The following is a 72,089-nucleotide window of genomic DNA, read 5'->3' on the forward strand; positions in this document are numbered from 1 at the left end:
GGGTGGGAGTTGGGAATATATTTTTATTGAATATCTAAACGTCTTTCTTATGTTTACGTGAATGTTAAAAAAAACAGAGAAAAATAAAATACAATAAACCGCGATAAAATCCGAAAATTAGTTTAATCTAATCTCTAAAAAAATTAATCTATCTAAACGTTTTTAATTTTAGCTTTTTTGTGTTAGTAAAAATCAGTATATGTTTAGGACAGTTGACGACATCATTTTAGGAGTTTTTGATGTATCTCCGAAGTCAAGGGCCCAACAACAATGAAGTTTATATGGGACCACACGGGAAGGACCAGCTTTCAAATAAAAAAAGAAATCAAAATCGGTTCACCCAGTCAAAAGTTCTGAGTTAAAAACATAAATAAAATTACATTCGAGTTGAGAACCTCCTCCTTTTTTGAAGTCGGTTAAAAAGAAAATATTTAGGTGTAAATGACTATAATATTTTAAAAGTGTAAATCTATTTATATAAACATAAACGTGTGTATGTGTGTGCCCTAGCGACTATTACGACTGGAGCTACATTAATGTAATTTTTAGATAATCTTCAATTAACTGCTGATCCTGTGAAGCTTGGTAGCGATTGGATTCTTTTTGGCTTTTTGCCAATTTCCTTTCATCTTCGGCATCTGGCTACAGATAATTAGTACTTTCCCATTCAAAGCCTGGGTGGATCGCTAGTACTATTATCTATTCTTCAATTTACGTTATTTGCGATGTTAAGGGTTGAGGAATTGCAATATGGTAGGTCGTATATATTATGAGTCTTCGGATGTGGTCTTATCCATCTTAGCATCAAGTACATCAAGCTTTTCACCTTTGTTTATGTTAGATATTGTGGGTAATTCATAAAAAAATATTGTTTTCATATACCGTCGCCGCTAATTTGCTACGCATCAAATAATCTGTGATCCGTGGTGTTTTAATACCGAAATCTTACGGTCTAAATATTATTTACTGCGTTTTTGATTTGAAATAACACAAATTCCATGAGCTCTATTTTTTGTCGGCCTAACCATCCAACATAACTCTCTAAACCTAATTTATTATTCGATGAAAGATCCTCTACTCCCATTTCCGGCCCTTGATTACGCACCTGTCACTTATACAATAGATTACGGCGACCTTTAGCTGTTATGTACAAAAGATGTTCACCCCAATATCAGTTGTGGAATCAAGATCACTTAAGTATACACCGTGAGGAAATTCCACTTTATACGTAATTTATGTTATGGTTTTCATCTTGGTGGCCTTAGGGGAAGGCGAACCGGACAACCACTCGACTTGTTTCTGACCTGAAGGACCTTTTTTTACAACTTTACTGGCGAAAGTGTTTAAAACGGAGGTTTTTTTTGCTATGCCGGGGCCTTGTGTCGTTTTTTTTTTACTTTCGCATGGGGCCTCGCGGTGTTTAGGGCCGCCACTGTTCATTATTCTATTTATTTGAAAATATTTTTACACAAAAAATCCATGGGAGCTTTTTAAGTAGCCTATACGATTCAGTGTATGTACTCCGTCAAATGGGTATATTCTCCAAAGCATTACAAACATTTTCGTATATAACATATGTAGGATAGCAATACGATGTTGGCGTGAACTGATTCGGTTCATTCTTTACCTGTTTGAAGAGTTTTATCGTTTGTTTAGTTTAACTAATTTTGTCGTTCCCATATATACAAATCTAAAGTTAGCTTTTGTTTGAACACGCTAATCTCTGTAACTATCAGTCCGATTTTGAAAATTCTTTCACTAATAAAAAGCTACATTATCCTTAATACTTATGTATGGTTACTATCCCGTGATTGTGTTATAGCGCGAGTGAAATCGCGCGCAAAACTATACACATCTGCTTGCAAATTTCGCTTAAATTTGCATACGCTCATAATTCGCTATATTAGCGTAAGTGGCGGCTAATATTGAGTAATAAATAACAACTAACGTTAGCGACCATTGCAAACGGCACCGCGGTCTGTATTAGAACAAATTGTGATCCACTGGCGAACGTTCTCGTAATGACTCGCTTCATTAACATTATGCTTTGTTGAGAATAATTTAGCTTACTGTTTCTATTCAATAATGATTTAGAAATCTTTCTTAGGTATGAATTCTAACCTCTGATTTAGATTCTAAGCGAATACAGACGAGTAATACGAGTGTGTAAACTTATTGGGGTGTATTCGTTACTTATAATTCATAGGCGTATTTATTTGCTAAGTTATTCGGCGAATTATTTGCCTATCTTTTATACGAACGAAGCAAGATAATCCGATTGCTCGTGATGGTAAGTGGAGTGTGGTACAATAGAATGTCGGCTGACGAGAGATGATTACCCCTCAGGCTATCCGGGCGGATATAAAAAATATCCTACCACCAGCAAAAGTCTAAATGAGGCATGAAGCATTGTCAAAACCTTGGTTAATTATTATAAACAAAAATATCTCTATAACTAAGACGTCGATTCTACAGCAACGTCGAAGTAAGCGCATGCTTCAAAACCCTTTATGTTTGTTTATATCTAAAAGAACTATATATATCAAAAAAATATCTTTGATATGAAACTTAGTGCTTCAGAATACTAAGAATGTTAATACACGAATATTTTTTTTATATCGTTTTAGCGCTAGTAGTTTCTGTCTGCTTAGAAGCGTAGTAGCTCGGAACGAACTCTGCTCTGAAGTCCCAGGTTCGAATCCCAGGTCTGGCAAAGTCATAATGAGATTTTTCAGGTATCAACCCGGAGTATGGAATTTGCGCCCGATATCGCCATAAGTCTTATCACATTGTTGGACGTAACACTTGGAGAAAAACGGGCGTCCTGGTTGAACCTCTGTCTATCCCTCAAAATAAGCGTGATGTCTATTATGTTTTTTATTTCTTGAATACTTAATCCTTAAAATTAAATTAATTTCTGTTATATTGTAGTTTTTATATTTTAATTTTCTCCCGACGTTTCGAAGACTTTGCAGCCTTCGTGGTCACGGAGCGACTGAGGTGCCATAAATAGTTTAATTTTAACGTAAACATAAATCATTATACCTAATTGAAGTGTTTGCGCATAAATAAACAACCATTTGCTTTGGATACTAATTTATTACTGACTGACGTTAGCTGCGTATCGGCATGACAGTGACAGCTAGTTTTTTTAATAGTTTGCACTCAGGCTGTGAGTGTCATACATATCATTCCTCCACGCTTAATTTGGACACCTGGTAATCAGACAATATATAATATAAATCTATTTTTACAAGGAAAACATACTTACAAAAATACATACACATATAAATTCAACTTATTTCTAGGATATAATATCTTATTCTAATTCAATACAATATTATTGTTTTCTAAATTTATTAAAAGAACTTTTTATAATCTACGATTTTTCTATTGCGTTTCTGGCGTGTCGGAGTGAGCGAAGGTACTGGTACATCTGTGTCAGCGACGTCACGGCACACATTGGTGCTGGTATCACACACAGGTGATCGATCAATCCGACTCTCGTCCACCCCTCCCACAAAATGTCCAGTCGCATTTTCATCTACATTACGTTCAGTATTTGGAGGCAATAGCATATCATTAGGTTCTGCTTCAGATACAGTGACTGACGACTGGCTGACTGGTGGTAAAGGCTGGGCCACAATTGGTAATTTATCTAAAGTTGGAACAGATGGTAATGAAGGAACCTGATGAGACACATTAGGCATATCTTCAAGTTGCCTATTTTTGCCTTTATATCGCATTATCTGGTCAACATGCCTAATGCAGTTCACATTTAATTCATAGATTAAGATTTTGTACATCCTATTTCCTATCTTCTCCTTAATAATACCTAACTTCCATGTTTCATTCCGCGCACTGTACCAGCGGGTCCATACCATGGTACCAATTTCGAAACATCTTTTCCCGGGCATGACTATTGTTTGACCAATATTATTAGGATCGGTAGGTAAAATTAAGTCCAGACGGGAACGTAATTTCCTACCGAACACTAGTTGTGCTGGCGTTTGGCCGGTAGTACAATGCACGGTATTTCTATAACAAAATAAATATTGCAATAACTTTTGCTGTGTCTGGTGTGTGGGTACATTTTCTTTTATAATGCATTTTAACATTTTTTTACAATTTCGTACCGAATTTTCGGCAAGACCATTACTTGGTGGATGGTATATAGGGGTCGTTATGTATTGAATGCCATTAAAATTGCAAAATTGCTTAAATTCGGCCGAATTAATTTTTACGTCATTATCGGATACCAGCGACTCTGGCAACCCAAAATTCGAAAAAAATGCCTTTAAAGTATCAATCAGCGCACTTGTGGACGTACCGTTACGCATATATATACAATCTAACCATTTAGAATATGCATCTACAAGCACCAAGTATACCTTCTGCCCTATTGTCATGTAGTCGATATGCAAGCGTTGCCAGGCGCGGACAGCAGCCGGCCATGGCGCGGGGGGCTCCCTTGGATGATTTTTTAAACCACACACGGAACAACGCGACGAGTTCGCAGAAATTGTACCGATCGCGCCCGTCGCGCCCGTCGGCCGTGTTTCACCGCGGCCATGTTGTTGGTGAATTTTCACCTTATAAATCGGCTCCTCTTTGTTTGGTACTGTTTCGCTAGTGCCCATCATAACTTTCGCCTCTTTAGCGCAAGCGGCTTGCTCTGCCAATTCAATCGCCCTTGCCAATGTCAACGTGGAAGCGTTCTGCTCGAACAACTTGTCCCGTTCAGGCCCCGAACCCAGACCAAGGACAAAACGATCCCTTAGGTTCGTTTCTAGAGCGGTACCAAATTCGCAATAACTTGCGAGTCCTCTAATTCGCGCCACCCATTCTCCCTAACGATTCGCCTGGATTTCTATTTGCTCCAAAAAATTTTGCTTTATCTGCAAAGGAGCATTGTTTCGGTTTAAAATGGCTGTCGAGTAATAATATCAGGTCCAAAAACTTGAGCGAATCCAATTCCTTAGGGTAAGCCAAGTTTCGTAGCAAACGATATGTCTCGTCGGTGAGGTAAGTGAGCAGGATTCCACTTTTGTTTTCTTCTTTTACTTCATTTATTTTCAAAAACTGTGTCAATTTTCCTTTAAATATCTGCCATTCGCCTGTTTTGTGATCGAAATTAGATAAATTTCCGATATAAGACATTTTGCTTTGATTTCTTTATAACGTGGGTAGTCGTTGTACCTCGTCGCCAATGAAGTGTTTGCGCATAAATAAACAACCATTTGCTTTGGATACTAATTTATTACTGACTGACGTTAGCTGCGTATCGGCATGACAGTGACAGCTAGTTTTTTTAATAGTTTGCACTCAAGCTGTGAGTGTCATACATATCACTAATCCTTATAAGACCATACGAACTTACACGAAGTTGTCAGACTGAAACTTACCTTGTTCACAAAGACGCGTCTTCGTTAAAAAACGATAAATAAAACGGCAAACATTCAACTTTATATCGAATAAAAGTTGCGCAACAAAAAATCGCGCCGATATAACTTTTCCAATACTAATAAAAGTTCGCGAACAGGCTATACGCGACTGATGCGGATCAGTTTGTTTACATTAAACAGCCGCTTTACTTATATAGTTGCTTATGTTACGATTTTGAACCTTAAAGCTTTGGAATAAAGTTACGGTGACGTAATGGTTTTCATATTTTTGTCAGTGGAAAGGACTTTACATTTTTTAATCAATACTAATATATAAAGTTAAAGCTTGTTTGTTTGAACCCGTTAGTAGCAAGAAATACTAAACCGATTTTGATTTTTTTTTACGTATAGGAAACTACTTTTGCCTGCGCCTCTGGCCTCGTCAAAAAGTTTTTCCGGGATAAACATTTTACCGGGAGGAAAAGTAAACTATAGCACTCAGGAATAATGTAGCCATTAGTGAAAAAAATCTGATTAGTGGAACAAACTCTTCAACTTTATGCATTGGTATAGATATGTAATTACATCATGTAAATAAATTAACCATAATGAGATCACAAATCACAATCTCAATTTCTAGGTATAATATTCATATAAGCTGGTTTAATTAATCGAAGCACTTAATTCATATTAAACAAGCCATCACGGGTCGTAGGTATTTAAGACGTTACATTAATGTCAAAGTATGACAAAGTGGGTTTAACACACGGCTCCACTCGCATGAAATAATAAAATAATATCCTAAATTATCAGGGGTTTGTAAAGTTTTGTATTAGTGGATTTTTTTTAATAGCTTCAGTGGTCCCAGATAAAATTTGCTATAAACATTGACCTACATATAGTGTATAGACACGAACGTTCATATAAACTATTTGTTCAAAATATGAAATAAAATGGCAACCAAAACGTCACTGTTATAACCTATTTATTCACTTGAACAACAAATAATTTGACTTGACTAAAATTTTTTATTCACATCCAGGTTTACACTGTCAATATTGACCATACTAAAGTCAGTTTGAATGGATTGCAGTTCAATTTAGTTGGACACAGTGAAGGTTAGGCACGCCAAATATAGTACGTAGTACATATATATCGTTGGCTATAAAGGATAACTAACAAACCAATTGTCATCTTTGTAATTATTGGTGCAAATAATAGTTGTTAGTACTCTCATCCCAAATCGGTGATATCACATCCTCTCCTAGTGGCCGTCCTGAGCCGAAATTCGTACCCCGTTAGTGGGTTTCCCTCAGCATGGTCACTTAATTTTCAATTCCGATGCGCCTAAGGTGTTCTCCCGAAATTCCGGTATATTTGTACAAGCCGCCCCTTGTTAGGTTAACAAACGAATAGTCACCAAAAAAATATATTCTAAGTAATGACAGATGTCATTCATGACAGCTGTCACCGATGAGAGCTGTCAACAACGATTACCGGCATTAAGCCGTATCGATTCGTCAATCCATCGAAGCGCAAATTGTATCTGAACGTAATTTGATTCATCCAATTTGCTACCTGCATCATTTGCATCTCATGTACGGTAATCATAATTGATGAATGCCAGTGACCTTTCGTATTGTTGCAAATTACTTCACAACATATTTACTTTAGTAAGATGAGGAAAGGTACATGCCAAATTGCCATGCAACAATTTTGAAACGATGTTCAGTCCGCCGTCCCGCGTTTGGCCAACGTGGTGAAATTAGGGCGAAACCCTATCTGTAGTAGAGGAAGCCTGTGCCCTGCACTGGGATAGTATACATTACCATGCTGGTACAGCTTTACAGTTATAGGCTCGTCAGCAATGACCAATAAAATATTGTAACGTCATAGCTCGTCCCTTATTACATAGAGCAACGAAGCGAAAGGTAGTTGTGTTATATTTCTGCCTACCTGAAAAGAAGGCTTGATGGCATGTTCCTGTTTTACTTCACATTTGAATCGGTGTCATGGTTCATTGAGCAACATTTTATTGAAAATAGTTTCATAAATTGCTAATTTTCTAGCGCCTGCTTGATTGGTTACGTTAAGACGTTTTTTTGTTTTATGTTCATTGCTGATGCGACACAGAGGTATATTTTTAATAATCACATAATATAAATAATATTAAGACGTAAAATTCAGCCAAAAATACGGAACACATTTGTCGATTTGGAGAAACTACTTTGATTTAAAAATATACCTACACAAATAAGCATTACTACACAATAAATAAGTATCCGGTAAAACAGAATCTATATAATACAATAATGAATTATACTTATCTAATAAAACAGGGACAAAGACGCAATCTCTTCTTTACACCAAAATTAATTCACAAAATAGCTCGCGGTCGAGATGGTTTTCCTAGAATTTCGTAAATTAGAATCTGCGCCTTGATACAAAGGTTATGATACACAACTAACTAAGCGAAATGTGTTCTGACGTTACCAAAGCTACGAGCTAAAGAAGATGTTGTAGTCATTTTAAATTTGTGTATTTTGTTCAAAGTCTAGTTAGTAACTGGACTAGAGACTTAGACTTGGGGCCTTATACGCAATTTTCAAATGTTTTCAACCAGTTAAAGAATTAAAAAGTAAATGTAGATAATAATTATTTGATGACAAATTAGTTTTCCCTGAGATTCGCAAAGCTTCACGGTGTCATAAAATGCGTGCCACTGCTGATCCTGGCTACAGGAGTAGCAGTGGTGGGTGTACCGTGTAAGGATGGGAATGTCTCGAAAAATACTTATTTGATTATAGATTGGAGGTGAGGATAGTTGGCATCACGACTTTTGTATTTGGTAGCGTATTAAAGTAATTACTTACGTAGCATATCAAATCTTCTGAAATAGTCGTTTTATACCATTAAAATTGCTCACTGTGCATATACAGCGCCGTTCACATATAAGACCATTTCCCTAATATAAGTTGCACTGTGCACGTGAATGTTCGTAGCTATCTGTTAATTCAAGACATAATGTATTTGTGTCATAATTCTTTCTATACGTTTCGCAGTTTCTGCGTTTAGTTCTAGCACATTCAAACATTTTCTTTAAAATCCTTCACTTTTAATATTACTAAAATTAATTATAATAATGTCAGCCCTGTATTGTATGCTGTCTCACTGCGTGGCACAGGCCTCCATCATAACTGAGAGGGATCAGACTTTAGTCCACTACGCTGGCTTAGTGCAGATTAGCAGACTTCACATACCCTTACAATTCTTATAGGGAACTTCTCAGGTATCAGTTTTTTGCACGATGTTTTCCTTCACCGTTAAAGCAAAAGATAATTGACAAAGAATGCTCACATTAAGAAAGTCAGATGTGCGTGCTCTTGGGCTTTGAACCTGCATTTATCTCGGCAGGCAATTCTACTTCCAACTAGGCTATCGCTGTCTGAATAAATATAAATGAATTATTAGTTTTACTAAGCGATTTTCAGTCTAAGTTCTGGAGTGACATGTTAAAAAGGCCTCGTAACTCATCGATCGATACTAAATATTCTTTGTTTAATATTACTGACCAGTCTATGAATATCAAACACTGGATTATTGGATTTTATATTATGTATTTAATCAGTCAAGTTTATCTTATCATGTATAAGTGCAGTAGGTAGTGGGTCCCCTAGATTAACTCTCAGGGAAAAGCTTTTAATAATTTTCATTCTGATATAGCCAAATAATAATCTAAAAGATTTTTTTATTGATACCATAGTAATTTCAACTAATCAACTGCATATAAGTTTAGCAAGTATTTAATTGAAGCAACTATTAGGTTCATAAAAATGAGATATTATCCTATGTTTTATTTTGTACAGTATTCTATATGTAAAAGCAAATCCAAGTACGAAAGAGAAGCACTGTTGTGAATACTGGATTAAAATTGGTTCAGAAATGTGACAATTTTTAAAGTTTCAATTGCTGCAATATGTTCTTGTCCCCCCAGAACCACCCCAGACCAAAGCAGGTTTTAGTCGGTATGACGGCATAAAATTAGTAGGGACCCAACCCAGAAGGCATTTAAATGACATCTGGGTTCGAAGGCCGGTGCGTACATAACTATTTTTCAACTCCCCAGGTTCAAGAATGGCAACTATAACACAGGTTTTACTGCGGGAAAAAAAAGTTCTGGGAGTGTAGGAGTTATCGCTTCATCTTTTTCTGTCGCACGTATTCTAATTCCTGATGACGTCACGTGCGTGTATTATGCCTCTATTTACGTTTCATGACAATAACCCCTTCTACTGAAATTCTAAGGCTTATAACTTATCGATTTTTTACCAGTAGCTTTTAATATTTATTTCTGTTACACAATGAGAACAAAAATGAGTCAAATACCCTACTGTATGAAAACGAATGTCTAGGTTATGTTTATTAGTTTTTATAATTATTATAAAATAGTTTTGATATCCTTGAATATACAGAGCTAAACATGAGCAATGTTATACTAACTCAACTTCTTATAGAATAAGTTTAAGAATAAGCGGCGATAGCCTAGTTGGGTGTTGAACGGACTGCCAAGACGAATGTCCGCAAGTTCAAATCCCAACGGCCCACACCTCTGACTTTTCGAAAATCATAGGTGTATTCTTTGTGAATTTATCGTTCGCTTTAACGGTGAAGGAAAACATCGTGAGGAAACCTGCACATCTGAGAAGTTCTCTATAGGAATTTCGAAGGTGTGTGAAGTCTACCAATCCGCACTAGGCCAGCGTAATGGACTAAGGCCTAATCCCTCTCAGTAGTAGAGGAGGCCCGTGCTCAGCAGTGGGCAAGTATATAATACAGGGCTGATATTATTATGATTAAGAATAATTTAGTAAAAAAAAAGATTATAACAAGTCTGTTTTTGTATATTTTTCTGATGCACAATATTACCTTTAACAGAAATAATTATAGCGGTCATTACCTAATTACATTATTTATGTAATACCTTATCCAAATTAATAAGCTGTCTGATTAATATAATTACTATTGGTTATCCAGCGGTTGAAATTTGGCTTTCGAATTGAATGTATCTGTAATATAAATTATACATCAAAAAAATGTTTTGCTCTCTTTGAATTATGCCTAATCTCTCACGGCTATGTGCTTAAAAAGGGGTAGGAAGTATTTTCTTCACCATAATAATTAAAGATAGATATATTTGACTTAGAAGTACCTAGCTGAGAATGGAAACTGACGAAACGTCAGTCCACAGGTTTAAAACCCAAGGCACACATCTGTGCTTATTCGATGTATGTGTGCATTTTTTCTTTAATATTACATTTTTTACGCTGAGAGATAAACCAGTGAAACAATTTTAATAAAATTTGGTACGAAATAAGCCTAAAGTCCAAGGAAGGATAAGCTGTTTCATTAAAAATATTTATCACAAACCAGATTCTAACGGAGCCGCGAGGAAAAGCTAGTAAGTTATATAATTTCCATGAATTTAACAAGTTAATTCGTTCATTTGTTTAATAATACATAGAACACTTCGATTCACGGAATTGAAATATCATTTATAAATAGTCACGCCTAGACGTTTCACAAAGGGCCATTTTACGCCACCTGTCTGCCACGCAAACTTTGACCTTATCATAATCGGCTCCAAAATTAGGCCGCCATATTTTATTCATGACGACATTAGTGTGTGTACGTTTACATTTATTGCAGGAAGTTAATGCTGCTATTATAAAGATGAACTTTAGTTCACGCCTGAGTCTAAGTGGAAGGTAAGCGTGCGGGCATGTAGGCCTACTTGAACCTTTTTTCTTTACCTCAGTACAGCAAAGTGACCACTGCACCTGATGGTAAGTGGAGTAGGTTCCAATGGAATGTCGGCTGGTTTACCCTTTGGTAGTCGACACAATTATGCCGGCCTGTTGCAACTGGATGTACACACAAAGAACGCGACGCGACACACTTACGTAGGCCACTATGGCGTATTTTAACACTTTCAGTCTTACTTATAAAAATCTCGCAAAGTTATGGTTAGTTAAAACACAAATTTACTCGATCAGCTGTAAGTAAAAATCTGCTATCTTGCCCCAAGGTTTAAACTAGGAAACCGGTGATGTTTTTGACATCTATTTAAACAATGCTTAACCACCTTTTAAGGCTAAAACAAGTTTATAAGTAAAATTTTTGGTAATCCGTAGCAAATTGATAAACATAAGGCTAGTTTATAAGTAAGACTCAGCCCCGGATCTTGAATTTTTTGGAGGCGGGGCAAAATCTGGATAATGCCGCCCCCGACCACCTATATTTTTACTTTTGTCATCATTATCATCATGATTTCGCGCCCCGCGGGAAATAATTTATATGTGTAATATACTGGATGTCGCAGTAGTCAAAGTTGCGTTAATTATGAATTGTGTATTCGTCTGCCATGTTTGAATTTGCCGCCTTCTATATTCGCCGCCCGGGGCATGGGCCCTGGCTTGCCCCCTCCCCCCCTAGATCCGGGGCTGGTAAGACTGCTTGTGTATGGTGGTCGCTATCCAGGCGGATGTAATTAACCAGCACGTTATAAAACTGATGGAGAGGTTCCCAAAGAATCAAACCCGGAAGCTTGCAGTTCACAAAACAATGGAGTGACATGTTTATATTTCACAATTTACAGTCTCACAGCGTCCCAGTATTGGTGATGTTTATTAGTCTCTTTGTTCGTTGAACTGTTGGTTTATGACAAGGATTTAGAATTTTAGAACTGCTATGCCCACAAGTCATGCGCATATATAGTGAGATAAAATTAATCAAGTGAATATCATGTTGTTAACGAATTAACAAATTAATATGTACCTTATATTAAATTGTTATTGAAACCAAAATAGGTAACAATCTTTTTTTTAGTTTCCTTAAAAACTTGTTCAGTTTGCCTTGAACATTATTAGTTTTGTATCAGTGTAATGTTTCCGGGCTGTTGATAGGGTCTTGGCTATACTTTTTCAATAAAATGAGTTGGCAGGCTTTTCCCCAATAAAGTCCATTTATAGTATACTCAAATTTTGAAAATCTTTGAAATAATATTAAAACCAATTTGACTCCTCCCCCCTACACAATAGAGGTCAACATAAACAGCTTCTGTCAAACTATACATACAATACGATTATACCATCACAGGCCGTGCATTAAGTGTCAAGTCCACTTACGGCTTGTTCAGCCAACCGTTGCAAGAGTTAAGGGGCGGTTATTTCCGTCGCCACCGACACCCGACACAGATTAACTTGCCCTTAACTAATCGATTGTGCCGTTCACTGAAGTTAGATGGAAACTGAGTTATAGGTAGAAGTAAATCAAAGCAAAATCTTAATCTAAAACACAGAACCTTAACAAGAACTTTTTGCGTGTTGAAATAGCTTCAGTCATTCGCCATAAAACCTATACCTATATATATATAAAGGTGAAGAGTGTTTGTTTGAACGCGTTAATCTCAGGAAATACTAAACCTATTTTGAATTTATTTCACTAATAGGAAGCTACATTATTTTTGACTTATATAGACATTTATTCCGGGAAAATATTTATACCGGAAACCTTTTTCACGGGGCTGGAGCCGCAAACAAAGCTAGTATGTAAAAATCATGTTAATCCGTACTGGTCGGAGGTAAATGAATCTACAAAGATACCTTAGCATTTATATTAGCAAGAATTTAAATAATAACAATAACTAAATTCTACATTACGCACGTAAGATTTTCCCAAGCTGTTTATCAAATAATACTTTTCATAATTCCAAACAAATTATAATTTGCTTCATTTTTCCCCCGTAATATCGGCAAAAAACTAACAGTAGGTAAGTAGCCCACGTAAGTGTGTCGCGTTCCGGGATCGACGTGTGTATTCAGTTTCAAAAAGACCGGCATAATTGTAACGATTGACGGGAAATAATCATCTCTCGTTAGTCGGCACTGTCTATTTGCCATTTTACTTACTAACAGGTACAGTTAGGTCATATTGCTGTTCCGGTATATAAAAAATCAGTTCTATGGCTATTTCCATTCTTGGAGTATCAGACTCTAGTTGTACCATCAATTAATTGTATCCTTTATAATTTTAGAACAATACATTATTCTTTTTTTTTATAATTTACAACCGTTTTTAATATTCCGAATGAACCAAAGGAAATAACTAATTTGTGAGCATGTCAAAAAAGACGGTTCCGATTGGTCCATTCTTGAGATAGATAGAAAAAACCCATAGGGTATTTGATTACGTTTGATTTTGTGCATTTTTTAATATGTAACAGCAATTTTTACAAAAAACAAGTCCTGCTGTGAAAACAGAATTAAAATTCGATAAGAAATGAGGCAGTAATTTATATTTCAATATTGCTACATGAAGGAGCGGGCGCGAAGTGGGGATATCGTTCCATCTCTTTCTTTTGCACGCATCGTAATTCCCGATTACGTCACATGCAAGTATTTCGTCCCTTTTCTGTTTTTTGACACACTCTTACCACCTAATTTCAATGGCTTGTAACTTCTATATTTATCACCAGATTTTAATGATTTGTTCTGTTTTAGAATTTATACGATATAAATTATATTTTATAAAAGTTTTATATAAAAATAAGTCAAATACCTTATTGAGATCGATTATTGAAAATGACGGCATATCACAATTCATAACAAACTGCAACATTACGCAAAACGTGATTACACAGAAGAAACAAAAATATTTTATTCACAATTGCATCCAGTCCGTTGTTTGAAACGAACAATGAAATACGTAAAGAAATCTGTTCTCCATTTCAGAAATAAACGAATACCCATTCTTAGCCTTTGAAACGGATCCATTGGAGGCAAAAACTGTGGAGAGCTTTCATCGAAGACGTTCATTGTGCCGATATCGTTTTGAAATATTTTACGTTCGTAACTGGATGATTTTATAGATAATATTGATATTATGATTGACAATGATTAGCTTTGTTTCTTACTTATAAGAGTCAGAGTTACTGTTACTTTTGTCTAAATTAAGATACTTGTGTTGTGTGAACTCTAATGGCGTTTACTTTAGCGACGTAGGTGGCAAATCTTTGAATTTTTCTTGTGATGTTTATTCCGACTTTTATAGTTCATGAAGAAACTTTCTATTATTGATTGTTATAATTTACAAAATGAAGAGCATCTTCGTGAATTGGTATATGACTCATTTTTGTTCTTTAGATTTATCAAATATTTACATTATATATAAACCCTAAAACGGAAAGACATAGCATCCGACAAAAAAATAACCATATTTCGTTAACAACTATTTCGTTACGTACAATTTATTTTGAGAACTAGTCATATCATGGGCCTATATAGAAATAGATGTCTGGCAAGAAATAGAATTTAGAACCGTAACTGTTTCACTGGTGGTAGGTCTCTCATATGTGAGAATCCGCCTCCGAATCCGAATCCGAGGTACCAACGCAATGTCTATTTCTCCCACCAAGCAGCAGTGTGTAGTCACTGCTGTGTGCCGGTTTGAATGACATTGTAGTCAGTATACCTACTGGACATAATAAGACTTAACATCTCATGTCTCAGTATGGCTAGCGCAGTGGAATACCAAAGAATACTTTGTAATTAAAGGTGTTGGATGATGTTTCTACTGTTTATGGGCGGTCGTATCGCTTACCATCAGGCGAACGGCACGCTCGTATCGTCATTCAAAGCAATAAAAAACACTCACAATAAATACTAACCAGAGATTAAAAATCTAAAGGCTTTAGCAGTTAACACTACCCGAGTGGCAAAAAAATCTGGCGGACCTGATTTTAAAGCAAAACCACGATAAAAATAGAACAGCCAATCTACCGGAGCGGAGTCAATTAATAATAACTGGAGATGTCTATTGCTAAGTCAGTTAAAGTTTTCGCCTTTTTGCTAGCCAACGATATCCTATAACGAAATGTTTATATATTTTGTTAAGCGGTGTTTTTAGTTATATGTTTGAAAATTGCGGTCTAATGCCGGCTGTGGTGCGTGTGTCGATGTGGTGGTTGTGAAGGGTCGCGGAGTCTATTCCTGCACCGATTCAAATAACAGGGAACCGGCCTATGCTTGATTTTGTACATTGTTCTATATGTAATGGTTAATAATAGGAAAAAGAAGCACTCTTGCAAAAACTGCATAAAAATTGGTTAAAAAATGAGCGAGTAATTCATATTTAAAATATTGTAACGTGCAGAAGTGGGCGCGATGTGGGGATATCGCTTCATCTCTTTTTTTCGCACGCGTCGTAATTCCCGATGACATCAAATGTGGGTATTTCGTCTCTTTTCTGCTTCTTGCTAAATACGCCTTCCATCGAAATTCGAAGACTTATAACTTGTTGATTTATTACCCGATTTTAATAATTCCTTCTGTGTTATAATTTTTATAACGTAAATATTTGTAATAGTAAAGAACAAAAATGAGTCCGGTACCCTATTGTTTCTTTGACCACAATAAAAGGTACAGGACCTGAAAAATTGTAAAAGACAAGCCTAAAACTTTGTCAAATTTATGTATAGTATAATTATCGTTAGAATGATTCGCAAACCACATTTATGCATATACTTGTATGTCGCATTGGAATACTTCTGTAATGACTGTGTGTGAAAAAAAAAAATAAAAAAAATGTTGTATCGGATTCCCTTTCCGAAAATTTCATCTTTTACTACTAATACCTGGAGAGACCATTTATGCGGAACTACGTGCAAATTCTAATACGAAATAACATTAATATTAACAGACACGTTTGTGAAATGCGAATTCATTAAATAAGTATTGACTCACTATTACCATAGGACCACCCCTAATCCGGACTCGATAAATAATCCCAATCTAATTATAAAAGCGATTTGCTTCATTAAATTCAGTGTTAATTAATGTTAAATGAATGTTTCATCTAACGTATTGTTGCGGTCGAGTTTAATTGTGTTGTGTGTTGGTTTAATATACATTTAATAAGAACTTATAATAATAAAGAATACTTTCAGCCTTGTATTTTATGTTATTCCACCGTTGGACAAGGGCCTCCTCTGCTACTAAGAGGAATTAGGCCTTAGTCCACCACGCTGTCATGCTGCTTATAAATAAAAAAATTATGGACTTACAATTATCGAGAATTAGCGTCCCCCAAAAAAGAAGTGGTAAAAAAGGTCTATCTATAATTATGCTGTTTAATGTATTTGGTCTATATCCAATAGGTTGGACATTAATACAAAACCAACACGCCTCTAGTAAACATTGCATGGCCAGTTTTAATGAAATACGTTACAATTTGATTTGATTGAGTTCTCTAATCTATTTGGATTATTGACGTGGTTATTTCCAAAGTGTCATGTGCTGTTTCATTTAAAACTAACTTTATACGATTTTGTTCGCAGTTTTCGAATGAAACGTATATAGGATATAATATATAAATAAATAAATAATAAATAATAATACGAGAGATCGTGCGTAGTAAAATAATTCTCAAAATCAGATAAGTATTGGAGATGGATTTTTTGTGGCACTACTAGTCATTAAGAGAGATACCTGAACTTTAAATTACTTTAAGGCATTGGTGAACTTGCACTGTGTTCTAAATCTTATGAAATTAAACGTTAAGTTAATGTCGTTCAAACTCCAACATAATAGCGCTTCCACAGTATTGCTTGGTGGTAATTTTCAGACACAGGTTTCGGAGGTAGTTTTTTTTATGTGAGACACACTGCTCATAAAGAAAGATACCAAACCGAACCTTAAATTATTTTAAAGCAACGATGGCTTTGCACTACGTTTTAAATCTCAAGAAATTAAACATTAAGTCCTATGTCCTAAAAACCCGAACATAATAGTGCTTCTACAATATTGCCTGGTAACAGCAACAGACAGCTCATGTTTGCGCAATGTAGACATTTCGGTGATGGCTAGTCTCTTGCAAACGAGACACTTTTTTTTACCCGGCTATAGTAAAGTTACACCTGATGGTAAGTAGAGTAGGGTCCAATAGAATGTCGACTGACGAGAGATGATTAACCCCTAGTAGTCGACACAATTATGCCGGCCTGTTGCAACCGGATATACAGGCTGATCCTGTAACGCGACACACGTGGGCTACTATGACGGGTTTTAACGCCTTGTGTACGGTGGTCGCTATCCAGGCGGATATAAAATATATCCTAGCATTAAACACTTTATATGTATATATATAATAATAGGATATGAATTAAAAAACGAAATCAAAACAAATTGCCATTCACAGTACATTAAAACACAACCATTTAACATAATTCGCAGTCAAGTGATAAAGGGAGGTGAAAAAACGAAGCCGCGACCGCATCCCCACCGCCACTTAAAGAAGCGTTCAACTTAATTAACTTGTACAGTCAGAAAAAAAATACTGATAACATTCAAAACTTCAAATAATTTATACACATAAAGTTTCATAAAACATTTGTTTACCTTCGTCTTAAATAAAGGCAACCCTTTGTAGTTTATTCCAGTGAGCCAAAAATTATTGTTGCTACGAACGCAAAATAATAAAGGCGGTTTGAAGTTTCCAAAGTTAACAACTTTTGTTGCTGACTGTACTTTCCCGGGATCACAATCTAAATTTCTTTAAAACGTTCATTTCTTATTAAAGCATCTCGTTTCACTTTAAAGGGTAAATAGAAATTTATAATTTCATTTCTGTACTTCCAGGAAATCGTGGCCTTTTATCGAGATCTGTTTGCAGTGTTACTAAGTGTCATAGCCACATCGATATAATGTACTAGATTTTGCGATCCGAACATTCACCGTGTCCAACTGAATTGAACTGCAATCCATTCAAACTGACTTTAGTATGGTGTCAATATTGACAGTTTGTGGGTGTGTACGGAGCGGCGCTCATAATATAATAATTACTTACTCTAGTCCAAGTGTAAACCTGGACGTTAATAAAAAATATTAGTCAAATAAGTAAAATTATTAGTTGTTCAAGCGATACAGGTCATAACAGTGACGTTTTGGTTGCCATTTTAGTTCAAATTTTGAACAAATAGTTTATATGGACGTTCGTGTCTATAGAATATACGTCAATGCATGTCCAGGGCCCTTATTCTGTATGATAGTGTAAGCGCGTAACGCGGCCGTGTCATGTTATCTTCGAGAAATGTGCGTGGAATGGTATTCTGTAAGTCAAATTTCTATAGTCCTAAACATGATGCGTTGTGTTACGTGCTTGTTACGCACTGTCAAAATAACGTGCGGGATAGAGAATAAGGCCCCAGGAATTATATAATAACCAAAGAGTTCTAAGGTTATAAACTACAGAGCCGACATTTTGAAGGTTGTCATAAAAAAATATTGCGTTCATGTGATGCTAACTCTATCTACCGTGAAATAGCAAAACTCCAATGTAAAATACTTCATATTATTCCCATACCGTTATTAGCACGTTTTTAATACGCATATTAACACATATTCTTTAAATATTATCTATGGACGCTGTGATATCTTGTCACACGACATTTCAAATAAGATAATGGTTTCTATATATATTATAATTCTCTTTGGACAATGGTTTATTACCAATTGGTAATAACTTTTAGTGCACAAAATTTTTCCTCATGTCCAGTAATGTATTTAATAATAACTATTGAGGATGTTGAATTACTCATTGTTCCTGACTGGTCTGAACGAATGAAATACGTAAATAGAAACGAGAGTGAACGATTGAATGAAATTATTGCCTTAATCGTAAAATAAAGCGTACATTTACTGATATCCCACTTTATTTGATAACTATTGTTTGTGTTTTTCTGCTGTCTGTACGGCAGAAAGTGAAGAAATTAAGAGCCATTTTATTACTTACTACCATTATTAGATACAAACAACATTATTACACTAAATATAAGGTACAAAGTTAGAAAAACAACAGAATATATCGGTGATATACAGGAATGGTTTATTTGTTGTTTCTAATTCGGAATAAAACGAAGGCAAATCCAACAGACTCGATGCAGCATCAGCTTGTGTCTATCCGGTACCAACAGGCCGACATAATTGTAGTAACTGGCGGGAGGTAATTTCTTGTAATTCGACATTCAGTTGAACCCCACTCCAATTACCATCAAGTGCAGAGACTTTCCCGCCCTCACACCCACCACTACAACTCCTGTTACCATCAAGTGCAATGGGGTAATTGTCCTGTGCAAAAAAAAAGTGTGCCGTGAAAAAAAAGTGTCGCCACATGACCTAGATAGCTACGGACCTTGATAACCAGATATACGATAGGTGACGAGTTCACACTTCCAGCATCCCATTCTCCGCGCCTGACGCATCAAAGTTACTTGTAATTGCTGGCATCACGGGACGCACTCAGAACTATTACTGCAATACTTTAAATACTCTCACACTTCCTTTATTACCGAAGGGTAGAGACTTTCCCGCCCTCACATCCACCACTACAACTCCTGTAAGCCAGGATCAGCAGTGGCACGCATTTTGTGACACCGAGCAGTGAAGCTCGGCGAGTCTCAGGGAAAACTAATATGTCATTATCCCGCAACGAAATTAATCAAATAGAAAGATAGGGAGGAGTTGGAAATATTAATTGTCCACTTCCCTTCAGAGCAATGCGGGTAACAAAATCATGATGAAAGGAGGCGATTTAACCTCAAGGATAGGGACGTTTACAACTAGATAAGCTAGTTATAAAGCACCACGGATAAAATTAAATGAAAGGGTCCTATCACATGAGCTGTTAGATTTGATTACAATAGGCATGGCAAAAACGCCGGAAAGCACGGAAATTCCGTCTAGTCTCAACAAGGTCCATGTAGTATACAACCCCAGATGTTATTTGCATACTGTTTAACATGATGTTGCGCTCTTCATGCCAGAGACCACACTCCCAAAGTACGTGATGAGCAGATTGTTCAACCTCGTAACCAGGTGTAGAGCATGGGCACGCAGGAGAATCAACCAGCCTAAATGAAAACAGTTTACCCTTAAAATTACCATGGCCGGTAAGGAATTGCGATACACAGTAATCTATTTCGAGCCAAGTTTTAATTAGGCGATCGCGAACGAAGGGTAGGCAGAACGGCAACTGGCGCACCCACATTCCGCTGTGCGTATTCCGTCCCATGATACGATGAGGCGAGCCACTTGCCATATCGGGCACAAATTCTCAGTATACTGAGTAGAAAAGCTCATCACTTTAATCAGACCGGGTATCGAACCTGAGACCTTAGCATCGTACCGTAATACAACTACGCCGGAAAGGCGGTAATATTTTGAATATATTCAATTATGAGCTGTAGAAAAGGTAACGTAAACGCCGAAAGAATAGACATAGGACAAACGTCGTTAAAGTAAAAGCCACAAGAGATTGATAACACAAATGTACAATAATTTGGACAAAACTAACAGTAAATGACTATTTAGATCAATGCAACTGGTCCTTTGTAACTATATTGTCAGTTGGGTAATTTGGGTTCTGCGAAAATCTATGAAACTAAATTCGATACTTAATGATTCGTATTCAAATACAATATAATTATAGTTTAGAATATAATTCGTTTTAAAATATAATATAATTTAAACACAATGCTAACCAAAGAGTGACATTGCATTTGATAATTGCAAGAATAATACCGGCCATGCACATCATCTCACCCAATACCATAAATATATATTTTTTAAAGTAGAAGACTTATTCGAGATGTTTTTTGGTACATTCTGTATATGTATGTAATTGTCAATTAATTCTATCCATACAGTGTACATCAGAACTGCCTTTCTTTTTCCTTCTTTAATGTCCATGCCATATGTCTAAGATATTTCCTCGACTGATAAGACCGCCAATTGTACTCCATTTATAAGTGGATATACTTTGTCTTTTTTTCCTCATTTGCATGTGTACAACAGCGGCAATAGTCTAGTTGGTTGTAGAACGGACTGCTGAGACGAATGTCCGCAGGTTCAAATCCCAAGAGCACTCTCCTCTGAATTTTTTTAAGTTATGTGCGTATTCTTTGTGAATTATCGCTTGCTTAACCGGTGGAGGAAAACATCGTGAAGAGACTTGCATAACTAAGAAGTTCTCTATAGGAATTTAGGGGGTGTGTGAAGTCTACCAATCCGCCACAAGCCAGGGTGGTGGAGTAAGGCCTAATCCCTCTCATTAGTAGAGGAGGCTTAAGCCTAGCAGTGGGACAGTATATAACACAGGGCTGATATTATTATTTTATAAATGTGTTTAATAAAGAACTAAATAAATAAAATCTGCGCTCTCACTCCATCCCCTGTGCCCGCAAACGTGCGAATTTTAAAATGTGCTCTGTTAACCTATCACAAAGCCAATGTTTGCAACGTCCACCCACTCTTTGTACAATTAGCAACATATTTCAACCGTGTCGGCTCTTATGTTGCCTTTCTATTTGTTTATTAAATAAATATTGTAAATGATGGTGGCGTAGTGCTAATGTAGGACTGCAATGCTGAGGTCTCGTGTTCGATCTCCGGGTCGAGCAAAGTAAATGGTGATAGTCATGTTCCTCATCACATTATGGGACGGAGTACAAATAGCGATTTGGTTCACCAGTTGCGCCTCTGCCTACCCCTTTGGCGATTAAGGCTTGAGTGTATTGTTAATATTAGCTCATCTTCCCTATGTTTCGTTTATATTATTTTTTAGTTATGACTTATGAATGCTGAAGTTTTTGGCAATGTGTTTTTCGAAGTAACGTCAGAAATTGCTGAACGGATTTTGATAAAATTTTATTCACGTATAGACCATGACATTTTAATTATTTAGCCGTATGTTTTGCTCCCATAGAAAATAGAATTACTTTATCTATTTTTTTTAAATATAAGGCAAAATATTGTGATGGTATTTCGTTTTAATTAGAAACACAGAAACTGGTGAACCGCTACAAATATGTTATTATTATATAGGGCCTATATACTATAGGACAATTGCACAATGCTACCTCTAAGCTTCTCTAATATTGCTTGAAGGCAGAAACTAACAATCAGTTAGTGCATGCCAAGATGAAACTCCGGCAACCTAATAAATAATATTCATGTTAATTAAGAACTAAATTGTCACATACATTGCGACGTTACTTAATAAATTAAAAAGATACGCAATATAACGCTTACATTTACAACCCTGTTAAATTATCTTAATGAGCAACATTGGTAAAAGAGACATTTACTTGAACCGGGGTTGCCAGATGTTTCCAATTTTAATGATATAACTATCTGTCGAAGAATATTTTCAGCTAGTATAGTTTCCAGAAACATTCCATTTTGAATTTAAAAAGAGTTTTTTTATTGCTTTAAATGACGAAACGAGTTTGCAGTTCGCCTGATGGTAAGCGATACGACCGCCCATAAACAGTAGAAACTTCATCTGACACGTTGAATTATTAAGTATTGTTTGGCATTCCACTGCGCTCGCCATTGTGGATACACTGGCTACAATGTTCTTCAAATCGGAACACAACAGTGACTACACACTGTTGCTTGGTGGCAGAAATAAACATTGCGGAGGTACCTACCCAGGCGGACTTCCACATATGAGAGGCCTATCACCAGTAAAGAGAAAGAGAGTTTTTCCTATAGTGAAATTTCAATATTTTCATGATATTTCAGCTCACAAATCAGTATAACTTGACTTCATTAATAACAGGATTTTATTGTATTTTAGTAGCATTCGATTCTAAATTCATGTAAAAATATCGCAAAAATACGCGCTCAAAACCCTACATTCCCACATCGCGTCGTATCAAACGAAGGCACATAATTAATTAGTGAAGACGATATTTTCAGAAGCGAGGCAGAGTGTAATGTAGGCAATACTAATTACCGACGTTATCGTATCATTTCTTTGTTTAACAACACAAAGGCGCCGCGGTACACTGATTTGAGACCACCGTCTAATTAAAGTATTGCTACAATTTATTTTCGTTTGTATTTAATGGAAATGTGATATGTCTTTTGACTGTGAGGTTTTGTATACTGCTTTGTAATTTATTTACACACACATACACACAACATCACGCATTTATCCCCCAAGGGGTAAGCAGAGGCGCAACCAGGGTACCCACTTTTCGCCAAGTGTGTTCTATCCCATGATGTGATAGGAAGCGAGCCTATCGCCATATCGGACACAAATTCCAGATCCCGGTCTGATACTGAGCAGAAAATCCCAAATATGCCCGACCCGGGATTCGAACCCAGGACCTCAGAGAGCTGCCGTACGGCGCGTGCAGTACAACTACGCCATCGAGGCAGTAATTTATTTAACTAGTAATTATAATGTTAATGGTATATATAAAGGTTAGTAGTAAAAAAAGGAAATGTCTAGAGTAACGTCGCAGAATATATCGTCGCTGGTCGCACTCATTTCTACTCTAGCATGTAAATTGTTTTGGAGTCGTTTGCGCGATCGTTGTGGCGATGCGAAAGGGGTTTTCACAAAATAATATTCCCACTACATAACACAAAATGTCTATTTCTTAATTTTTACATGAGTTTTAAATGTATTTATATATTTGACACTAGTGTTATATAATATATATTATGTATTTTTTCCAAAATGTACATCATATAAAAAATAACCAGAGTTTATAAACTGACCAAATATTGAAATCATAGGAGATGAACGATTCGCGCTCGCCAACTAGCACCTTTACTTACACATCAAATATTTACTATGTATTTGTTAAAATGTAAATAATACGATCCATAATACCTTACTGGCAGCATATTTAATATCGAAGTATAATCCAGATTAAGAATTAAACAAGTATAAAAAATAACATTATACGGCAACCTTACTGTAATTCTTGTTGGTGGCAGGATATATTTTATAATCGCCCGGATAGTGACCACCGTCCACAAGTTGTTAAAACCCGCTATAATGGCCCATGTAAGTGTGTCGCGTTCCGGGATCAGCCTGTGTATATCCAGTTCCAACAGGCCGGCATAATTGTTTCAACTGCCGAGGGGTAATCATCCCTCGTTTCCTTTTTTTGGAGTCCACGCCACTTACCATCAAGTGCAGTGAGGTCTATCCGTGCTAGTATAAAAAAACTCCAATTGAACTTAAAACCACTCGTAATAACCAAAATTGAGCATCACAACGGACACTCACACAAATGCATAACACCGGTATCAAAAAACAATTTAAACGAGATGAAATGAGATAAATAAGTTTGCAACTAGTTTCTTCTGGATAAGTTGGTTAACTAGCCGGCACCAGCAAAAGGAAGTGCAAAACAACAAACTTGCACCGGCAATACACTGTAATTGCAACTGGTGAATAAAATGATAAAAATAAAAGTTCCGCAACTGCGGAGTAAACATGAAATTAAATTGTGGTCGAACGGGAGCTTTTACAATTCAAGACTCATTTTTCAAAATTATTTGTTAATTTCTCTTTGGTCTTTTCATGTCGTGTCTTTTTTTGTGCGGCTTGACTGTTAATTTTAAGGTGTGTTTACATCGTGTAACATGATGGCGAACACGTGAAGATTCGGACGATTTAATGTGTAGATATACATAACATTATTAAAATTAAATAAATAGCAATAATAATATCAGCCCTGTATTATATATGGCATTATGGCACGGGCCTTCTCTACTACTGAGAGGGATTAGGCCTTAGTTCACCATGCTGGCTTAGTGTGGATTGGTAGACTTCACACACCCTCGAAATTCCTATAGAGAACTTGTCAGCTATGCAGGTTTACTCACGATTTTTTCCTTCACCGTTAAACCAAGCGATACTTCACAAACTTTTCTTCATTTGGGCAGTCCGTTCCACACCTAACTAGGCTATCGCTGCTAATTAATTAAATAAAATTAAAGAATTTAAAAAATATGTTGCATGAATAATTAGTTTCGCTAGTTCGCCAACTTTCGCCTTTTTAATAAACACTGCACGGGATAGATGCTTTTAGGGTTGTCTACAAACAATATTATATTGGGAATTCAGTGTGGATTTTACAATTCCAATTAATTTTAATCTGGAATATATGATATCTCGTTGACATCTATCACTTTATGGGACGGAGTTTTCCTTCTGCCTAGCTTTTCGTGGCTGAAAGAGGCATATGTGTAGAACTTACTTTGTTTAAGCTCAAATTTAAATCTGTTCCTTTCAGTTGTTCATGATGTGTCAACGAGCATCTAGACATCTGAAATAAATTAACCAAGTTGCTGGATAGAGAGAAGCATATGGAAAATATTTACATTTATAAAATATTGTGTTTTATTGTGTGCTACGTAAGTATGTTCGAAGGTGTGTACACGGCTTTAGCATTTCAGACCACAGAGTGTTTTTTATTTTCTTACTATAATTTGATTAGTGGTGCTTCCTGATTTTATTAGTGGTTGATTTTACTTTACTTTTAATTAATCTTTGTAACTTTTAGTGATACAGATCTATATACAAATATCACACACTAACCAACAAAATATTGAAAAATATTGAATTATACATTCAAATCGATTCTGCTGAAGCGAATTGTTCTGTAATATTGTTTTCTTCAAAACGAATAATAATAAATATATTTGGAATACTAAATGAAATATGTTTCATTTTATATAACATGTCTAAATATATTCCATATCAGGCTTCTACATATACTAAACACTATCAGGGCAGGGGGTCCAGTCCATGTACTTTAAGCATACCATTATTACAATCAATTGCTATATGCATTTCACAATATACCTAGTCTTGCCATAAATATTGTAATAAAGAAAAAAGAAAATTGTTAACTGCAAATAACATTTATTACTTTTACAGTGTGTCAGTTTAATACATAAATATAAAACAATTAAAAATATAAAAAGCTTATTCGAAGTGGTCTCCATTGGCTGCAATACAGTCCTTTAAACGATGAGGCCAGTTATCAATAGAAGCACGCACTCTTTCCATGGGAAAATTCTTCACTGCCAATCGTATAGATTGTTTTAGGGACTCCAAATTATCATGGCGTTTAGAGCAAGCTGTACTCTCTAAAACTGACCACAAATCATAATCCAGCGGATTAAGATCGGGACTAGACGACGGCCAGTCTTCAGCTCTGATGAAGTCCGAAACGTTCGATTCCAACCAAGACTGCGTGGACCGAGCTTTATGACCCGGCGCCGAGTCTTGCTGGAAGGACCATACTTGGTTATTGAACATGGTGATGTTAAGGGGCTTAACTACCTTCTCAAGAATGGTATCTTGATACACTTGTGCCGATGTTTTGATACCTTTTTCACAAAAATATGGCTCAGTCACTCCTTCATAGCTAACACCCCACCAAACCATCACTGAAGTCGGATAATGTCCACGTTGCACTCTGTCGACTAATTGGGAAGCTTCCTTAGAGCTTTGAGCATAAATACGGTCATTTTGTTTGTTAAAATGTTGCTCAATTGTAAAAATTTTCTCATCCGTAAACAAAATTTTTCTGTGACCTCCCTTTGCGTACCGCTTCAGTAGTTGTTTCGATTTTACCACCCTATTCTTCTTTAAATTATCAGTTAAGAAATGGCCAGTGCGTCTCTTATAGGCTGCAAGTCCTAAGTCATCTTTTAAAATACGCGACATGGTTCTAGGTGCTATCTTCATTTCCCGAGATAAAATCTTTTGCTTTCGGACAGGATTTCTTCGAATTCTTTCCCTTACTGCTTTGACCACCTTTTTCGTACGAACACTACGTGGACGGCCAGATCTTTTTCTGTCACAAACAGAGGAGGTCTCATTGTACCTATTAATAGCCCGGTACACAAACATTTTACTAATACCAAGTGTATGGAGAGTTTTAAAAATTGCATTTGGCTCCATACCTACTTTGTGTAATGCTATCACAGCGATTCGGTTCTCTTTATCACCCCACACCATTTTAATATCGCAAAATATTTTACAATGTATTGGCGCCAAAATGAGAAAACACAATGAACAATCGTATAAAAATGACAGATTCGAAATTCAAATGTAATATTTTTTTATAATTAAGTGTAACAGTATTTATGGCCAGACTAAGTATACAAGTAATTACTCCATTGTTGTAATACTCTCGTCCTATTAATTTTCTAAAACATTCTATATTTAAACTGCCAAAATCAAACACCACTACGTTTTGAACATCATAATTTATAAACTGCTCACAATGAAGAGGCACAATCATATTCTTGATAGTTTCCACCAGGTAGATAACATTATGACGTTCAGACTCCGTACTAGACATAGCTACGACTCTGTAAAAAATCATAAAATATCTCGCATTATGAAGGCAATAATTTACACGATCTTAAACATAAAAATTCAAAAAACTTCCGACAAATACATTACGTATACGGTTTGAAACAACCAGCCGTACAACTTCCTCGGAGCTATAAATCCCCATTAGCATGCATTGGGATTTGAATCTACGTTCTTAGTTAGAAATTGTTGCTTATCTATAAACGTATATTATGTTTGTAGTTAGTAATGTTCGGAAGTTTCTACAATTAAGGAACGTTGCGGTGGTCAACCACACCTGGTTTTTGATAATATTGGGCTTTATACTTGAACGGCTAAGTGACCTCACCGCACCTGATGATGGAGTGGGGTCCAGTAGAATGTCGACTGACGAGAGATGATTACCCCTCGGCAGTCGACACAATTATGCCGGCCTGTTGGAACCGGACATACACAGGCCAATCCCGGAACACGACACACTGACGTGGGCCCCTATGGTTGTAACACCACTTATACGGTGGTCGCTATAAGGGCGGATATCAAATATATCCTACTACCATCAAACTTTTCCAACCATTTCCAACTCCTCCCTGTCTTTCTATTTGATTAATTTCGTTGCGGGATAATGACATATTAGTTTTCCCTGAGACTCGCCGAGCTTCACTGCTCGGTGTCATAAAATGCGTGCCGCTGCTGATCCTGGCTTGGAGTGGTGGGTGTGAGGGCGGGAAAGTCTCTACCATCAAACTCATGACGACAGCGTCGGTGCGAGTGCGTTATATTTTCCCTTAATCTGGTCAAATTGCGATCATTTCGGTCCGTTTCAGCCAATCAGCGTTGAGTAAACGTCACATGATCTCAGATGACCGCTTGTGGTTCGCTCATGTCATCATGGTTCATAGCGTCATTGTCTCACCCATGTAATAAATCTTTACAGTTTTTTATTTTTATACATTATTCAGTTACAAAACATAATATCAACCAGCCTGTATTTCAAAAACATCAGAATCGCAAAACCGTACATTTTAATGTCCGCCGTGAAGCGACTCGAGGCGGGCTGCAAATAGCAGTAAAAATCCTTGAGCAATGTTTAATTTCCTACAGCAATGGTGAATCGCACTTTGTGAACACTTAAACTTAGTTTTGTACCTGGCCACTTCGTTTTTAGCTTTGCGTTAATGTCTGTTTATTTATAAAGCCACGTTTGTTGATTCTTTCGGGAAAATTTATAATTTATAGAGAATTCTAAACTCTTTGCTAGGATTTATAGTTTCTGTAATCTTTGGTTATAGTTAGGTGTAAGCTATGTGAATTTTATTATGAACAAACTAAAGAATCATAAGTAACGAATAATTAATTTTGAAGAACAATAAAATCCAACAGGGTTGTTGGAAGCTTTTACAATTAAAAATCAATAGCAGTTAAAATTTGATTTATAAAATTGTCATTTCATACACCATAACATCTGACGGCCATCTTGAAGCACGATTTATAAAATTTCACCATATTATTACAAGCAACGACAACCTTGATGTGGAATTGCTTGCGTGGAATGACCACTGCTTTTAGGTGTCAGATTTGACTCCCGAATTGGGCATAGTGATATCTTTTTCAGTCTTATCTAAACCCTTAACATTTCCAACTCTTCCCAAGCTTTCTATTTGATTAATTTCGTTGTGGGATAATGACAAATTTGTTTTCCCTGAGACTCGCCGAGCTTCACCACTCGGTGTCATAAAATGCGTGCCACTGCTGATTCTGGCTTACAGGAGTTGTAGCGGTGGGTATGAAGGCAGGAACGTCTCGTTATATAAACCTTGAGTTTGTAATTTGTGCCTAACATGGCGGTAGACTCGCCTACTATCACATCATGGGACGGAATACACATGGCGAAGTTAGTGCTGTAGTTCCGCATCTGCCTATCCCTTCAAGAACAAAAGGCGTGTAACTCGGTCACGTACTGACCCAGTACATCCGAAAACAGTACAAACTCATCATGAAACATTTAAAATGTTTTACGAGCACAGTAAAGCGAACGATATCTTAGTTCACGCACTTGTTTACGCCGCTGTAAAATGGAGCATCCGGAATAAAGGTGATAGTAAAACGAACCATGATAACAGTACGGTAAAATATTTAGACGGGCTTGTAAAACTTTTATGCTGTTTGAGATCATCTTGACGCGATCCAATTTGGACGAATGAGATTTGTTAATTTCTGTCTTTTGTTCGTTCATCGCCGAATACTTGAAATGCTATTTTTGTTATTGCATTGTGGTATGCAACTATAATTAATGTTGCTGGGTTTGTGTTAGTTTATAAGTGTTCAATGTCATTTGTATTGGTGTTTAAAATGTTGTTGCTACTAAATAAATATAATAAAATTCTTAACAATGGGTGTTTTCATAGAATGATCAATATATTCTAAACAGAAAAAATGCTGTAGGGACGCCATTATTGCTTTTCCGTTTTTAAATTAACGTTGTCAATATAAGAAATTGGATCCATATTTTACAACATTGCGAGGTTTCCTGATCAGGCTATAAATGACCCAAATCATATAATAAATAATAAAAGAGCACGAAAGTTCTGGAGTGGAGGCCACGAACTGGCAAGCACAGCATTGGACGTCCACCCACGACGTGGACAGATACCCTAATAAAAGTCGCAAGAGGTCGCTGCGTGCGGGACGCTATCAATAAGTCGATCTAGAAATCTTCGGAGGCCCATGTTCAGCAGTGCAAATCGGGTGGCTAATGATGAGAGGTCATATAATAAGGGTGAGTATTAGCTATAGTGTTAGTATTATGTAATATGTGACCACAACCATGTGTTTGGATCAGATCAACCCGGCTAAATATAAAAAAAGTTTTTATGATTCTTCCGTAATCCAAACCTCTTTCATACAGCTATGGATCAAAATTAAACTCATCAGCATTTTGAACAAGGGAATTATTATGTAAAATCAAGGAATATTGCGAAACAAGATGCAATTTTGTATAGATACGTTTATTTTTAGAAAATTCCTCGCTTTTTAACATTGTTTCAATCAGGTATGCTTTGTCTCTGGAGAGTTATCTGGAACAGTCTGACTATTCGTTAAGTATTTATATTTGCAAGGAAACTATATACACAAGTAAGTCGGTGGTTATGTATCTCGAATATTTTTACTAGTCCCTACAGACATTAAACATTTTAGAATTTGTTTAATGCTTTCGTAAGTCGCTTAATGTTGGCAATATCTCATAATATAAATATTACAACTGTATTTAGTTTTATTATCCGGATATTGTTCTATTTAGAGTGCTGAAATTAAATTTCTTCACCCCTAAATAAAGGGACCACAACCCCACCGTTATGTTTATTTGTTTACTTAACAAATGATTGGAATTTAATGAAGCTAGGGTAATGTAAATTTACAATAGTCAATTTGATTGTAGATACAGCATAGTTTATTATTACTATTTTTTTATATGTGCACGTCAGTGACTCCTCTGAACCTAACTAAGTAGAGTGTGGTCCAATAGAATGTCGACTGACGAGAGATGATTACCCCTCGACAGTCGACATAATTATGTCGGCTTGTCGGAACCGGATATACACGGGCTAATCCCGGAACGCGATACACTGACGTAAGCCACTATAGCGAGTTTTACTTAATACCTTGTGTACGGTGAGCGCTATCCGGACGGATATAAATTATCTATATTTAATTACATTAAGATAATATTATTATGATCATATGTTCAGTTTGCTAGGCATATAGATGTAAAATCGTTGGGGTCTTAGGTTCAATGACGTGATCGATATATTGAATGTGAATTTACGGTTCCATTCTGCCTATCCTTTTCGAAGTATAAGCGTGAGCTTACGACTACACACGTACCAGTTCAAAACATATAGTCCTTGAATTCTCAAAATAATATTACACACTAGTGATATTAAAGTAATAAAATCTCTACAAACTTAATATGGATTATCAGAAAATTTATAAGGGTGAATGGCAGTAATAAAAAGAAATTTGTAGTGACCTAAAAATCTAGACCTACTTGGCATTCGCTAGACATTCGCGTAGTGTCCGAGATTATCTTCATAATTTGATGTTTTAAATCACTACAACTTTCAACGTCATTTTGAAGTTTATTGCCTTGACTATAAGAACTTAGTCCACTAGATTAATGTTGAGTGTGAAATCTACTTTAGCTGCGTGCAATTTTAAATGACCTTTTTTATCATAAAGCTAAATATGCTGTATTTATTTCTAGAACGACATACACAATATTTCATAGTTGTTGCTATGGTTAAGAGCCAGTTTTATGAAACAAAAATAAAAAAATCTAACATTACTAATAATAAACAATTAAATATTTTTTATTTAAAGACTTAAATAAATGTAACATAAATACGTTCTAAATAATATATTTAATTTTTAGAGAAGATTATTAAAAAATCCACAGACAATCCAAACGTCTCAGTTGAAACGTCAAATTTGAAAAAGGAAGATAAAAATTGCCGCCATTTTTCGTAAGCATATTTGTTCGGCAACTCATAAAACTTGACTTAGAACCGCACTACTGATCCTCTCCAAAGATATTGCCCCCGCAGATATTGAAAATCTGAGTTGTATGCAACCCTTCCATATTTGGAGATCTCTTCATGTGAACGGAGGTAACCCTAGCAAAATTGAAAGCCATCGGCTGAGTTCGGATGATGTGAAATTGGCGCCAATTTGATACAGTAGGGTTTAGATGGGAATAGTGACGGATTATTTTTTATTGAATATAAATAAGACGGGCTAGTTGCTCGCTAAGAATGGATAGTAAGAATACTTCCTCGAACAAACGTAATATAAAAAATACAAATGTAAATTAGGGATAAAATTCTGTTTGGAGGAATGTGTGATGCTTCCTTGTAATCTTTGTTTCTGTATTTTTTTCTCCGAATAAGCAGTTATAATGAATATTGCATATTAATTCCAAGATGTCATGTTTTTAATTCTATTTAACTAAGTTATTATTAAATCAAATAAGCAATACAATTATAATATTTTAATGGCAGTTATTTGAATAATCCATTTAAAAATAATAATTTATCATGTTTAACGAATGTATTATATTCTTCTCCCGCGGTTTCGAAGACTTAGCAGCCTTCGTGGTCACGTGGTCACTTCATTTACCACCAGGTGCAGTGGAGCAACTCCGTGTGCCTGTATAAACAAAAAACAATTACAGATTACATTTTAGGAAGCACTTAAGTACATATTTTAATTAAAAGTAATTAAAATACTGCCCAACCATGAAAAAGTGAAGGTTTATATTTCTTTTTTGCGGAAATACATGTTTCTTAAATCTTTAATTCAGAAACGACTCACACGGACAGAGTCGAGAGCATAAACTAGTAAAAAATAACACATGAACCTGACGTGCATTCATAAATATTTCGACCATTAAGCGGATCCAATTTCCTTAACGTAATATTATTTCTGATTACAATTTGTTGATGTATCGCCTCGTGGTAATCATGAATCCCATTAAACTTCTCCTTTGTGGACATAATATGTATTTTTAGACCACACTCAAAATAATTATGTGTGTTTCGATTAAATTGGAACAAGAGCTATTTTGAAGTGTACCGAAATTTCACGGATTTAAACATACAGCATAGTTTGGTTTGGTACAAAAGTTTGGTTAGTTGCGGCTTTGTGTCCTTCTACCGCTAAGCCGCATTATCCAAGCGTGTTTAATACTCGTTTAAAGAAATTTGTAGCAAGGTTAATTATTAAATAAAAGTGTCTTAACTATCTACGCCTATGTAACGCATCCATCATTGTTTAGTACTGGCGAAAAGTGATATATTTTGAAAGGGAACCCAACCCAACATAGCTACCAATATGCATAAGTGCAGTCTACAAATCGTTCTAATGATAATTAGATTCTAGGTAAACGGAAACCGGCAGGAATCGACTTATGACCTTTCGCAAATGTTGTTTAGATATTATGGGCACTAGAGATCACTAAATAAATTACTCACTTTTTTGTTTGACAGCCTGTAAAAAACTTACAAGACGTTCTAAAAATCACACATCATCATCTGTTCTAAACAAAAAACAAACTGCATTACGATTAATCACTGTTCCAAAAAGGCGGACGAAAACAACGCTATCAAACTTCCACCACGAGTTGACTTAACATTTTCATATTTTGTTGTTAATAATTTTCATTAAAACTTGTTTCATCCACACGTCGCTTCTTGGAGTTAATTAAAAACTGATGCTGGGAGCGAGAAACCTCTAATTGTGCATACTATGTGCGCGGAACGGTAAATTTACAACACTTCACGCTCTTGTTTACAGTTGGCTTTCATTTTTAGAGTTCCGTATAATAAAGAGAAGGTTTTTAATCAATGCTATTTGTCTGCAAGTTTGACGAGTATAAGTACATATTGATTTTTTATGTTTACGCGAATATTAAACATTGAAATAAAAGAGGAACTTCAGTCCCCCCCGTGACCATGAAAGCTACAAAGTCTTCGAACATGTTTGTAAGCATTGTTAGGATAAAAATATTGTAGTGATGGTATTTGTGATGCTTTTTGCAATTAAAATTACAGAGCATTGCAGACTGAGGCAGTTGGTCATTGACAATCGTATAAATTAGTTGGTTGGTGAAATGTTAATAAACTTACTGTAATCAGTGATATTTCTTTTATTTTAATCAAAATCGTTTCAGTTCTACTTTAATTATTTATAATTAACAAGTGAACTATAATATAATTGTATTATATGTTATTAGCCTGCAAGTCACCCGACAAGTAAATAAATAAGTACCCTAAGAATTATAAAAGATCTATTTAGGCTAACGGGAGAAAAGAAACAAAATTACAAAAACGTGTCATAGAGTTCATATCAACAAGTAATATTAAACCTAATGCTTTACTGAACCCTTACGCTAGTCCGACTCGCCACTTCCCCGTTTTTTCTGTCATATATGATGGTTTTAATTTCGTGTTGTCTTTTTCCGTCGTACAGTCGAGTTATTATTCTGCTTTATGGATCGTTAGCCACGTATCTATGGCTTTATTACTGCGCTGGTTGTACTAATTTAATAGCTTGATGCAGCTCCTTTTACCCAACTGCACGACGTGCAAATAGCTCGCCTGATAACAGTAATGTCATTCATAATTTCGAATGGGAAAGCTCCGTTTTTTCAATGCATCTGTTATACTGAGAAGTTACTTAAGTCAATGTAGTAATAATATCAGTCCTGTATTAAATACTTCTGGGCACCGACCGCCTCTACTACTGAGAAGGATTAAGCCTTTGTCCACCACGCCGGCCTGGTGCGGATTGGTAGATTTCATACATCCTCAAAATACCTATAGAGAATTACTCAGGTATGCAGGCTTCCTCACGATGTTTTCCTTCACCGTCTAAATAGGCGTAATTCACAAAGAATACGCACAGATCTTTAGAAAAGTCAAAGGTGTGTGCCTTTGGTATTTGAACCTGCGAATAAAGGAATATTCGTCCGCATTTATTCACAAAGGTAAATAATCTAAATACGGTTAAACAATTAAGTCCTCAACTACCGACCGTTGTTCATGATGTCAAGGCCGTGTTTTATAGCCTTCGTGAGGAATAAATAAAGGGTTGTCTTCCTGCTATCGATTCAGAATTAGTTAACCTACACACTCTATAATATTAAAATTAGTTTAAACCAAATCAGGTTTTTATAGCTATATTATCATCAGGCAACGTGTTTAATCCAAAACATATTGATGTAAGTTAATCATCAGAGCTGGTGGTACGATATATTTTATATCCTATCGGATAACGACCAGCGTGCATAAGGTGTTAAAACTCACCACAGTAGCCCTCCTAAGTATGGCGCGTTCCAGAATCAGCCTATGTATATCCGGTTCCAACAGGCCGGCATAATTATGTCGACCGTGGTAATCATCTCAGTCGACATTGTATAGGACTCCACTCCACTTTCCATCAGGTGTAGTAAGGTCACTTTGTCGTACCCGTTTAAAAAAGAATACCAAAGCAACGCCTCCGAACTTCAATCAAAATTAAAGTTGATATTGGAAAAGTTTCCCGGTCAAGATTGATGCTTTACGGCGGTACAAACGACTCACTTGTAAGAAATCGACCGAGATAACCCGGCCGGTTTAGGCCGTGAAAAAGTTTATTTGAAACATCTAGAATGTTCCACCACTCTCGGCGAATCTTGTCGCATTAGTCTTCATTTGGCTTGGTCCTCGAATTGTGTAAGGATTTGGTCGTGTGGTGCGTTTTATTCTTAAGGTTAAATTACGACTAAACTTGGTGATTCAGTGTAGAAAGTTTCTGTCACGAAATGGCTTCTTGTACCTGAAAAGATATAGCGTAGGATGCCTCTTTCCCATTTAGTAAGCACAGATGTTATTACACCTGTATACGAAACATTATATAAGGGAACTTGTGATATATAAAAACTTTATTTTCTCGAAAACATATAGCGGTTGTGGAGAAATGTGGATCGTTCAGAAACGTGTTCTTAATAGTATTATATCTACTATTATGTCAGTTCATAGACCGTTAAGTACTATGGGTAATAAATGCTTGGGTGGCGTAATGTTAAAGCGTACAAGAGACGAGTACAACTACCGCGCTTAGATCCTGGGTTAAAATGTCGGTTTGGGCGCAAAAATAATAGTGACTGGGTTTTCTATTTTAAAAATTACTCAGTCGCTGCTCAGAGCCAAGTTGGCGATGTGGTTTCCCCGTGCCTCGAAGAGCACGTAATGCTGTTAGTCCTGCGCCTGATATCTCTCCGGATGTCAGATTGTCGTCTCACCGGACTATGAAAGTGAAGGAACAGAGAGTGCATCTATGTATTGCGCGACACTTGTGTACTATAATATCTCTTTCATACATGGTTGGTCATCGTCGCAGCGGTCGAAATTCGGGTATGAGTATTATTATTGGTAAATAGTATTATTGGTAATTGGCTGATGATGGACCAGGAATCCATGCGACTTCATGATTGATTGCACGGAGATGCTGCCAGCGTACTCTTTGCAATAATCGGGGCTATGATTGTTGAATTATACCTTACAATGGTTACGGGGTTATTATTCGTAGTAATGCCAAGATATTTCCAAAATACATTTCAGCTTCTGAATACATTTTCTAAGTCTATTTAGTATAAAAACGAGCGAATCAGCGACAACCGCAAAGCGGTATGCGTACATATTTCATAAATATCATATATGTGAAGTCCAGAAAGAGCACAGAATAACCGTATACAACAAGAAATATTGTACCAAATGTATGATATAAGATGGTGTGCGTGTTGTAAATATGTTCGGCCAACTCTTTTGTAATACTCATACAATTATTTTATGTGTGTACTCATTCGGTTAGTAAACGATACACTAGTTATGCCCGCGACTTTGTCTTAAGGCCAACATAGTAATATTGACCATTTTTGTATAAGTTTGTGTTTGCGGTGAACCACGAGGATTAAATTCGGTTTCATGTCGAGTAATCATCTCTCGTCAGTCGACATTCTATTGGACCCCACTCTACTTACCACCAGCGGCAGTGGGTCTCTTTGCCGTGCTCTTGGCCGTGCGTATGTAAAAAAAAACATCTTATCATCAGGGACAATAACTCATCAATTTCATTTAATAAAGGTTTCAACATCTGATAAATTTTAAATGAAGCCAACATACCAATAAGCGCGGGAATGAAACAGATAGGGGTAAATGGAATGCCATTTCCATGTTCGCTAGTACGGCGGTCAAATGCGCACCAAATCGAATTATGTGACAAATATAAACGCGAATACGGACATTCATTCACTACCTACTTTTATATGGTATTAGTAGGAATAGTCAGTTTGTTTTTAAATGGATTTTATGTTACAATTACTGTTTATAAATGCGTTTATTGTTTTTTATTAGACAATGACGGAGTAATCTACTATAATTGTGTAAAGAGGTAAGGTTTGTGAGTTTGTAAGCTTGTAGAGGCTCTGGAACTACTGAACTGATTCTATAAAATTCACTAATAGGAAGCTAATTAAATAAATTACTCCTGAATACTATAAGCTACTGTTTATCCCGGTAAGATTTTTGACACGCGCAAAGCCGCAAGCAAAAGCTAGTATATCTATAATTTGTACAAAATTAAAAACAAGTTTTTTTCCTATTTAGTTTAATAGTGTCCGAAGTACCATGGTCAAAGCCGACATTTCAATTGATGTTTATTGTCGAGTAACCTACTAACAATCAAGCGACTTGTCATCCAATTGTATTAAAAACATTGGAAAGTCCACAAACCACTCTCGTACACATAAGGGGGAGATGGGGGCAAGTTCGCACTACCACTCTCGTATAATGGGCCGCAATAGCCGACTCCCCAAATGTCCCACTAACATGTAACATTTTTGCATTGTAAATGATATGTTACTGCACCAATTTAAATGTTATTTTTATTGCGTACATTTGGACGTAAATCGCCATTGTCCAATTAAAGTTGACCCGTCTAGTGCACAGCGTCATAAAGAAAAATGTAGCTGTATTTGTGACTATGCCGCTAAATAAGCAAAAAAAACATTGCATTAGTATGAACTTATTACGTAAAGGGTATTCAGTGCATAATACCTGTAGATTTTTTACTGGTGGTAGGTCTGTCATATGTGACAGTCCGCCTGGGTAAGTACCACCGCAATGACATCTCATGTCTCAGGATGGCGGGCGCAATAGTATACCAAACAATACTTTGTAATTCAACGTAATGTTATTTCTACTGTTTATGGGCGGTTGTATCGCTTACCATCAGGCGCACGGTAAGCTCGTCTTGTCATTCAAAGCAATAATAGTTTTCTTTTAAAATAATTACATTTGAATAATCTAAAAAATGCATCATAAACTGGTTTCATTCATCTAATTTTAACATATACTTATTTAAATGAATGATTTTAGAAAATATTTATTTTTGAAACGGCGTTGAGAACAAATTTATTTTTGGGTATGATTTATTACCATGTGCGGCAAGCGCAGCGTTGGACGTCCACGTGCAAGGTGGACAGACGGCTTGATAAAGGTCGCAGGAACACGCTGGATGCAGGCCGCTTTCGACAGGTCCATCTGGAAATCTTTGGGGGAGGCCTATGTGCAGCAGTGGACTTTATGTAGCTGATGATGATGATGATGATATATTAGTACCCGAGTGGGAATACCCAATATTGCAACACTCACCAAACCTACCACCCAAAACAGCTTGTGAGGTCATGCACTCTTAGCATCTGGTATGCAAACAGTAAGACACTTCAGCATAATACTGGGGACTTTGCTAATATAAAACGGCTTTTGCTAGTTAACTTTATTTTTAAATTACATCTAATATCCTAGGGGAACTACTAAAATCATATTTATAATTCTAAAAGGGGCAGGTCAAGGGGCAGGAGCACCCTTAACCATCGAAAATATATGAGAAATTTCAATGTAGAAGAGACAAAGGAGGTGTGAGAAAATTGCATGTGGCACTCAATAGCCTCTGGCTACCCCTAAGGGAGGTTGTGAGTGTATAACTATATATATCCATCAGAACTAGTGGAATCCCTAAACACAAAACACAACTAACTAAAATATTTCTCTATTTAAATGTTGGAGTCACATCCGCAATCATAATAAAAACTGATGGCCGCATTACCCTAATTTACCCTAATCTCTCTCACGCGTATATCGGGTATTTCAGTTGGCACTATTCAAAGTAAATTAGCCAGATTTACTGATTCATTTCACTTGAGAGTAAGCAGATATTACTATTTTATAAATAGAGCTTATTTAGATATGTACTTTTTATTTTATTTATGTCGAGATGAGCAAGTAACTCGCCTGATGGTTAACGTAACGACTGACAACAGCAACTACGCTTTACACTTCGTTTTAAGTTTTAGGCAAAGTCACTCACTCGTATTATACAAGTCTATAGAACTTTTTATTATGGTTTAACCAGTTTGCTCAAATAATTTTTCTTTCTATAAATGAGAACTTGTTGGCGTTTTGATACCTCAATTACGTATAAGTTTTCCATACAGTGATATATAAAAGAAAATAAATAAAAGACAGTCATCTTGATTACCAAAAATATAACATAGTCGTAGTGCATTCAGCTGAACACGGACAGTTTTTTGGAAAGAAGGTTCAAATTTCTTTTTCTCCAAATATATTTAATTTATTCCGACACCTACACCAAGCTGGTTAATATTAAAGCTACTGTATGTGATCATTTAATCATCTTTCAATTCAGACTGAAATAAAAGACGTTGTGTAAGCATAAAAGAAGATGACAATATATTAATAGAAATTAAAAACCCTTGGAAAAGGTCAAACGTTCGCAGGATAAATTCGGACTTAGTTCTAATAACGCTTCTAAAGCCAGTGCGATAAGGTCCACTAAACCAAGTAAACTTCCCGATTAGTGTTAAGGGGCCGTTCAAGTATTATGTGATGCAATTTTTGAAGATTTTTGTACTCTATGTAACCCGCCGTAACGTTTTCCTCTATGCCCCCCCTCCAAAAGTTGCATAACTCTCAAGTGACTATCTTTTCTAATAGGTTTTCACAATTATGTTACGCAAAGAACCGGGAATCGCTAAAATACCTTTGTTATTGTCACTACATAGTATAAAACAAAGTCGCCTTCTCTGACCCTTTGTATGTTTAAATCTTTAAAACTACGCAACGGATTTTGATGCGGTTTTTTTAAAAAATAGAGTGATTCAAGAGGAAGGTTTATATGTATAATAACATCCATTAAATAGTGTAGAAATACTGTTATTTTGTTATGTTATACCCGTGCGAAGCCAGAGCGGGCCGCTATGTTTTTATATATAACGATCATAGTTTTTCTGTAGTGTATTTAGTATCTGCATCGCACCCGTGCGAAGCCGGGGCGGGTCGATAGTTTTAAAATAAAAAAAACAATGTGACATAACGTTCCGTATGAATTCTCCCTCCCGCCCCTGTAACGCATCGTATCGTTTTACAAGATGCCCCTCCAAATTGCGTTACGTAATACTTGAACGGCCTCTAAGAGCGAAATCTACCTTTACTTCACTGCACACAGCTATTGGTCTCATCACCTATATGGGATGGGGCAAAAAGAAACGGCGTCATCGCTAATGTAGCTAAAACTAAAAAATACTGTAGCTACGTGGTATTTTTGAGTATACGATCTTACCACTTATCTGATCTTGGCCGAATGTAGCTACGGTAATAAATGATGGTAAGTCTTATATAATGGCTGACAAAAGCACTAGATGATACAATCATAGTGCCTCAGGGACAAACAAAACTGCAGTTTTACGGAACAGAAGGACATGTATTTATTAAAAAGAACAATCAACTACTTACTACTAAATGGTGACGGGCAAGATCAATGCGGCGCCAGCGCATCGTACTTACCTAGTTATACTTATGTGACACGGAACATTGAACGGCGCGGTATAATAAATACAGCTATAGCTAGGCACACTCTCGCAACTTCGTGTATTATCAACAAATCAATACCAATGATATATGACCTAGATTGTTACTATACTGAAACCTAACTTAAACTACATTGGTTAATTACATACAACAATAAGTACAAACTAAGATTGATTGTAACAACTTTTCGCCCGAACTACACGAAATGATCGTGGTTTATACATATACATTAATGTACACACTTACGCTTTTTATTCCTGAAAGGGTAGGCAGAGGTGCAACTAATTTACATTTTCTACCGTATGTATTCCGTCACATGATGTGATAGGTGAGTCTATCGCCATATCAGGAACAAATTACAAACGACGAGCTAATACTGAGTAGAAAAACCCAATATCACTTTACCCGACTCGGGGATCGAACCGGAGACTCCAGCCGTGCAGTCTTATTGTAACGTAATTGACCCCCAAATACACGCCCATGCACGGGGGGCCATTGTCGCGGCCCTAGGCACACAGGTCAGTGTGTATACCTCATGGTTGCCAAATCACATTAAAGCCTATGAGGGTCCGCGATCATTTCTCGGCCTTCTCCGTTTCTTCCATCCTAAGAGGGTTCCTTCCATTTCACCCACACTTACTTCCTCTAAGTCCCTGCAGTTGCTAAGCCAAGGGATTCCAGTATCTCATTAGCAGGTTTCCGCCGATGTTGATTGCAGGGTGCAATACACAAAAAGAAATACGAGTATGCTAGCGAAGTAGTCAATAAAATAATGTATTATCACATTTGTTTATAAATAACAAACATATGTATATGATAGTATGTATACCATCACGCCTATTACACAACACGATACACCAAAAAATGCAAATAAAATGCAACTGAATAAATACTTCACGTTGATTTTGTCACCAACCTAAATTAAACATTAGTCAGTATATTTTATTACAAGCTTTTATTTTATTTGCAATGTTTATTTATTTTATTTGAGTGGCTCACAGCTCTCAATAACTAACAAATATAGGACGATATGAACACATTATTTCCATATATTATGTATGTCTGTATGGATATTACTTATAATCCAATAATTGTGTAACTTGTTGTTGACAAAAAAAAATCGCGACAAGCTATTATCTCTACATAATATATAACAAAGAGTGATGCAATTGAATGTTCATTTTTCCTTTTAAAGGATTTAAATAAGGCTTGTTCTTAAAAATGTCTTTTACTTTGGCAGTCTTCGCGTCTTCGGTTCTTTGGAGACGAGGGATCCCCCCGTAACCATGAAAGCTGCAAAGTCTTCAAAATGCCGGGAGAAAATTATAACATAAAATCCGTTAAATAGTTCTATTTCAATTTGTATTATTCGCGCACATGTAAGAAATCATATGTTTTTTACTATTAATTTAATTCGGTTATAATTTTCACATTAATTTCACTCATCCGTAATTAAAGCTATACCATAATTACTGCTCACACGCAGCGTGTATAAAAGTTCGCGTTCAATTACATCAAAAACCAATAACCTAACCTAACAACTCTATCCATGTGTACTAAATCGAGTACCGGGTCCATAGTACCGTGTTTTATTTTCTCTGCTAAAAGCGTAAAAAGAAATTTATGAATTGAATATAGGAACGGAATTTTTGGGCGATTTATTCCAGTGAAAGCACTACAGTGTGGAACAGCCAGGGAAGTCTATTTTTACAAGTGACGGTCAGTTTTTCCAAAACGCGCATTCGACACTGGCTTTATTGAAGCCGAGGGCATTAAAGGGTTATTTTATTGGATTTAGATTAGCTTTTGTTTTTTTAATTATATTTTTTTAAAACTGAATGATGAGGATGAGCTGATGATTAGAGTGTTAGAAAAAAGAGACTGTAATGTGTAAATGGTAAGAGTAAGATTACCACGCTATAGTGCTGCGTTCAAAGCCTGGGCCAAAAAATAATTGTGACTGAGTTTTTCCATCTTAAAATGAGTCGTCAGTTGCAGCAGAGTCAGGAAGTTGGCGGTGTGCTCTGTCAAAGCATCCTGCACCTGATCTGTCTCCGGTCAGGTAGGATTGCTGTCTCACCGGACTATGAGAGTGAAGGAACAGAGAGTGGACACGCTTGTGCACTATAATATCTCTTGCATACTTGGCTGATCTCCGTTGAGACTGACCGCCGTAGCCGAAATTCAGCTAGGAGGGATAAAAATAAAATGCTTTATTCATCACGTAGGCGAACATAGTTGCACTTATGATAAGTCAAGATACATGAGAATATTTAATTATTACTTAATTAAATTAGCTTATATAAACAAAGACAATTTATATTGAAAATAAAATAAATGAAAAATATAGTAAACAAAGAAGCCAGCTCGGGCTGGCAGGAAAGAAGAAATAAAATGATGTATATATTATGTAATTTTAAATAAACATTAAGGGAGAAACGCGTCGCGATCCTCACAGGTGAGGACAATAAAGCCCTAACCTAGCTAACCTACCAGCTTTTTACTAACTACCTAAGCGATGACTACCCGAAAAGGAAAGGCAGAAAGAAACTCCGGGCGTTATTAACACTAGCTCAATGATAGCTGAAGTCACAATATGTGACGCAATTTGATAACTGAGTCTTGATTATTCAATAGCCCCGACTTAACTAAGAATAAGCTCTTAAAGGGCAGCTTAAGCTTTATTTATTTAAAAGTTGAATACATTAAATGTGTATTTGAGATTTTACTCTCATATGTCAGTTTTCGCCTGGGTAGGTAACACCGCCATGTCTTTTGCCGCCAAGCAACAGTGTACAGTCATTGTTGTGTTCCGGCTTGAAGAACATTGTAGCCAGTGTAACTAAGTACTGGACATAATAAGACTTAACATCTCACGTCTCAAGATAGCGAGCGCAGTGGAATACCAAATAATACTTTGTAATTCGAGGTGTTGGATGGTGTTTCTACTGTTTATGGGCGGTCGTATCGCTTACCATCAGGCGAACGGTAAGTTTGTCTCGTCATTTAAAGCAGTAAAAAAATCTGATATTGAAATATGGTATTCAAATAATAAACTCATATACAACTCTATTCCTCAAAACAGTCACGGATATATAACATAAAGTTATAAATTTTATTCGAAGAGTCGCAATCACGTAACCTAGAATGACGTGTTGAAAGGATGAGACGGCGCGGCGAGAAATTGTGACGTATGCTTACGTCAAATAGGGATGTAACGTTACAGTCAATCAGAAAAGTGCTGAGGCGATGAACAGGTGCACATTTTTACTCTATAGTGTTTGCAGAATTCAGAATTATTTATGTTTTATACAGGGTGGAATTGTATTTACTGTTTTTCCGAAATGTATGCATTCGGTCAATGATAAACAATAAATCTGTAATGCAAAATATGATATTTAAAATCGTCTGTAAAATACGAAAAGTAAGTACTAAAATATAATTTAATATTATAGAAAAATATATATATGTATCTGTTTACCAATTTCAGACTCGGTTATTAATTAAAATTGGATTGTATATATTATTTCCATATATATGTTACTGTATTTATTTAGCTTAGCTAGCAATTTTATTATCCAAATAAAAAATCAATTTTCCAAAACGGTTTACAAATGACTGAGTTCTGAAGAAAATATACAGGGTGTCCCAGAAAGCAGTGTCAAGCGGAGGTCCAGAGATAGAGCACCTCTTAGGGTATCCAAATCACCCCCATGTAAATAAATAAATAAATTACATATCATAGAATGGTGTGACTTCGTTAATATATTTATTAATTTTTATTTTGATTTCTAAATGCTTTAGAATGCTTTTAGATTTTGCTCGTGGCTTTCCATGCGTGAAAGAGATTTCCGCGATAAAACTCCTGCTATATACCTATTTTCCTGAGACAGGACCTCTGCTTTTTCATTTAAACATATTAGTACAAGAAAGTAGCCCCATATTTTGAAACAGCATTACAGTATAAAACTTCATTTTATCCCATTTACCAGCGGAATGTTTGCCGGCAAACATGACAGCTACATGACATTAAGTGTGTCACGGGAATATAACCTTATTATATACTACATAATTAGGTTATTTTTCCGTGACACGCGTAATGTCATATAACTGTCATATTTGCCGGCAAACATTCCGATGCTAAATGGGTTATACCAATAAAGGATTTTTAATATCGTTATAGCAAAGTCCACATCCCTAGCATAACATGTGCGACATCGGATCGAGTCGACAATACATAATGCTAGCAAACCTCCATCATTGTTTGCCATCCATTGTGCCGCACTTCAATAAACCCTCAAGAATAAGCTTTCAGTGTATAATGTGTCGTGAGAGATAGCACATTCGGATATTTTGAAATAAGTCTGGGTTTATGAATTAGTGTGGGCAGGTTTATCACGGTACTAAGGTTCATAATTATTTAGGTAGATAGATATAAATGTTATTAATTAAATAATGAATATTTTTTTGAAAATTCTAGGCGAAAAAACTATATGTAAATAAACCGCATCAAAGTCGGTTCAGTATGGGAGCTACGATGCCACAGGCAGGCACACAGATACACATTTTAAACTTATAACACCCATCTTTTTGCGTCGGGGGTAAATAGTACTATAGTCGTAAACTAAGTAGCTTAAGACTAAAATACTAAGGACCTGTTCCACAAATTTTAAGTAAATTTATTTGACAGCTATCGTATTAAACAGCCAATGTAGAGAGTACTCATTTCATTATCAATTTGGGAGCATTTATTAGAGTGTCACTTTTGTATTTGATTGGCTTATACATGTGACTAGTATACACCGGTTGTGAAAAGGCGCTCAATCTTTTAAGGTAAGATTCTATAAGATTTAATAAGTTCTATTAACAGTTAAATAGTGCTGTGAGTCTCCCTTCTGGTTGTTCGCGATATTTAAGCAACAATTTGAATTATTATATTTACGTAAAAGTCCCTTAACAACTACGTCCTTTTTGCTTTACAAATTACATGTTTTAGAAGGTATAAATTCCAAATTCAAACTTTCAATGACATATAAACTATTTTGAATTATTATTACAATACTATTGCTACTCCATTATTTCGATTAGCCATTCGGTAAAAACTTTATTTCACAATTTGTCTACAACAAATGCGTGACCCTCAAAAGGTCCCGTTAAGACGATAATTGTAAATGGATGAGATTACAATGGGAATACTGTACGAGCACTTTATCCCGTTCCAGATATCATTTTGTGGATAATCAAACGGAGATTAGAAGCCAACAACCAGTGAATGCTTTAAAAATTATTCAATTTCTCCACGAGTTTAATTTTATAGTTGTCAATATCAAATGAATTATTGTGGAGTCCATTTCTTACTTAACAAGACACTAACGAATTTTGGTAAAATAGTTTCATAAAATATATTAAACTTACTTCAAATAACGAAATTTTAATCCTAATGGAAAAATCTTCCAAGAACAAGGCATTTGTTGTACTAACGCGGTTCTTTTTCGTTTTTAATAAACATTGTAACCAAAATTATTTGCGGCCATCTACGTTAAAACATTGATCATATTTAAGCCGGATGCAGATCAAAAACTAAGCTATCTTAGTTCAACTTAGCACCTATAGCTGAGAAAATCAATTGAATCCCTCCTACCCGAATTTCAGCCACGGCGGCCAATCTCTCAGCAAGGAACACAGGAGATATAGTGCACAAGGGTATGCGCAATACTGAGGTGTACTCTTTTCTTGTCTCTAACAGGCCGGTGAGATCGCAATCCGACATGACCGAAAAGAGATCAGGCACAAGACCAACGGCTTACGTGCTTTGCAAATTACACATAGAACTTAGCCTAGTTTACATAGTTTTTGGTTTGCATATAAAAAAATATCTCAGCTATGCAAAGGTAAACTAATAATTAACATTCGACTGCAACCCGCATTAAATTATCAACATCGAAATTTTTTCAACATCTATAAACCGTGCAGGAACGGCTAAAATTAATTATTATGAATATAAAATAATTCACTGGATTATTTATAGCTCGTTCATAAGCTAATAAAGGCCAAGTCGAGACATAACTGCCCCGGAGCCTAAGGCGCACTTTATATTAAGCTATTAATTAATGAAGAAATAAGACCCGCCTCGAAAAACAGCTAACTTTCTAATTTTCATCACGGACCAATGGAACGTTTAATTAAGTACGTTTTTTGAACGGCGTTTTTCTTTCTTTTGTTATAATTACAAGTTTTCACTTCTTTGATCTAATTTTGTTTAAAGGGGTCTAATTAAATGTTACGGTTTCGGACGTACCGAGGTATTAACTCTTTTATTTTGAATTTTAATTACGTATTACTTATAGTAAATACGTAGATTTGTATATCTACAGCGCAATGCATTTTTTTTTAATACGGGTAAAGTGAGTTGACTTCACTGGGAAGTGGTATAAGGTCCTGATGTAAACTGAGGAATGATTACCCTTCGCCACTCGACAGAATTATGCCGGCATGTTTGATACCGAATATACGCAGATTGGCTCCAGAACGCGACGCACTTACGTGGGTCACTATGGTAAGTTTTACACCTAATGCACGGTATTCTACCAAAAGAAAGTCAATTCCCTCCTAAAATTGAAAGCGTACCACTAGAAACAACTATTAGCCTTTTTTTATTGCTTTGAATGATGAGACGAGCTTATCGTTCGCTTGATGGTAAGCGATACGACCGACCATAAACAGCAGAAACACCATGCAACATTTTGACTTAAAAAGTATTGTTTTATATTCCACTGCACTCGCCATCCTAAGACATGAGATGTTAAATCTCATTATGTCCAGTAGTTACACTGGCTACAATGTCCTTCTAACCGGAACCTAACAGTGACTACACACTGCTGCTTGGTGGCAGATATAGAGATTGCGGTAGTACCTACCCAGGCGGACTCTCACATATGAGATACCTACCACCAGTAGTCTGAAAAATTGTAGGTTAAATGCGTCATCCACACAATAACAGGTTTAGAAATAACGGAAGAATATATTAATCACGTGAACTATACAATACATGGAAAACAAAACACAGTTACCAAATCAGAAAGTAGATTCGCAAGTTAACAAAACCATTGTAAAGTAGGAAAGTTGTCGACAATGGTTAATTAAGTTTGACACAAGTCGAATTTCTTTTGTTTTATACAGAAAACAATTTTTAACAAAAGGCAGTTTTGATTGAGCGTGGGCGTAAGTAAATTTTTTATGATCGCGTAAAAATTTCTGTTTTTGCGCTAAGGGGACAATGTTTTCTGAATACTTGATATGTTTTCTTTGAGATCTGTATTGGTATTTCATAATACTTTACCATAGTGAAAAGAGAGTAAACATCCGTAAAAGCGGATGTATGGAGCCACGGGCGCCGCTAAGGAAGGAAGGTGTATCTACGCACTATACTATACTTCAAATTCAAATCGCGCGGGTTTTTTACAATGCTTTATCATAAATAACCTCTGTAGTCGATAGTTCCCATTATAATACATAATATAATAATAATATCAGCCCTGTATTATATACTGTCCCACCGTTGGGCACGGGCCTCCTCTCCTACTTAGAGGGATTAGGCCTTAGGTCCACCACGCTGGCCTAGTGCGGATTGGTAGACGTCACACAAAGACTTCACGCACGAAAATTCCTATAGAGAACATTTCAGGTATGCAGGTTTCCTCACAATGTTTTCCTTCACCGTTAAGCAAGCGATAATTCACAAAGAATACACAATTTTTTTTTAGAAAAGTCAGAGGTGTATGCCCTTGGGTTTTGAACCTGCGGACATTCGTCTCGACAGTCCGTTCCACAACCAACTAGGCTATCGCCGCTTCCCATTGCTGCACATTTATTCAGTGACTTACTGAATAAATCCGCAGCAATGGCAGCTTACATATTTTGTGATTTATTTTTGAGCAGGGGGTGCACGTGCACCTACTTGTACCACCCTCCCGGCGCCTATGTAGTGAGCGACACGGTCATGAAATTATAACCAAGCTCCTAAATTAAGAGAAAAAAAAAATACTTGGACCTATTTCTCTATACTACTTGTTATTTTGACAGTGCGATACCAGTACGTAACGCACCGCGTCGCGTTTATATAATAATTGGCATACAGAATACCATTCCATGCTAATTTCATGAAGATAACGTAACATGGCCGTATTACGAGTTTACTATCATATAGAATAAGGCCACTTATTTGACGTGTGACGTCATCGTTGCCCCGCTGAAGACGTAATATTTGTCTATAGCATGAATGTTCAACTCTATGGATAGTATTATCTAGAATAAACGAATGTGAAATGATTGCTAACGTTTCAAAGATGTTTTTGAGATTTCTATAGGTCCGAATAAACGGCTTTATATTCCTTTATAATGTATAATTAATTAATGGTTGATTACTCTCCTAGCCGAATGTCGATCATGGCGGCTAATCTCATCAGAAATCAGCCAGGTACACAGGAGATATTATAGTTTGTGCGCAAAACGCAAGTGTACTCCCTATTCCTTTACTCTCATAGTGCGGTGAGACGGCAATCCGACATGACCGAGAGAGATCAGACGCAGTACCAACGGTTTTACATGCTTTCCGACGCACAGGGGTATCACATCGCCAACTTCCTAACTCCGACTTGCGTTTAAGTAATCTTTAAGCTGGAAAAACACAATTATTTTTTGACTCAACCCGGGATTCGAACCCAGGACCTCAGCGCGGTAATTGTACTCGTACCGTGTACGCATTACAACTACGCCACCGAGACACTCAACTTAGTTACTTCTATTTTAAGGTGTTTATGGTCGGTTTAAATCTTAACATCAGTTCACCTATTGATTCTTTTACACAAGCTTCAGATATATCGTCACCAAGGGATTAAGTGGGTAGGTTGAAAACATGTTCTCTTTTACTGTGAATATGAGAGAGATCATTAAAATTTTCCTCATAAAAAGCCATTGAAGCCATCCTTTTGTTAACTAATTCAGAATTCAACAGAATATTCCAGGACATATTGTAATTTACGTTATTAATATCAAACGTTTTCAATAAATTTTGTCTAGAACATCAGTAATTGTATTTCCATTAACTCGCTAAAATCAAAGCTAGAACTTTCCAAGTAATTGTTAATTATTCAATTTCTCTTTGACAATAATACGGTTAATTGTTGTGGTATTTACATCTCTTACACTATAGAAAACAAAATTAATAATCATGTAATCTAAGTACTATTCTTGGATGGTATAATTTAGCGAAAATTAATAATCACACAATATAACTATTACGCCCCAATCCCCGAAGAGTAGTCAGAAACCTAACTAGTTCAGCCAAAGATTGCCATGCGTTTTGGCGTCTCATTACGTACTAGCTTTTGCTCACGTCTTCACCTGCGTGAAAAAGTTTTCTGGAATAAAATTCCCGCTATACATTTTTCCAGGATTGAAAGTGTGTCCTATCCTTCCCAGAGCCTCAAACTATCTACATACCAAATTTCGTCGAAATCCCTTGAGCAGTTTTGGAGTGTATCGGGCTCAGACACGCAGACAGATGTAGGAGCGGACTTTTCTTTATAATATATTTTTTAGAACTTTTTAAGAGTAACAATTCCGATATATATGTTTGTTGCGTAACTTTTACCGTTTATGCAGTGCACGCAACTGAAGCTCTAAAAGGAATAATTGTTCCCCGTTTTTGCAACAATTTTAATTGATACTGATTCTATTGGTTTTAGCGTGATGTTATATAGCCTATAACCTTCCTCGATGAACGGGTTATAGAATACTAAAAGTATTCTATAATTCCAACCAGTAGTTCATGAAATAAGCGAGTTCAAACAAATAAACTCTTCACCTTCATATAATAGTATAGATTAAAAAAAACTTATAAAATGCGTAAAAGGCTCTTCAAATTTAACAATAAACCTCACTATTTCAATAGTCAAAGTACAATACCAAATAAAATGAAACATTGCTATTTTTCTTCATTACATCCTGTTGCTTTGTTCGCAACTTTTGTAATCGAACACCTGCCTGGAGCGAAAATTTGCTTGCAGTTCCCGATAGTCGTGGAAGCAAGCGATTGTATTGAACTTCCGTTCTAACGAAGTTGTTAGTTGCCGCCGCTTTACCCTCCTAATTATGGACAACGAGAGACAAGGCCCAGTTGAAATTAGCTTTGACTTTTGATACAAAGGTTCAAGCGAACGTAGTTGCTGTTTACATGTGTAATTTTCACGTGTTAAAATCATAGGGGACGGCTGCCTTTGATACACGAGTTGGTTTGGTAAAATTGATGGAAATGAATAAAGAAGTGAAATGATTCATGGAAAAATTACAACTGTTTTTTGGTATTTAGGTATCATTTGTGTAAGTGGTACTCACGAAGGGATATTATAGAAATTGGGTATTAACTAAAATTGGGGATTAACGTTCCGTGAATCAGCTGAATTTGTCAATATATACGTGAATTTTTAAGCAGCAGTGTATCATACGCACATTTTGGGAATGAAGTTCTATGTAGAAGGCCAGTTGCCTTTTATCGTCCATTTAAAAAATTTAAGGTAATAATAAATAAAACCAAATATCTTTTTATCGAACATGACGCTCAAACCCGAGCAATCGCATCGCGTACGCAATACCGTGACAATCAAAAACAATAGCAATTTATTAATTTCTATTCCATAATCATCTCGCTGATTCTATTTTCAGCAATTCGAATTTAAAAATGGAACATGAACTAACGTAAGAATAACCGCCACAAGTATCAAAAAGAGTTCTTTATTATTTAGTTCCCAACCTCATATTTCGCCAGTACTAGCATGTTAAATTCGCGACCGTGGCAAGTATTATAAAAAAGCTTTGACCAAATGTAGGTCGTGTTAGAATTTTAAACTTTGTAAATATTTACCACTTATGCGCTGAAAATGAAAACCAACTCTTTCCGGGCCCAATAATTAACACAGAAACCTTCATAAATTCATCTTTTAAAATAACACCAAGTTGTTGTGTAAAGGATTTTTTAACAAAAGTAATTTACTCAACGCCAGGTGAAAGGTTTCTTTTAAGCATTTTTTTAAACCCAAGTTGAAAATTGTAGTACAATGTTTTTTCCGAGAATCCCGGTGTGTCTTATCACAAGGAAACATTGTCGCTAATTGCACAATAATTGTAGAGCAAAAAGTATTGTGAGGGGAAATGTGGTCCGAACTTAATGATGCAATTTCCTTTGAACGGAATCACCGAAGGAGCAATAAAAGAGGTTATAAGTTGCTTAAAACGGAACGCGGATTTATGGTTTTAGGTCACAATTTTAAGCAAAGGTTTGGGTGATTTATTAAAAAAAGCATTATTAATTTTATCTTCAGTGCTAATTTTAAATCGTTGCATAAAATTATTCATTTAATAAAATATGATAGACTTACGCAAATAATTTCTCTAATATGAATGAAGTAGCTATTATTTATATATTATGTCACATGTATTACTTGTTTTTGTATCTTGTTTTAAATGTCTGGGTGCGTCTCGGTATATTGTACGAATAAACTTTTCTTTCATAATTCAATTACAAATAAATATTTTCGTTTATAAAACATTGCACATAATGTTTTTTTAAGATTATATACGCTTGAGTAATTTACCTTCTAGTTTTGTCAGTTCTTTCAGTGTCAACTTTAAACAGCGACATCTAGCGGCAAGAAAGAGAACTATTTTTTATTCAAGGAAATTACGAGACGCGCAAGCTATCTGTCTAATTGTTAGTATATAGTGTATTCTAAGTCTTAACTACACCTAAACAACGCTTTCAAAGATGACGAAGTTTCTAAATCCTAATGTCATTATATAAACGTACCAGGTTATCTTGAAAAATGTTTTCCCGGTTCGTTATAAAGTGCGCAGATATTTGGGTAAAGAGCAGTTAAGTGTTTGCTTTGAAAGGGGTTGCTTTTGGAAGAAAGTTCCGCGTTTTAACAGACTGTTTGGTGGTAATTGAATTTTAAAGAAAGGCTGTAGCATTGAAATGAACAATTTTTTTTTGCTCTGGCTCCGAAATTTGGATTGCTTATTTTACGTTTGGGACGTTATTATGTACTGTTTCCTCGGCCAACTGTAGCCAAATCCAGGCGACTGTGGTCGTATAGGTTCCACCCAATATGGTGACTATAGTTTCCAATCTGACATCAGACCTACTGGAACTTTTCGTAGTTGGTTAACTTGAACACCTTTGCATTTCGTATTCGCCTTTTGAGTACCTATTCGAATCCGAATTCTATTAGGCAACAGACATACTATCAAAAAAAATTAATGAATTACGAAACGCATAAAAAATCCAAACATGACTTAGAAGTTTTGCCGCATATAGACACGCGTACATAAATTACTCCGGCACCAAGTGTTAGAAGAATTAAAACTTTTAGAAGGCATCACGAGGAACTACTAAACAGTTTAGTGCAGACGTAAAGGATAAAAGTTATCGTAAAGCATCGTTCTAATGCCGACATTAGTCGTTAAGGGTTAATATTGCTTAGCTCCGGTACATCTTTTATTTACTATCAGGTAAGTATAAGACAATGATAAACGCTTGTATTCTGCTAGTATCTATGGCCTGTTGGAATTGGATATACACAGGCTGATTCCGAAGCACGACACAGTGGCAGCTACCATTGCTAATGTTTTATGAATATATGTATTTTAAAAACTGATGCTCACGAATCAGCCAATTGATGGTGATTATCTTATAGAACCATGTATACGCATTAGAACATATTTTTGGTATATTTTCAGTAAAACATTAAACATTGATGTTTCTTGGTGAATTCGGTTTAAATTTGAATGCTGCAGACATAATTGGCTGAGCGCGTAGCATGGCGCGGCGTAGACCTTACGTAGGCTGCTTAGTTGCTACGTCACAGTCTATTTTCTAAGTAACATTTAGCAGAAAGCATTTATAAGTTGTAGCTTTCAATTACATAGATTGTTTGCAAGCTACGAGATCCAACATTTGTATCCGTTCGTTTTGTTGTAATTATATCAACAATGTTTTGTGCATAATAATTTTGTCTATCTATGGTGTATACTGTTTTATCAAATACAATAGTCTAGCTAATTTAATTTATGTTAAAGTTTTAAAAATATGTTAAATAACAAATTACAAATCTATCATCAAACTGAACTAATCCATATCTACTGTGTCACAAAACTTCGCTATGTCTCTGTTGTTCAACAGCTCTGGTTGCTCGCACTAGTTTGTATGATGCGGGCCAACAATCGCATCAATGTCGTACAAGTTGAGAGTTACGCATACAATGGGCTCTGTTCTTATTACGGGATTGACGAGTGGCATGACTGGACTGATGAATTGACTAACTTATTTACTAATTTCTTCATTATTTACAATTGGTTTTGCCATAAAAGTCTCATACTAAGCTAAGCCTGTATCATGAGACGGCTTTACGTGAATGCTACTGTCCTTTTATACCCCTTCCAAAAGAGCAATCGCTGTTAAACTATCTTGCTTCTCATCTACCTTACTATATAATAATATTCATAGGCTTTGCTAAGAAGGGAAGGAAGCAACGGTGGTCAACGCCCAGTGCCCACCCTAGAGATCTTTCCCATCTGAGAAAAGCCCTCGCACTTACAGAAGCCTCGCGTGGGCTGGGCTTTTCGTTGAAATCAGCGAGATTTTTTTACTCTCGCCAGCTACTTCCCTACAGAAAATCTCTAGCTACGAAAATCTCAATTAATGCGAATATTTATGAAAATCTTTTGTTTCTTAGAAATAAAAGCAGTAGCCGCTGAACGGATTTTTCACGCGGGCAAAGTCACGAGCAAGTTTAGCAATCTAGTTTAAATAACCACTCACTAATGACCTGATTAGTTAAGCTGTTACTTGTAGCTGTGAGTTCTGCTAATTGACTATTCAGTTATACTAATTCGGGTTGCAGACAGAAAACAAGTTAAGTAAGTCAAGCTTAGCTCACATGGCTTAGATATTTCACACTTGTGTACAACAGTCTGTCTATCTGTTGTAAGTTTCTACTTATATACCTAAATAATATTAGTAACAAATACTATTATTTTTGCCGCTGTACTAATATATAAATTTGCATGCTGTGGTCTCCTATAATTGAAGAGGCACGTCACATTGTTAATTGTACCAATATTACGACATTGTATTTATTATATGCTGTGTATCCTTTGTTGGAGGTCCTTAAATAAATAAATAAATAAACAGTGGGGAAAAGTGGGAAGAACCCGATTCCTGCCGGCTTCCCTTTGTTTAGAATTTAAGTAGAATCTAATTATCAATAAAACGATTTGCATACCGTTTATGCATATTAATACTTGTACATATGCTGTGTCAGGTTTCCTTTCGGATAATTTCGCCACTGGTGCAGTCCGCTATGTAAACTAAACTATGCACTACTTGTAAGCTCAGCTAAGCTATAATACTATAATAATAATAAATTTATTTATTTCAAAAAGTACAATAGTAGGTTAAACTCTTATCGGAGTTGGTGGGTATAAAATACATTTTTTGTAAAGTATGGGGGTATCCTTAGCCGAACTAGAGAGCACTTGTATAATGTATATTCAGCGCTATTCCCCTGGAATATAATGTATTAGTGTTTAATTTAATAACTATTTCATTACAATAAAAACTCAGCTGTGAAATAAAACTATTTGTCTAATTTCTTCGCGGGTTTTTACTTTTATTTTACTGCAAACTTCTAAAACGAGTTTTATTTCATAGCCAACATCCACGTGAATATAAGAAATCATTATGCTAAACTACTTAGCTTGGTTTTGGACGACATCTTCCCTTACGATGCTACTTATCGGAGCGATAAATATGTCGGTACGATTCTTTCGCCCTTATAGAATTATGATTATGAAGATGAACAGAACGCAAAATATACGGTTCAAGGAAGTAAGCTCCAAGAAAAACAAGGGGAAGATGCTATTACTATAACAATGTGTTATATGGTTTTTATTATATCTTATTCTAAGTGTCAAATGTATGCGAAAATAGAGTGAATACTGTTTGTTTTAAGTCTTAAAATTATTGAAATAAATCTATGTTTCTGATTTCATAACGGTTTTTTATATATCATAATTTTCTCCTGACGAACGGATGGCAAAGATCTCAGTCTCTCTCATGACCATGAATGCTCCAAGACTTCGGAACGTCGGGAGGAAATCATAGTATAAAAACCGCGACAAAATCCGAAAAATAATTTAATTTCAATGTCTAACATTCGCATAAAGGTAATAAATAAATAATAAAAGTAACTTACAATTGCATTAAACATATCGCTATTAAAATATAGACGTTTATTATTTACGTACTTATAATTTTAAATGTTCATATAATTAGGTATAAATTAAAAAAACGCTCTGTAGAGAACATGAAGTTATTAAGTAATTTTACTTATTCACCGTAGACTCGGTGTCTTTTCGATATCTTATGATACTAAACTGTTTATTGATATTTAAGACACTTTCCTACTGATTCTCTCAACGGCGAACGTATATTTATTTCCTAAAAAACATCTAGGAATAATCCTAACACATAATCTTATTTCTCAAACCCAATAACAGAATTCTTTAAACGGTATAAGCAATAAATAAAGCAATTGTAATACTAAAACGTCACACAACCAATAATAGCTGTCATAATTATCGGAAAAGTTTAAAGGCGGTCAGCAAATTTCTTTAAACCCGTCATACGACTTTATTAGTCCCATTATGTTATGCGGTTTGAAACTACGTTCGCAGTCTGGACTAGAAATAAAACGATTCAACATTGCTCTATTTGCTAGTAAATTGTTCTATAAAATATTGATGAGGTTTTTTGGACGAGACATTGAAGGAAATATGGTATTATTTTAAATAGTTGGTGTTTTCTGTTCTGAAAAATATGTTAGATGTGACAAAGCTTTGTATAGAATGATTTTTAATTTCTTTTTATATTTTATTTTTACAGAACTGGAATTTACAATATAAACCAATGTGCTTCAAAACTATAAATTCATTGCAGGATTAGCATATAATACTATTAATAATAAATTAATTGATTACCTAAAAACAATGGATTGGTAAGGCAAGATTTTTACCTGTATTTTTAAAATTGGTATTTAAATAAGATTTCATGTATTTATGTATTTTGTTAGTGTATATTTCCTAGTATGAGAAATGAAACGCTGGATGTCATCACGGAAATTCTTCATCGGAGAACATATTCCCATATATGTAGAAGCACTTGTTTCACACGTTGCAAATATTCGTCACAAATTTTGGAAATTTTACGTAATCAAAGTCTTCAGTCGTTTAAGTACTTATTTTTTTATTTCCCAGTATGAGAAGTCAAACGCTAGTCATCACGGAAAGAAATTCTTCAGCGGAAAACATATTCTCATCTATCGGAAAGCACAAAATATGCAACATATTTGACTCATACGCTGCCAATTTTCGTCACAAATTTTGGAAATTTAACCTATTCGAACTCTCCACTAGATTACCGATATTTTCATTATCTTAGCAACTAACTAACTCTTTAGCTGCAGGTAGCAAATAATTCTAACCTCTATAATCCAAATAAAAACTCTGAGAACAGAGTCAAACAAGCAGAAATATTACTTCCCTTGCCAGGGGTTGTAAGTTGCAGCGCGGTCTGTTGACCGAAGCAACGACTGCTTCAATATAAAACGTGACTTCGCAAACGTACTTTGCGGACATGCACTTAAAGTTTTTGACTAATGCGAATGTAAACATGTTTTGTCTGTTTGTGCTCGAGTTTCTTAAAGTTTCGGGAATTCATTTACCACCTGTATATGCAAAGTTTTATGTGGATGGTTGGAAAAGAATGCGTTCACTTATGTTGATGCTGGTTTTTTGGCTGGAAGTTAATATTTTTGTGGTGGTGTAATTAAATAAACCTGGAACAATTTAAATAAAACGTTTTAAATGGAAATCCTGTTTGGCTTAAGTCAGAGGGCCCTATTCCGTCTTTAAGGACTAATCCGTCTTCTTGCAATTACGGGCGTTCTATTCGTAGGGCAGGTTGGAAAGCCATATAGTCAAAAAATCACCTATTTACCTATATAGCTAGATTAGAAGTTAGAACGCCCGTAAATGCAAAATGACGGATATGCTACAGTAGACAGATTAGGGCCTCTCGACCTTACCTAAAATATGTTTTCATGGTATAATACAAAGGATTATGATTGTATTAATGGCATGATAATATTAGTTCTGAATTTAGTGGCTCAACGACATCTTTCAATACCTTTGGGAATAAAGTAAGACAATTTAATGCTTGTAATCAAAATGTCAATTTTAAGGCGATTTTTTAAAATAGTCATCATTTTACCTCCAAGTAAGAAGGATATACTAGAGAAAACCTTGTGAATAAAGTGATTAAAACTTAATCACTGAGTAATTAAATTTATTAAAAAAACAACACACCATCTTCATACATAATTAAAAATCAGTACACAGCGCTAACAACTTGGTAACATTGTTCATAAAAGATTGGCTCACACAATTTAATAGACGTTATAAATAATTCTCATTCGACGTTGTCAGTCAAAAACGTGTTATAACTAAGTTAATTGTGTTGGTCGGCGGTTGGCGTTGTTTTAATGAACTACCGCTTCGCCGACAACCGCTTTCAGCTTCGCCAACGAAATAAAAAACGCGTTGTAATAATACTTTTTGAATTTTTAAATTGAAACCATTTAAAGGAACAACGTTGTTTTATTTCTGTGCGATGTTATGTATCTTCATACCTTCATTCTCGAAAGGTAGATAGGAAGTGTGAATTTGATGTTTCGAGGAATCATTTCTATGTCATGAATGAGCCTGAAATAAAAACTAACTTCTTCAAAGGATTTTTACGAACAAATAAAGATATTAGTCCTTAAAAGACAACTACGAAGACATAAACAAACAACTAAAGAGTGCCTGGGTGGCGTAGTTGTATCATAGTACAACTGCATTCTCGGGTTCGATCCTCGGGTCGGGCAAAGTGATATATACTTAGTATCAGCCCGGAGTCCGGAATTTGTGCCCAATATGGCTATAGGGGCGTCATCACTATCCTATCACATCACGGGACGGAATACATACGGCAGAAAGTGGGTGCACCAGCTGCGCCTCTGTCTACCCCTTTGGGATTAAAAGGCGTGTGTATGAAAAATGAATGTACCGTCCCAAATTATCTGCATCATATTGACACTACAATAATGAGCATTGCAACGTATTTCTGATATTATCGAGATTTTGTTAATTGGCTTATTGCATAATGACGTGAAATATCTGATGGCCAATAATCAGAACAATTTTAACACAATGCACCTGACGAGCAAGTCAATCGCCTGATGGTAATCGTAAGCGATTGTCTCAAAACAGTACATTCTAGTATAGGCTAGTAGGTTTTAAACAGGCCGGCATAATGGTGTCGACTGGCGAAGGGTAATCATCTCTTGTTAGTCGACTCTATCTGGACCCCACTTCATTAACCATCATCACAGGGGTCACTACTTAAAAGAGTGGTCAACTCCTGGTAGGCTTGGCTGTGCCTCTAGCATTGTAAAATCCATTGCAGATGCTGCTTACCATAAGGCATTTAAAAAAACAAAACTATCTGCAGTGTCTGTTACAATATATATAATTTAAGAAATAAATCCCAAAGCTTTAGATTGTATTGTAAACCTGATAACTATGGATTCAATCTATTGTTAATTAAGGTTGATACAAAAGAGAAAACATTTTACAGATATTATATACTTTAGAATTTCCAGTATTGCTATTATTTAACCTACATAGCAGAGGTCTAAAGAAGAAATAAGCAACGATATCTGACTTACGATAAGAAATACATGGAACGAAAGGCTAATGGTAAGCTTCATTAACCCAGCCACAAAGAAATAGGTGAACAGCGAAGAAAAAACGAATACAATGCGAACCAAAGAAAGGAAACGCGAATCGAAATAAATGCATTACTATTATGATGGGCTACTATTTATAGTAACTAGAATATAATAATACCAGCCCTATATTATACTGTCAAACTTCTGGGCACGGGCTTCCTCTATTACTCACAGTGATTAGATCTTAATCCACCACGATGCCTTACTAAGGATTGGCAGGCGTCACATACCCTCAATTTGTCATAGAGAACTTCTAAGGTATGCAGGCTTCCTTACGTTGTTTTCCTTCACCGGTATACAAGCGATAATTCACAAAGAACTCTCACATAACTAGAAAAGTCAGAGGTGTATGTTTTGCCGGCTTTGACTTTTTTTTATTGGTTTGAGTAACGAGACGATCTTTCCGTTCGCCTGATGGTAAGCGATACGACCGCGAATAAACAGTAGAATCATCACCCAACACCTTCAATTACAAAGTATGGTTTGGTATTCCATTGCACTCGCCATCCTGAGACATGAGGTGTTAAGTCTTATAATGTCCAGTAGTTACACTGGCTACAATCTGCGGACATTCGTCTTGGCAGTGCGTTCCAGACTAGGCTCTCGCCGCTTATATTATAGGCTATAGCTGCTGTACAGTTATAGAATATTGAACTAAACTATACAGCATATAATTAAATCAATCCTGCTTGTATTGTTAAGTTGCGAAATTGAATTTCCTTTCTATTATAGCTGGCAACGCATCCATAATGCAGGAACATATTAGATACAGGCCGCTTTTGACTGATCCGTCTGATAATCTTTAAAAGACGTAGGGGCTTCATGTTGTTGATAGTGATGATCTATGAATGAAATACACATCACACAGTTATTGCTGATAGGGATCTCCTAACACGTCACCCACTATTTCCTTTACCTGTTAAAGACATAAGAAAATATATTTTTGATGAAGATTTAAAACAAGTCGTCAATTAGGGAAGGAATCGTCTCTCATCCATGAACACCTTAACTGGACTTTAGCTCACTTACGGGCAGATGCAGTAAGGTCACATTGTGTACCAACTATACAAATATGATAACCTCTTACGGTTCGAACCAAACAGTTTTAAGCACCAATTTTTCAGATGACTTTCGTTTAGTAATAGCAACCTTGATAAACACAAGCATTTGGTAAACCGAGCGACACCAAACCAACATAAAAACGACAGCACTAAAACATCGCAGATTAAGCCCATATTTCCTCAACACCGTGTATTAATAGTGCAAGTTGAACATTAACAGACAAATGTTAATTTTCCTTCCGAACAACTCGTAAATGACGAAGTTGGCAAGCTCTCGATTCTTACCGCCGTCTAAGCGATTAAACTCTTCGCCGCTTTTACACCGTCGTGTAATTTATTATCACGCGGGTCTGCAAGAGAAAATATCGGTTAAAGTCTTATAGTCGTGCATTTTGCGGAAACAAGTAACATGGGTAACCTTAGGGCCAATAAAAACAAAATTTTAAGGGGCTTCCTTTTTGCATGGAGTGTTATACACTAAAAGGGTTAATTTTACCGAAGTTACCCTTGTCTCCTGCTTACCTCATTCCAATCTCAATTTATATAAAATGATTATCTTAGTAATTATATATTTTTATTTACAGTTTAATAGTAGGTAGGTAATGTGCCGCAGATGGCCACCGTGGAGTTTAATATCCCATCTATTAGGTATGTATAGTATTAGGGATTCGGCCTGACGGTCGCCTGATGATTGCCATTTCTCCAGGCGGTTCAAAGCCGGGTCGTAAGGCACGGTAAATACAACATAACTGCTCAGTCGCCCCCCGCGAAGGCTGGGTGGTAGTAATAAGACACTTTATCCGCAAAACAACAATAAAGTTTTTATAGTGGTTTCAATATTTTGTGGACAAAAACAAACACCGTAAAAAGTTTCCCATTTTGCGGTACCTGAATTTTTGTAATCGTCATTGGCCATTTGGAAAACTACGTGAAGGAAAATATTAGTTATATTACGGTACGACTGCAGTGCTGAGGTCTCGGATTCGATCCCCGGGCAAAGTGATATTAGATTTTTATTAATAATTTTAAATTAATTGTTGGTAAATTCTGTCCATAATCTGTGTGGGTGTAACACACGTCCACAGTTTTTCCTGTAGCGAACACTTCCTTAACGAGATATATCCGGGGCCTCATCTCCTATAACGATGTGCGAATGTTATACAACATGCCTATTATGTACTTGACAATTGATGGAAGGCCCTTTCATAAGTACATTCGCAATCACTCACACCGTTTTGAGGAAAACCTTTAACCTTGTTTCGTGCCGCGCAAAGCTGTTGCAGAATATGACAGAAAAGGGCAATGAGAATATATATTTTTTTTAATTATTGTGAATTTGATAAACTTCAATTAAATAATAAAAGGCGATAGCTTAGTTGCGTGTGGAACGGACTGACGAGACGAATGTCCGCAGGTTCGAATCCCAAGGGCATACAGCTGATTTTTCTACATACTGAGATTTTTCTAAAAAAATATGTGTTCTTTATGAATGAATTATCGCCCGCTTCAACGGTGAAGGAAAACATCGTGGGGAAACTTGCATAGCTGAGAAATTCTCTAAAGGAATTTTAAGGGTGTGTGAAGTATACCAATCCGCATAAGGTCAGCATGGTGGACTAAGGCCCAATCTCTTTCAGTCGTAGAGGAGGCCCGTGCCCACCAGAGGGACAGTATTATAATACAGAGCTGATATTATATTATTATAATCAAATAAAATAAGAGTGGAGTATTTCAACTAAAAATGATTTGGCAAATCGTTGCTTTTTGTGTCGGATCTGATGCGAGATGAAACCTCCTGCCTGACAACATGTTAAACATATTATAACCATAAACTATTGATTATTGTAAATATATGGTAAGCTTCAATTTTAAAACCAGTACATTAATTAACTGAAATGTAATCTTTTGTTTACGCGATAACATCCGATAATTTGCAATCGAATGTTGTATTTCACCAACACAACACAGTAGACACGGTCAGTCGTGAGCTTTGCGGTCTTGCACGTACACATCAATAACACAGCAGGGGTAGTCAACATTTTACTGCATCAAAAACGGATAAAAATATAATGCGTTTTATTTAAAGCAAAATAAGTGAAGAATGAAAATGAAAAAATATATTAGAACATTATGTTTAAATAATACACAGATTTTTAACACTTTATATATTACATATCATAAAACCAAGTTCCCTTTTCTGTCTGCTTGTATGTTATCGATTTTCTCAAAATCTACTAAACGGATATTAAATATTTTAAGATCGTTAAAAGTATTATCCTTTGGTTCTAAAGTAAACATGTGGTAGTTTTCTATATGCCACTTGTAGCTCGTGTACCAAATGTTCGCGACGCCTGCCGTAGAGTGATTAGCGGCTTTGGCCGCGGTCCACCGCACCGGTACTCACATTTTGCGGCACCTGCATTTTGGTAATCGTCATTTGCCATTTGGATAACTCACTTGAAGGAAAATATTAGTTGTATATTGTATGTTGTATGTTGTACGACTGCAGTGCTGAGATCTCAGATTCGGTCCCCGGGTTGGACAATGTGGTATTGGTCTTTTTTCAAAGTATTAGCCTGGAGTCTGGAATTTGTGCTCGCTATGGCGTCTATCCAATAATATCAGCGAACGGAATACAAACGGCGGAAATTGGGTGCACCAATTATGCCTTTACCTTCTCTTCGGGGATAAAAGGGGATAAAATAGTTTTAATTTTGGCAATAAACGTTTTTATTAATATTATTAAAAGGTTAGCCTGGTAGGTTAGCTAGGCTAGGGCTCATGTCCTCACCGGTGAGGATCGCGACGCGTTACCCTTCTATTTCCCCCTACTTGCCAGCCCGAGCTGGTTACTTCGGTTTGTACCTAGTCTTTTGTATAAACTTTATCCCTAATTTAAAATCTCCATAGTTATATAAGTGATTTTAATAGTTGTTTAGAAATAATAATTATTCTTATTCTTTGTTTTGACGTATCATAAGTGCAACTTTGTTCGCCTACGTGATAAATAAAGTATTTTTTTTTTTTTTTTTTTTTGTTAGTGTGTGTTTGGCGAAGTTTATGAAGTTTTTATTGAGGTTTAACTTTGTGGGTTTCTTGAGACATTATGAATCTTCAAATGTAGTGTCGCTAACACTAATTCGTTTTCGCCCGATGGCAACAATAAAACCGATTTATCGATACACTAAAATGGCTTGACAACTGACAGTATATCAACACAAACATAGCTGAACCTTTGCGAATCAAGCCTTAAAGACTAAACAAAATATTGTTCTTTGATATTACATAATTTGGCGCAAAACTAAAGATAATTAACGAAATACCTCTCAAAACTTACGGAAACTTCAGCAGGTTCAGCACTGTTTTCCATTATTACTATCACTTATAACTTGGCCAAACTTTTTCGGACTCAGCGTCCAAATTCGAGTAAGAAATGAAACAATTATTCCTGAGTAAAATTTGCTTAGTTCACATTTCTTAAAGATAAAGCCGGAATCTGTTCAACATTAACCGAGTAAGTTTACCGTTTGCACGGAATAACGCCTCGGGCATTCGAATAATTGAAATAACCGGCTTATTGTAGCAACCGAGGACTGTGTCAATATTAACCTTCACAAATCTACAAAGGAGGTCATGAATAGTATATAAATATTAAAATCTGTCGACTAATCTCGAACGGGAAATTGTACTCCATTGTGACTTGAGTTTTAAAATTCACTCCCGCGCTATTCATGAAATTGTAAATGTAATCTTTGTTAGCGGCAGTGGATGTTGTAGCGTTTATAATTTTGTTTAAGGCTTGAAAGTTACCTTAAATTGAGAGGTAGAATTGATTGGATGTAGAAATTTGATAAAACTTAATGATTTCTTATGTTTACGCGAATGAAAATAAAACAATTTACGGATTTACGGGCGGAGTCCGCCCTGTGCCCACGGAGGTTGCAAAGTCTTTGAAACGTCGCGTCGGCAGAAAATATTCGCGATAAAATCAGTAAATATTTTTATTTCAATGTTCGCAATTACTGTTAATTTGAGTGACATGTAGGTGTTCCGTGAGCTGTTTTTATATGAGAGACGAGCAAGCCGCTCCCCTGTAGTGTCTCCCTTGCTCTCAAATATCACCTCACCTTATTATAGCACTGTGAGACTCTTCCCTACATTCTTCATCCTTAACTAACAAATTACAAAATATTATTCCTTTGGCCTCATTTATTTAAATTTTAATATACTATATTAAATTAAATTTTATTTTCTAAGGAATAAACTTCATATTTTAGAAGCAAATGTAAATTAATTGTGAATCTTATATTTATTAGTAACATGAATCATGATGCAGGGGTGAAAGGTTGAACGTCATCCCATCCATATTTATAAGGGGTAGACAGAGATGCATAGGCAACATTTCGGCTAAGGTATTTTTGTCCCATAATAAGGGACGACCCATGTCACTCGAGGCATAAATGCAAAACTAAATCATGTTTTCGTTTGTTTGCACTAAAAAACTGACAGAGGACGCCCATGGTTTACAATCGTTTGTCCTGTTTTTTACCCGACTACGACAAGAAGGGTTATAAATTCCTCTGGCCATGTTTGTCATAGTTTGTTACTGAACGATTGAAATGATCAAGAAACATTGTGTTCTTAGATTTAGATCCCTTAAATGCAATACAATACAAAAACATTAATTCGCACATACGACAAATTAAAATCACATAAAAAATACTATAAAATAATACACACATAAACACCAGTACAATTAAGATTAAGAAGTAAAACATTAAATATTGAACCGTCGTATCTTCTATGGGTGATTTATTCTGATATTATCCATGATGAATAAACATGCAAATGTTACATCATCTCCTTGAAGACAATAAAGTTTTGTTTCGGAACGCGATACCTTCGACGATAATAAGGTCTATGACTGAAATTCTCGTAGATCTGCAATTCATTCACCATTAAGGGACATTAACTCGAAAATGATTGTAAAAAGTGCTAAATAAGCAAAGAATAAAAAAACTATACACTTAAATCATGGCTTACAAAATAACATTCTCAGGGCGAAACACGCCGAAATCACAATTATCTATTCATGGTTTCCCCTAAGACAAATATCAGCGTTTTCGCGGGAATCTACCCCTCCATCTCGCGCAATTTGCCGCCTGATAGTATGTAGACATATAAATCATCTGGAAATTATATTGAAGATCGCGTAGGCTTTATTGAGCAAGTATTTTTAGTTTATAAGTAAAACTAGGATAGATTCGCGTCTCCGCCCACGATAATTCTTTATTCATATAAAGGTCCTACTGTAATATTTTTTTTACATTGGCATAATAGTGACCATAATACGCCTGATATTAAGCGGGGAGCGGTAAGGTCCGGGGCCCCTTTTCTTTCTACGGGGGTATATCCGTCTTTTTGCAATCACGAGCGTTCTCATCATAGGACAGCTTTGATGGTCATACTCGTATACCTACGATCATTGAAACCTAAAATCCTCTATTTACCTAAATATGTGATTTTTTGACTCTCTTACCTATGCAGCTATCGAAGCTGTCCCGCGAAAAGGACGCCCGTATTTGCAAAAAGACGGATTCGCTCTTATAGACGGTATAGGGTCCCCCGATCTTATAGAGTATGATAAGTGATGAATGTACCTTACCAGGCAACAAAAATATACCTTGAAACCGAATATACATAGGCTGAACCCAGAACGCGACGCACTTACGTGAGCTATGGTAGCTTCTCGTTATGTACGGTGGTCGCTAACCGGGCGGATACAAATAACCGCTGAGCAATCTTCTGAAATATGTATTAACCAAGGACATCTATGTGCCAAAATTCCAAATCCGTCCAGCGGTCTCCTTATTTCAAACAACAATTTTTTAACATTAAGATATTAAGAATAGTGGATATGCGAAGCATGTTTTTCCAGCCATGTTTAGTTAGGATTTTGGGTTTGAATAAAAATGAAACGACATTCCTTATCGTATATTGGACAACGCCGATGGCTAAAAGCTAATTTTAGATGGATATTAAACAGGAGTCTGCTCGCGGTTCCACTTGAGTACAAATATTTTCCAGAAAATAACATTTTTTGGGGCTAAAAAGTAATATGCCACTATCTATTGTTCATTAACTATACACATTAATGAGAAATAAACAAATACTGTTGTTTCGATATTGCGTGATAGAGCAATAAACCAGCAAACTTTACCATTTGTAATATTAATGACAAACATTATTGATTACTGACTTTGCTGAGATTGTTGAGAGGTAATCATATCTCGTCAGGCGAGACTCTATTGGACCATCAGGTGCAGTTTGGTCACTTAGTCGAGCCCGTATAATAATAATAATAATATCAGCCCTGTATTATATACTTGCCCACTGCTGAGCACGGACCTCCTCTACTACTGAGAGGGATTAGGCCTTAATCCACCACGCTGGCCTAGTGCGGATTGGTAGACTTCACACACCTTCGAAATTCCTATAGAGAACTTCTCAGATGTGCAGGTTTCCTCACGATGTTTTCCTTTACCGATAAAGCGAACGATAAATTCACAAAGAATACACACATGATTTTTGAAAAGTCAGAGGTGTGTGCCCTTGGGATTTGAATCTGCGGACATTCGCCTTGGCAGTCCGTTCCACACCCAACTAGGCTATCGCCGCTTGAGCCCGTATAAAAAAACATAAACAAATGAGAATAAATCCTTCTCACTTCTTCTCTAATACTAAACACAATCAAAGCCTACACAAAACTAATCTGTCACAATGAAAAGAACTCGGCCGAGCCTAAACTGACATATTGTCCCAAAACATGCATAAAGTTTAAGCGTGCCACTTAAATCTCGTACATTATTCGGACCGCAGGCAGTAATTCTGAGTCCTTTTATCGCAGCGTAGGGCTGGGCGTGACCCTAAGCGCCTGAAGGGTCGTTAATTAACTACACTGGAATAACTAGACGTACAAACATCTTCATGTATAGTGTTTCTGTTTTAATGCAGAGTGAAATAGCGTTTGACATTATTAAGCACTTTGATTATGCTTTGAAATAAGGTTATAGATGAGGTGCTAGGCGTAGAAATCCGTTTTACGCTCCAAAAGTCACTGTGGCGATACATGGTATCTATAAGACTGCAGTGCCATCTATTTTTTACAATAGACATAAAATCTATTAATTTCAAAGTACCGGAATCAAATCAAAAATGTAACTCCAGGACATCATTTATTCGTGTGCCTAGTTTCAATCAAATCGATTCAGCTGTGTTTAATTCTAAAAAAAAAAACAAACATTTTCACAAGTTTAATATTCGTCAGAATAAGAAGTAAGATATTTTTTTTCTATTGTAACCATTTACTCTACATAAATAGGTATTTCATATGCAAGAGCCCGGTTGGGTCGATAACGACTATTTTTGCGAAGCAGCATTGCGTAGTATTCCAGTGTGAAGAATATTGTAGCCGTTGTTCTGGGCAAATGAAACATATGTCTCAGAGTGACGAGCGTTACATAGTTTGTAATTGAAAATTCGGGTGTAGCTACTACTTATGGAAAATCACACCATCAGACGATCGGCTTGCTCATCTCGTTTATTCATATAATAAAAAATAGGCACTTATTAAAATTACCTGTGTATATTGCGACGTGAAATATACTTTGTGAATTTATCATTCGCTTCAACGGTGAAGGAAAACATCGTGAGGAAACCTGCACATCTGAGAAGTCTCTATAGGAATTTCGAAGGTGAGTGAAGTCTACCAATCCGCACTAGGCCAGCGTGGTCTAACGCCGAATCCCTCTCAGTAGTAGAAGAGGCCCGTGCTCAGCAGTGGGCAAGTATATAATACAGGGCTGATATCATTATATAATATATTGCGACGCCAAAACTCAAAAAGAATCTACCTAGAGACATGTTTCTAACAGTTCTAACCCATTTCATTGCATAATTACCCATTAGATTACCATAGCTTCAATGTTACTCGTACGCAAATAGATGAATCCTTTACCGCCATATCTAACTCTCGGGTAACTTAGTTGTTCGATGATGAATGTTTCGAGAACTTTCTATTGATGCTAATCGCCTTGGCATAATAACCACAGATCAATTGACCTCAGGAGATTACAGGGTTTGAAAGCTCATTTAAGTTTTGTTATTAAGCACTTGTCTTTGTTTTAGTTTATTTTTTATGTGGACGAAAGTGACCCTACTGCATCCTATGGTAAGGGTCTAGATTGAATAACGGACGAGGAGTGAACACTCGCCAGTCGACACAATACAGAAGCTTCCTGTTTGATTATCTACATTGTTTTATACGTAACAGAAAAAAATACGAAAAATAAATTCTTCTGTAAAATAAGCTTCAAGATTGAAAAATAAAGCTGTTATTCATATTTGAATTGTTGTGAAAAATGGGGCGTGGTGGGGTTATCGCGCTATCTCGATCTCACGCACGCAGCGTTATGGCCCACGATAATCGGTGACGTCACAGTTTGCTATTACTGTTATTTGACAGCTACCCCTTTCATCAAATTTAAAATTTTTATAATTTTTTATTATTGCGTGGATTTTTAAAACCCTTTTTTCGGTAGCTCTTAGATGACATGAATTTTTAATAAATATATTTAAAAAGAAGTGGTTAACTATCCGGTTATGCCAGCATGTTTAACCATATGTAAAGTGGCTGATCCCGCAATGCGAAACACTTACGTGGGTCACTACGGCGGGTTTTACACCTTGTGTACGGTGGTCGCTATCCAGGCGCATACAAATATTCTACTACCAACAAGCCTTCTTTTTCAAGTAAGTAGATCAACTCTGCTCGGGTCTGGAACGGTAATCATACCATAAGTTACAACGACGTCATTAACTACTAAGGCAGTAGATTATTTAATTTAAAGCAATAAATACATTTAAAATGAAATAAGAAAAGTTAAACACTAAAATGATTAATAGACATTGTATTAAAACAATGGACGCATTCAATTTAAATACGAGAACAATCCAAATAATGTGGTTAGATATAAATTATTTTCCAAAACTTTTCAACTATTTAAAACAACATCCATTGTTTTCAGTTCATTTGTTTCGTATAGCATTTTCATTTATGAATAATAGGTACAATTTTATCAATATAAAGTTCTGCATTTCGAACATTACTGAATCCATTTTTATAAACCTTTGTGTCATTGTAGTCAGCAAATTGCTAAAGGAATTGTCTGCAAACTTGTTTTTCTCCGAATAATGAAGGAAATAAAGAAACTTATAGTCAATTGATTAAGCTATCTCGAGTAACTCACTGATTCGAATAGGTACAAGTTTGTCCCGGAGTTGTTTTCTCGTTACATACCGTTTGTGATGTAAAAACATCGAAATCATTCGAATGAGTAAATAAAAAGAGTTGTTATGCTTCGTTTGTTTTGTTTCTTGCATTCAGATATTAATGGTTTTACAAGGAAAGTATATTTCAAAATGAGCAAGGATATTGCGAATAATATTATGAAGAATATATTATGAAGTTCAGAATTTAATTCCCTATTTTTATTCAAGTTATTTAAGAGTTTTATTCGTAGACATATTCATAGTAAAGAATATGTTTAAGATATTCATATTCTTAATGCCCTTCATAACAGCACACTGCAATTTGACGTTTTTTCAAAGGGTGGGCAGAAGTGCAACCATGATCCCCTTTTTTCGCCTGTGTTTTCCCTCTTGCCTATTTTATTTGTACCACAGTGCGAACATAGCAATTAAGAAAAGAATTGATGGCCCGATCTTTACCGCCGTATTTTATATTGTTGTTAAAGTTTTAAGTGTCATTTGAGGAAATTGGATTTTAAATTCTAGTAATAAATAGTTACAGTTTAACCACATTGTATGTTTACGCTACTTCACTTAAATGCAGTTTATATTACTGCGTTCGTTATTGTTTAATTAGGGTGTAATTTTAAACGATTTTAAAAGGAAATTACTCTATTTGTGGCTAATATTTTTTGCCCATGATTCGATTTTGATTGTCAGCTAAGCACAGTAAGAGACTCTAAAAAACATATCAATCTGGATACAACATATAAACACGAATACGTTACCCCGTATGAAAAGTTCAATTATTTATCCTACATTTAAATAGGTTTTTGTTTAAGTTAAAAGGTTATTTTTATTTTATCCACTGACGAGCCTAAGCTCGTGCTCTAAATGTCTAAACATTTAAGAATAACTTACTAATATGAATGTGAATTATTGTAATGTTTGGATATATTAAGAAGTAAACGCAGATACTGCGGAACGGCTTTGGATGTTTGGCACACTATAAGCCATGACGCAGATTAACATGTAAGCAAATTTGTATCCTGAGAGTTATTCTTTACATATACGAAACTGAAACAGTAAGTAGACATATATTTTAAACTTTTTCTGTCGGCATATTGCAAGGCAAAACACCATGCTGTTGATATACGTTTTATAAATAAATAAATACAGGGTGTATTTGTATAGACGAGCCCTTATAACACAGCTCAAAAATGTATTTCTATAAAAGCTTAGTACGAATGTAAGCACAAAACTCATTCCCCTGGCATCCTGGGGGCAATCACGTAAAGTCACGGCCACGACATTGCATATCGTTGACATTGTTCCACTTACATCGAGCTAAGCCCAGATTTGCATCTTGAGCAAATAGCGGCTTTCGCTTTTCGGCTGGATATTTTAGAGTTCAATATTGTGGAATTAAGTGTTAATTGTAATTAAGTTTTTATTATTTGCATAAATGTTACTAATTTTATTTTAAGTTTATGTTAAAATTGGAAATGTAATGACACTAAAACTAGCTTTCGGATTTAATCTCGTATTTTTTTTGTTAAAATTTTCTTCCTAAAATTATTATTATAAATATTTCGATGTTTAATATTCGTGTAAACATAAGAAATCTTTATTCAAATGTGATTTTTATTTTTTTCTTAGAAGCGAAGGAAATCCCTG

At 35.9% G+C, this 72,089-nt stretch overlaps 1 pseudogene; it reads right to left on the reverse strand.

Moving 5' to 3' along the window:
* Window positions 1-3,065: 3,065 nt before the first annotated feature.
* Window positions 3,066-5,321, reverse strand: LOC115442202 (annotated as a pseudogene).
* Window positions 5,322-72,089: the final 66,768 nt, after the last annotated feature.

The sequence above is a fragment of the Manduca sexta genome, chromosome 6 (genome assembly GCF_014839805.1).
Source record: "Manduca sexta isolate Smith_Timp_Sample1 chromosome 6, JHU_Msex_v1.0, whole genome shotgun sequence".
Classification (NCBI taxonomy): Eukaryota; Metazoa; Arthropoda; class Insecta; order Lepidoptera; family Sphingidae; genus Manduca; species Manduca sexta.